At 43.4% G+C, this 71,667-nt stretch overlaps 1 protein-coding gene and 1 pseudogene across 2 annotated transcripts; one reads left to right on the forward strand and one right to left on the reverse strand.

Moving 5' to 3' along the window:
• The first annotated feature begins 28,368 nt into the window (after positions 1-28,368).
• Positions 28,369-57,509, forward strand: MFSD1 (major facilitator superfamily domain containing 1). 2 transcript variants are annotated; one of them, XM_036756879.1, is made up of 16 exons: positions 28,369-28,639; positions 29,328-29,380; positions 31,632-31,744; positions 32,631-32,673; positions 33,130-33,197; positions 36,409-36,517; positions 43,553-43,652; positions 44,680-44,778; positions 45,206-45,317; positions 47,004-47,060; positions 47,436-47,592; positions 49,274-49,371; positions 52,234-52,346; positions 52,860-52,907; positions 54,440-54,500; positions 56,998-57,509. In XM_036756879.1, the coding sequence occupies exons 1-16, from the start codon at positions 28,399-28,401 to the stop codon at positions 56,999-57,001; spliced, it is 1,476 nt and encodes a 491-aa protein (XP_036612774.1). In that variant the 5' UTR covers positions 28,369-28,398; the 3' UTR covers positions 57,002-57,509. The 2 variants fall into 2 exon arrangements, with proteins under 2 accessions (XP_036612774.1, XP_036612775.1); XM_036756880.1 differs by having other exon boundaries at positions 28,617-28,639; positions 29,332-29,380.
• Positions 57,510-61,936: 4,427 nt separating this feature from the next.
• LOC118847037 lies at positions 61,937-62,893 on the reverse strand (annotated as a pseudogene).
• Positions 62,894-71,667: the final 8,774 nt, after the last annotated feature.

Consider the following 71,667-nt stretch of genomic DNA (forward strand, 5'->3'; position numbering starts at 1 on the left):
TCTATGATCCTATGATTAAGAATAATTTAGAAAGGTGAAAGAGTGTTTGGAACGCTCCCTTTTCCTCGCCTCTGCCTCCAACTCCCTTCAAGCCCAGCTCAGGCATAATCTTCTACTAGAGGAGGCTACTACTGTTCAGATTTACCCAGTTGTTGGTGTTCCTCAACCCACAAATGACACTTTATTTATTTTGTATCTATGTACATGTTGTTTCCTCCAGTGACAAGTAAGCTCCCTGAGGGCAAGACACATTTCCTTTCTGTCCTCTACCCTCAGTGATCAGCACAGAGCCTGGCACAGAATGGGTACTTAACAAATGCTTGTTGGATCTAGTTGAATTTGTTCTTATACTTTAGGATAGAACACCTAAATATTGGCTTTGGAGAATTCCCAAGATGCTTCATCAATATTTCATTTTCTAATTACAGAGTTAATGCCAGTGGAAGATAGCCCTTACCAGATTGCCAGGTAGCTGTGCCTGAGAGGATTCCCAGTGTTGTCAAAGCCAAACAGTCCTTGGGGCAAATCAACCACTTTGCCTCATGGGAAGGAAAGAAGTCTTCCTTCTAGCGTTGACTTGGCTTGTAAAATCACTCAGTGGGCCTCAGAGGCCTTTGCCTTGCTCCTTGCCTCCATATCCTTAAGGCCTGATGCAGCAAGGCCAGTCACATGGATGGCTGAATCTGGAGATAAAGGTAAGATTAGTTCCTCTCTTGAGGACCCCTCTAGCCACATGATTCTATAATTAAAAAGCAGGAAAATAATTGCTCTGAGGAAAGGTTAAAGGAGCTAAGTTTGTCATTCAGAAAGCAGACAGTCTGCCCCAAGACCACAAAGTCCCTGAATCCAAATGTCACCAATTAGCAATGGAACATCACATTTTTGTTCTGTTGGAAGAGAAAAAAATACCATGGATGAGCTAAAGCCTAACTTTAGCATCACTAATTACTTAATTGCTTAAGATCCCACAATTCCTGAGAGTCTGACATTTTTACTATAAAGAAATAAATCTACATATCTACATCTAGCCTTTTATCTTTCCATTCACTGGAATGAAGTGGTTTTTCAAAGGTTCTATATGTACCGAAATAATTATAGTGGTACTTTTTGTGGTGGCCAAAAAGAAGAAAGAAAAGAAACAATAGGCATGATGCTTGCAACATAAACCAAGGGAAGAAAAAAACCAAGCTGTTTTTGTTGGTCAGTCATTTCAGACTCGGCTGACCCTTCATGACCCCATTTGGAGTTTTCTGGCAAAGATACTGGAGTGGTTTGCCATTTCCTTCTCTGCCTCATTTTGTTGTTTGTCCTTTGTTCTCGAAGAGGACCATGACATCAGGAAGGTGATGCCATGGCTTGCAAGTGAATTGGGTTTAAGTGTTCAGATGAGGAAACTGAGGCAAACAGAGGTCAGTGACTTTACCTGGGTCACACAGCTAGTAAGTGTCTGAGGCTAGATTTGAACCCAGGAAGATGGTCTTCCTGACTCCAGCCTGGCACTCTATCCACTGTGCCACCTAGCTGCCCTGAACTAAGCCATAGATGGAATAATTATAAGGACTAATGCTGGTCCTGGTGAAGAGATGAGGGAACACATCTCTCTTTTCAGGAACGAGGAGTGGGATGTGTTACATATGGAATGTTACATACATTGGCAAATAGCCACTCTGCTGCTTGGTTTGATTTAACTTATTTTTTTCTTTGTGGGTAGGACCCATTACATATGGATTGTGGAGAGGTATATTTGGAAAAGATTGCACTAGAAAAGCAACAAACATCAAATTTATGTTAAAAATTAAGTTGACTAAAAAATAAAGAACTTGTTTCTCTTCTCTCTAAAGCCCACTTTTCCAGCTATGCTTTGGACCCTTCCCACCTGCTCTGGGGAATAGCTCCTGCCACCATCCTCTTCATCTGCAGCAGGGTCAGCTTCTTGGTCTTCCCCAGGATTCTCCATTTCCAGCCTCAAACATCTCCACTTCAAACATGCCTCTCTCTCTAAGTTACCCTAACCCTTCACTTGACCTTGACATTTCTATGTCCAACGTGTTCAGTCTCTTGCTTTCCTTTTCCTCAGAAACTCATTGAGTGGGTGGTCTCTATCGCCTATCGACCGGCTCCTTTCCATCAGACTTCTGTTCCTGCCACTTCACTGCAACTTCTTTGGAACGGTTTTCTTCCAATTCTCTACTCTCTTTATCTCCATGGCATGACATTTCCTTGTTTTTCTCCCTCTCTGAATGTCCCAAAGAGGTCTTCTTTCAACTCCTAACTGTGGATTTCTCTCTTACGCTTTTTGCTCTTTGTCCTCTATATAACAGGGGGTGTGGCTTAGTGTCAAGAGTGCTGTATGAGAGTGAAAAAGGAGTAATGTCTCTTTCTTAATAATGGCAGGGAGAGAACTTTTTCTCCTATTCAAGAAATAGAAGGACAAGATAAATGGAATAAGAAGATCGGCAAGTTTGGCAATTCACTTAAGCCTGCACTGCCTCAGTTTAGTCATCTATAAAATAGAAATAAAAAGAGTATTGACTTCACAAGGAGATTACGAGGCCCAAATGAGATAATTATGCAAAGGGCCATATGAAGCTTAAAGTGCTACATAAATGTTGTCATCCTTGTCCTGGTTGTGGTTGTTACCATTATCCCTCCCTCCAGGAGCTCCAGTCACCACCAAGGTTTCAACGGCCACATCTGTGTGGGTGCCTCTCACATCTGTGTCCCCAGCCCTGACTTTACATCTGAACTTCAATCCTGTGTTTCTAGGTTTATACAGGACATCTCTGCTTGTAAATTCCATACCTGACTTCTACTGACCAAGTTCAATAGGCACCATTTTCTCCTACAAAATCGCTCCCCTTGCCTGCTGCCCCATTTCTGTTATCATCCCTGCTTTTCTTCCAAGGGTCTTGGAAACTTTCCTGACTTTTTTTCCTTTCCTTCATCTCTCCATTCATCAGTCTTCAAGTTTTACTATTGCATCTTTAACAACCTCCACCCCTCCCAAATCTCCTTTCCTTTAACATTCCTGTTTTTGTTACGCTAGCCGAGGACCTCATCGCCTGACACCCAGATTACTGCAACAGCCTCCCAGTGGGTGTCCCTGACTCTAGTCTCCTCCTGTACCAATCTGTCCTGCACGCTCCTGCCAAATAATCTTCCTGAAACACCTACCTCATCTTGTTACGGTCTCTGGGGGGATGAGACACATTGTAGTCTCTGGCGATATACTCTACTGGCTAGGAGGGAGGCCACTCTTTGCAGACTTGTCCTGGCTGGTGGGCTCTTCTTATGTAGCTGCAGTCAAAAAAAGAGAGACATTCTGTCTCAACATACCTACCAAACATTATCCTTCCATTTTATCTGGTTTGCTTCAGAGCACACGATTGGATAAGACTAGCTCTAGGGTGTATTTAGTGTAAGGCTTGAAGAGTGGTAGAGATGGGGGTGGGGAGGAGAGCTGGTCCAGGGAATATAGATTTTGAGCTGGAAGGAAGCTTAGAGAGAATCTATTCCATCCTTTTCATTTTACATATGAGGAAACTGAGGCCCACGCAGTTTGTGTGACTTGCCTTAGGTCATTCAAGTAGTGAACGACAGTCAGAATTTGAACCCAGATCCTCTGACCTCCAAATCCAGTTATACTTCTATGCAGAAGACTTTTTTATTCTAACTTGCCCTCATCCTCGTGACTCAGGAAGAGCTTTCTTAGCTCCTCAAATTTCATCTTTCTTCTCTTTTCCACAGACGTTGCTGACTTCTCTCTAGTCACTAAGGAATGATACATCCCCTGCCTTCTAGGAGCCCTCAAAGCCAACCTGATCCTTCACTCTCTAGTCATAGCTTGAGGTTTTTCTGTTTAACTTTTTATTTTCTCTGCTGTGAAATTAAAATTCGCAGCTCCTGTTTGCCTTTGTCCTCAGGTTGTTACACGTAAGTGCATCTAGGTTATAGAATGTATGCATGTACATGTGTGTGTGTGTGTGTGTGTGTGTGTGTGTGTGTGTGTAGGGAAGTGAATAAAGTTCAAGAATAAGGGGAAGGAGCTACCATTTGTCTTGTATAAATACAGTATTTCCTTACTTGTGTCTGTGTGATTTCCCCCAATAGAATATAAGCTCTTTGAGGACATTTTCCTCTTTGTAGTCCCAGTACCTGGCACATAGTAGGTACTTGATAAATGTTTATTGATAGATCAAAGCCATCCATCCACCCCTCGGTTAAAAAAGACTGTATATAGACCAATGGAACAGAAAAGATAAACAGATATTGAACAGAAAGAATACCCCCAAAACTGTGCTAGATAAATTTGTATAAAATAGAAACCAGGGAAAGTATTCATTGAACACACGTACTTGGGGACATTGGTTGGCAATTTGGTGGGAAAGAGATTTTGCCTTACATAATATACCATAATGAATTCTAGATGGGAGTCTTAAAAAAAAAGAACTAGTAAGCTTCAAGCTCCTTGAGGACAATGTCTGTTTTTCACTTTTGTTTTTATATCCCCAGCATCTAGAATGGTCCTTTGCACATGGTAGGTGCTTAATAAGTGTTTGTGAAATTGTATTGGGCCAGAAAAAAAAGAAAGAAAATGGAATCATGTATTTATCTTAATTGTGGAGGAAGGATAACTTTTTTCCTATTCAATAAATAAAAGGGGAAGACAGATATTCTTGAATATATTAAAATAGAGCATCTGTTCAAAACAAAATCATTTTATGATAATTATTTATAGTAATAATTAAATTTTATAGTGTAATTAAAACAAAAACATAACAGATTGATGAAAATCCTTATAGTAAATATGATAAATAAAACATTTGCCATCTAAAAAATATAAAGAACTATTCAAAATTTCCCAACTCCCAATGGATAAATAGCTTGTATATAGTTGTTTGTTTATTGTCTCCCCCATTAGACTACGAGCTTCTTGGCAGCAGAAAACATGTTTTTGTCTTTCTTTGTATCCCTAGCACTTAGCACAGTGCCTGACAAATAGAAGATGCTTAACAAATGCTCATTGATGGTGCTTGTTGTTGGTGATAATAAATGGTCAAAGGATATGAATAGACAATTTTAAAAATAAGAAAAATAAATTGTAAATAGTCACTTGAAAAAATGTTCAAGCTCATTAATCATCAAAGAGATGTTAGGATAATACTTTAAACATATCAAATTGGCAAAAAGAATTCAAATAAATGAAACTCACTGCTGGTGGAGTTGGGGAGAAATGGGAAAGCTCATTCATTGCTGGTTGAACATAGAATTTTTTGGCACATAATCTAAAAGTAATTAGAAGAAATTACAGATGGAATCAATTCCTTTGACTCAATAATTCACTTTGTTGGGAGTGTATTCTGATAGTGTTATTAAAAAAAAAGAGTGAACCTCATAGTAGAATTGTTTGTATTTACAGAAAGATTGGAAACAACTGAAATGTCCCCCAATAGAGAACTAACTAGTGGTATACTAACATGATGGATGCAATTAACACTGACAGCCAGGAAAGCTACATGGAAATCTGTAAAGATAATAATAATAATAATAATAATGAAATAGAGCCAATCTAGAGATGCATAATGAAAAGGGCAGAGAACACAGCAATTAAGACCGTGTATGAAGAAAAGCAAAAGAGAATGAATGGCTGAAAACCGGTGATGGACAACCAGAAGAAGGGGCTAAAAAGTTGTTATGACATTTTATGCATTTAAATTAACTAAATTTAAAGAATTGCAAAACAGATTTAAATAGTAATATTGATATTCAATATTAAACTTCTAATAAATCATTATTAAAGAAGTAAATGAAGTTATTTCAGCAAAACCTATTCTTGATGGTTCTTAGCAGTCACCTGTTCCCTTTCTAAAAAATCTTTGAAGCCCAAATCCTAAAAGACAAAATAGACAATCATAAACATATATGATTTTTAAAAATTATGTACATAAAATCAATGCAGCTATTATCCCAAGAAAAGATGAGAATTAGAAAACTACCTTGGCATAAAATATCTATGACAAAACAATGACATCCAAAATAGAGTGGGCTCCCAGATGTATGAGATAAAGAACTATTCTCCAACAGAATTAGAAAACCATCTTTGCATTAACTATATATGACAAGATTCTGACATTCAAAATAGATAGAGCACACTCCCAGGTATATGATATTAAGACCCATTCTCCAAGACCTAGTCTCCAAGAGACTAAACTGAGTGAATGAGTTGTTAAATAAACTATTTTCATTTTATTCACTGTTAAAGAGAAACTCTCTTTAAAAGAAGTAGAAACTATGAACAATCATTTAAATATTCCAGATCATTAATACTCAGAGAAAGTTCTTGCTGTGTGACCTTGGGCAAGATACAATCTCTCTGGTCCTCAAATTCTCATGGTAAAATGATGGCGTTGGATGAAATTACCTAGAAGTTACCCTCCATCTTTCAATCTATGACTATGGCCCTTGAAATACAAATGAAAATAACCATGATGTATCTTCTAAAAATGCTTTAAGCTACCAAGATGATATAAGATGGAAAAACTCATTGGTAGAGGGGTTGTGAAAAGCCAGGTTTGCTAATTCACTACTAATGGGTTTGTGAATTGGTTCAACCAGTCTGGAAAACAAATCTGGAGTTACTCAAGAAAAATTACTAAATTATTTCGTCCCTTTGATCTAGAGATTCTAAAGACGTCAGTGACAGAAAGAAAAGACCCGTACGTTTCCACATGTTCATAGAAGCATTCTTTATGACAACAGAGAGAGCGAAACCAGACATTCCCAACTTGGGGGGAATGGCTGAATTCTGGTGTAAGAGTGGAATGGAATGCTATTGCATTGTAAGGAGTGGTGAATATGAAGAATTCAGACAAACACAGGCAGATTTGTATGAAATCATGTAGAGTGAAAAAAGCAATATACACACATAATGATTATGGTAATGTAAATAAGTAAGCATTGTTAGGCAACACAATTTGGTGAACCACTAGACAATGCTAATACTGCATTGCCAGAGGCAAAGTTAGTCAATCTGTCAGTCAATAAGCATTTATTAAGTGCTTACTATATCCTGGACACTGGGGATAAAAATATGAATAAAAGAAGACAGTCCCTGCCCTCAAGGAGCTTACTGTCCAATGGGGGAAGACAAAACACAAAAGGAAGCTTGAAAAAAGGGGAGGCACCTGAGGCAGAGGACAAGTAAGTCAGAGGAGCCCCAAGATCACTAGTGCACTCAGGAGAGAAATGAGGAGATGTATGAGCTGAAGTCTCTTTTTAAGTGGAAGTTTGTTGTTGTTCAATTGTGTCTGACTCTTCATGACCCCATTTGGGGTTTTCTTGGCAGAGATATTGCCGTGGATTAAGGCAAATAGAGGTTAAGTGACTTGACCAGGGTCACACAGCTAATGAGTGTCTGAGGATGGATTCGAATTTTAGTCTTCCTGACTCCAGGCCCAGTGCTCTGTCCTCTGAGGCACCTACCTGCCATGAGGAGATATCTGAGCTGAGGTCTCTCCTTAAACAGAGGTTTGGAGGTCATGACCCCAACCTCCCATCAGAGGGGCAGAGGGTATTGATGAGGTAGGGTGCCAGATCTTACAGGATGATAAGGTTTTCCCAATAATGAGCTTCCTTGGTCCTGATGGAGAAGTCAGTCATGGAACTCCCAAAGTAGGGCAACCAAGTGAGAAATGAGCAGATGTCTGGCCATATCATCCCTCCTTTCTGTTAGTAACAAACAAACACATTGGGTGTTTTGTTTTATTTTTGTTTTTGGAGAGGGGGAGAAGTGCAAGGAGGTTTGTTTGGGTATTTGCTTAGAGAGGTCTGTGGCATTAAGACAAATTTATTATTTTTTAAAATATAGGATTACAATTGTTAAAAAAATACTCAGGAACCACACACATTTTGTACAATGCAGGAATTCCATTAAGATGACTGAGGGATGGTATGATTAAGCCCATTTTCCCTACAAGACCTCTCAGCATCAGCAAATAGGCCAGGTGATGTAAAAGAGGAATGAATAAAAAAGAAGGGAAAGGAAAAGAAATCCTCATGGGTAAAACTAGAAGAGAGATTGAAGCCCAGAGTAAGCAAAAAGGAATAAATATTAGGGGGTGAAAGAAATCTCCCCCAACCCCACCCCATGTCATTTAGTGGGCATGCTGCTATGTTCTTTTTGGATAGAGCTCACAGATGAGAGCATTCTGATTCCCATGTGACATTTGACACAGCTTCTCATGACCTCCTTGTGGGCTGATTAGTACAATTTATGGATTCCTAGTGACTGACTCTTTTCAAGTGAAAGCTCATCAGTCCCTTCTTGGTGACGTTGTAGAGGGAATACATGGTCGGGTATGGATTGGATTGGATGGCCTCCTGGATCTTTTCCAACTCTGAAATTCTGTGACTGTGTGATTTTGTACTCAGAGTATTGATTAATGCATGTCATCTAATCTATCTCCTTTATTTTACAAATGAGGAAACTGAGTCTCAGAGATGTCGAGTGGCTTCCCTAAGGTCTTACTGATAAGGAGTAGCAGAGCAAAGATTTAAACCTGGTTCGCCAGACTCTCCAAAACCAGTGTTCATTCCACTTTACCAATGGAAACTTGGAGTGATGTCTCTCTACCCTATCCTTGGGCTCATCTAATATGACATGTTTCTTTTATTAGTATTAATGAGGACATAAAAGGTATGTTTGTCGGATTTTCAAATGGCACCAATTTGAATGAGATACCTAGTGCTTGGATGATAAATCAGGATACAGAAAAACATTTTTTATAGTCTAGATCAAAGGTCAGTAAACTTTCAGCTCGCAGGACAGTATAATAGGTGGGCGCTGGATTTGGCCCACAGATCATAGTTTGGTAATCCCTGGTTTAGAATGATGGCCTCAAACCTAGACAAAATTGAATAAATCAACAAAAAAGCCCACTTTTTTTGTTTAAAGAAAACATAATTGCATGAGTAAAAGATGGAAAACACCTAATTTTACAGCAATTCATGTGAAGACATTGAGTTTTAGCTGACCACAAATATAATATGATCAAACATTATGACAGAGAATAATTAAAAGAGGGAACCCAAACTTGGGCTATGCTCACATAGAATAGAGTCTTGAACAGAAGATCAGTGGTTCCAGCATTTGTAGGATGTTTGGTCATATCTGGAGTATCATATCCACTACTGGAAGGCTCTAGGGCACATGGTAGCTGTCTTTGAAGGGTTGCCATATGGAAGAGGAATGACCTTCTGTGTTGCCACAGAAAGATAGCTCTACACCGATGAGCCAAAATTCTTGCTAGTTCTGACTTCCTGGAATAACAATAGAACAGGTTCTAATCCCTCTCCTACATGAAAGACTTTCTAAGACAGACATCACCACCATCTTCCAAGGAATAGGGACCTGTTATTTCATTAGTATAGGGAATTTCCAGATGAGGGAACTCACTCTACCAAAGCAGGTTGATACCTTCTCTGCCTCTTATAGTCTCAGAGAGTTGTCTAGATAACTGGGGGTTAAATGACTTGCTGGGGTCACACAGCCAGTAGATGATAATTGAACCCTGGTCTTTTAGATTCCAAGGCCAGTTTTCTTCTTCTGTGACTATGCCAGGATGGCTTTGGCAAATCTGTCCTTAACCTTTCCTAATTAAGACATAATTTCCAGACTATTGACCAGCCAGGGCACGCTCCTCTATTTGAACTCTAATATGTCAAGTTCCTCTTAAAGTATCGAATGCAGAACTGGATATAATACTCTAGATGTGAACAAAGCATCCTGAGGATGCTGTTGTGATTGCTTCCCTTGACCCAGAAGCAACACTTGATACAGCCTAAGCCTTCATTCTTCTCTTCAAATAAACCTCCTGGTCTTTATTTAATGAATTGTTGCCAAGTTGAGTCTCCTCCCTCCTATAAAGGGAAGGCAGATTTGGGCTCAGTATACATGTAACCTATGGCCCAAAGACCATCAGTTTTGACCTCGTAGGGATTAAGACAAATCTTGGAGACACCGTGAAAGATCACTCTGTCTTTGTTTGGTTATAACCCTATCCAGTGTTTATTCCAGGAAAATCTCTGAATCTAGCAGCTTACTTTCTGAACTCAAATTCATACCTTTCTAATATTCTTGCAGATTAAAAGAAGGGGAAGGGAAGTCATATTTATTAAGTGCTTAGCATATAACAGGCATTGTGCTAAGAGCTTTACAAATATTATCTCATTTGATGAACTCAAGAAATATATGTTTAGTTCTCAATACACACGAACAAGAGTACCCACTGCTCTTGTACAAGCACTCAAGGTAGCAAATGCACATTCAGTACAGGACAACTTGTATTTTACCATACAGAAAATGCAGAAGATTAGATGGAATCAGAGAAGTCTATAAACAAAAACAAAACAAAACAAAACAACCCACATAAACACATAAAAATATAAAATCTTCTGTTTAATTTTTAAAGCCTTTCATAATCTAACCCCTTCTTATCTTTCCAGCCTTCTTATACCTTAGTCCACATTCTCTGGGATCCACTGACAAATGGCTTCCTTGTTGTTACTAGTACAAGACATTCCATCTCCTGACCAGGTGCTTTATCACTGGCTGTTCCCCATACCTGTAACTTTTTCTTCCATCATCTCTGCCTCTTGGCTTCTTGTAACAAGTCTCAGCTGATGTCCCACCTACTTCAAGAAGTTTTTCTCAGTTCTCCTTAATCTTAGTGCCTTTTCCTGAGATTATTTCTAATTTGCCTTGTCTGTATCTCGTGTGAACATAGTTGTTTGCATTTTGTCTCCCCCGTTGGAGACAATGGCCCCTCCTGGGGCCACTCTCTTTGGTCCCCTCTAGAGCAGGGACTATTTTTTGCCTTTCTTTATATCTCCAGGGCTTAGCTTAGTGTCAGACACATACTAAGCACTTAATAAGTACTTGCCTTGACATAAAAGGACTCATCACATATGCTAGACAATTAATACAATTCTCTTTCCTCTTTGCTGGGTCCCTTTTCTCCAAAGGTCTTCCAGTCCTCCATACTTAACACCATTCCCTGTTTTAGAGTCATCTTAGAAGAGTCAGTGGAGCGATTACAACATTCTGGCCAGTAGTTTTCATCCACAGGGTCCTGTACAATCCCTACCAGACTTAGAGTGCCACCCTGTGGTTTAGACTGACCCCAGTAAGGAAACAATCTCCTTTCCCATTGGACCTTCATTGTCTGAATAACTCACTGGAGTGCAAAGTCTAGCCCACTTATTCCTTCATATCATAGCTTCTGTCCCCTTGTCTCCCTCCGCCTGACCCAGTATTAGGAACTACTAGTGTGATCTTCTCTCCCCAAGATGTATGCTGCCTACGAATTTCCTCTTCTCTAGATAGAAGGGCACATCCCTGAACTCTTGAAATTGAGGTTTCTCACGGGGAAGCCTCTGAGGCTAATGCTGCCCCCCAAATTCCCCTTCTTTGGTTAAAAGTCTGTATTTCAGGATCATACTGCCTTGAAAGTCTCCCCTTCCCTAATTGGGAGGCAGGGGACTGGGAACAAAAATGTCACTGAAACTGCCCTCTAAGGTTCTTAACCTCTTTTGTATTGCTATCTGGTGAAACGTATGGATCCCTTCTTAAAATAATGTGTTTAAATGTACCAAATGAAATATATAGGATTAAAAGGAAACCAATTATACTGTAATACAGTTATATATATATGTGTATATATATACACGTATATATGTGTGTATATATATACACGTATACATATGTGTATATAGGAGTGTGTGCTAAAAAAAAAAAACACTAGAAAAATCCTTGCTCCAGGAGGAGTCAGGTGGGATGCCCAGACCCTCTGTAGGAGGTGCAGTCAAAAAAATGCAAAAAGAAAAAAAATCAAAGGCCTACTTCCCTTTACGTTCAATAATCTTTTACATCTAAAATTCCACACGAAGGCTCATTACCTGGTTAGCTCATCAAAAGGATCAGGGGAATTCCTTGGTTCCTTGCATAAGGGAAAACTTTCTAAGAATTAGAACTGCCCCACAATGGAGGTAATGACTTATCTGTGAAGTAGTGAGTTTCCTGTCACTGGACATGTTCAAGTAGAGACTGGGTGAAAATTTAGGAATAGTATAGATAGAATTTCTGTATTTGTGGGGAGATTCAATCCAATTCAATGAACATTTACTAGGTTATATATTTCATGAAACCAAGACCCATGCAAAATTGACAATGATGACATCCTGCCAAACTATCTGACCAAATTCAATTTTATTTGATCCTGATGGTTGGTGCTGTGTAGGTAAGTATCCTAGGGGAAAGACCAGTCAGCTTTCCTAGATGAAGTGGCATCTGTAGGTAGACAAAGAATCCATTAATTTGAAGAAAGAAACTGCCCTTTGAGCCTGCCTTCTTCCCCTCTAATCCTACCTCCAGGTGCCTCCCATGTTGGAAACATAAGATTTCTTCTTAATATCTCAAGAACGGACTGGTACTGGGGGATAACCCGTAAATGCTTCTTTCTGTTTTTTTTTTCTTTTTCTAGCATTTATAGGATTAGTGATGCAACCATCATGATTTGTTGTTCTTTTTTTTTCTGGTACCAAGTTCACAATCTATACTGCAGTTAGGTTACAGAAGTATCAGTAATAATAATAAAAGCTAGCATTTATATAGCACTTTAGTTTTATGTAGGTTATCTCATTTGATTTATTTTGTATGCACACAGTAGGTGCTTGATAATGTTTGATGAATCAAATTTAATTTTTGAATGCCTTTTTGGGTAAAAGGTGAACTAATTTTTTGGGGGGGGTATGTTTTAAAGAGAGATTTTTTCCAATTAAATAAAAATGACCTATATGATAGAAAGAGCAGCCAAAGTTGAAAATGTCTGCAGGCAGTGGAATGGATTATTAAGAATAGAGGCTGATGAAAAATATGAAATGGGCTGCATGGTCCAAGGTTCGTCATGGTCCCAGGCCTAGTCTCTTTGCCCTGAAGTCATATTATGAACCAGTGGCTGGCTTCACCTGTGATTGTGATAATTGAAGAGACCTGAGCTTTGAAAGCTAATCGTTGCTTCCTGAGAGTATTTACTATCCCAAATGCTCTGAGGCCTTGATTGATCAGGGCAATGCAAAAAAGGGAGACCATGAGCATTGGGATTTTATAGCCCCTATAAAGCACCAGGCTCGGTTTTTGCCCCATTTCCCGCTGTTAAACTAAACGTTTGGAATCATCTGGCACTTTAAGTGCTGTGATTTATGGGAAGGCCGCAATTGCGTGTGCAATAAAGGCTCCTGAATATGGGTTTTAAGCGTAATCTGCTGTATTTATTTGTGACATAAACAGTTACCTGCAATCCACTGCAATCTTAGATTTAACTCTTGTATTAAGGACATTATGTTTCAGACATGGCAAGGTCATGATCAAGGTGAATACTCTGCTGAAGAAAAAGATCAAAGCTGAAATAGCAAAGATATTTTGAATGTAAAGAAATGGCTGTTTCCTCTTTATGTGTATCCCTGCTTAATCATGTCTTTCCTGTTAAATCCTAATGTGGATCGTTCTGTGTTTGCTAACACAAAGACAGTTTGCACTTGGGTGGTGCAATTCAATCAACACTAGAATGACTTCGATATGAACCAGAATGAAGGTTTGCCAATTCGAAACAGTTTCTCAATAGTGATATATGTTTTACAATTATTGAACCATATTAAGAAATAAAGAATTGCTGTTTTTTGGCCATTTACAAACACGAATCCCAGTGTTGGTCTTCTTAACGTGTGATTGTCATCCAACCGACGCATTGATACGCTTCTGGAAGATCCCAACTGTGTCCTTATTAATGTTCTTGCTGTAGATGAAATAAGAAGACAAAAGGGAATTGCAGTGAAATGGAAGAGTAGCCACAGATTCTCTTTAGGAGGCAAATCAAGGAATTGGTTTTATTGTGGACCCAAAGAAACAAGAAACATTGTTTTGTGGGATATGTGGGTGTCTAGCCTTACAGTCCTCAAGATGAATATAAGCAGGGACCACCATGAAGGTGATGGCGGCTTCTACACACCAAGATATATGGAGAAAGTCTATGGGGAACATGATGACATTCACCAAATGAAGTCAACACATACTTTGAAACCATTGATTTCTGTGTGAAGGTTGACCCAGGGAAGGGCAGTGAAAAATATGACAAAAGATACGATTTGGGAACAAGAAATGAAAGCAAAGACTTGTAGATGAGTCAGAAGACTTTGCCAGTCCATCTTTCATCCAGATGAGAGCTGGAAGGTACTTGAGATGGCAGTATTGAACAATAATCACAAAAAACGAAATTGAGTCATTTTCATGGATAGGAAATGACTGATTATTCATCTAATGGTAATTTGAGTCAGCTGCATTGTTGATTAAAGCAAAGATAATGATTAAAGCGGAAGAAAGGATGAAGATAAGAAGACACTGTGTGCAATTATAACAGTCCTAAACTGACCTATTTAAAGAGATAATTGGAACTGGAAGCAAAGCGGATGCCTACCAGTTGGGGAATGGCTAAATAATTGTGGTGCATGAATGCAATGGGATTTTACTATGCTGTAAGAAATTACAAGTATGATGACTATGTGGGGAGACTTATGTGAACCAGGAATATAAATATATATATATATATATGTGTGTGTGTGTGTGTGTGTGTGTGTATGTATAGAGACATTATATATGTATATAATATATATGCACATATACATATATACACACATATACATATATATATATATATGGAGAGAGAGAGAGAGAGAGAGAGACCCATACATACACACACATATATAAATAATAGAAACTGAATGTTGTGAAATTAGAATGATAAACCTTGGCTCCAAAGTGCCCATATTCTAATGGGAGGAGACAAATTGTAAAATGCTGGGGTCCATTCAAGAAATATATGGGAGTAGACAAAAGATAATCTCACAGGGGAAGGCTGTGGGGATGAGAAAAGGCCTTCTGGAGAAGATGGATTTAGAGCTGAGTCTTGAAGGAAGTCAGAAAGTGAAGAGTCAGAGGTGAGGAAGGAGAACATTCCAGCACGGGGGATGGGAGATCCTGTGCCAAGCCAATGGAACATGATTATGGAGTGTATAGAGGGGAGTTATATAAGAAGTCTGGAAGAAATTGGGGCAGGTTAAAGACACATGTGTATATATATATATATATATATATATATATATATATATATACACACACACACACACACACACACACACACACACACACACACATATATATACACACATACACACATATATATGTATATGTACATATGTACACATAGGTGTATATATTTGTGTCTACATATATATGTTTATAGGCACATATGGCTAACTGGATATATGTGATCTATCGTTCCGTCTATCCATTTCTTTCCTCCTTTCTTCCTACTTTCTTTCTTTTTATCTATCTATCCTGTGCTATTATCTGTCTTTCTTCCTTTCTATCTATCTATCTGTAATTGATATGCACAGAGACAACAGTTAAACTCTTGGAAACTGATGAATTGAGAGAGAGAGAGAGAGAGAGAGAGAGAGAGGGAGAGAGAGAGAAGAAGAAGAAGAGGAGGAGAGGAGGAGGAGGAGAAAACAGCCTAGGACAGAGCCTTGGGGAACACCCACAGTTAGGGCCATGATATGGAAGATGGACTTGCAAAGGAGACTAAGGAGCAGGTACAAGTAGGAGCAGAACCAGGAGTCCCGAAGCCCCAGAAAATCTAGGAGGAGAGAGTGGTCAGTAGTGCTGATACAGCAGCTAGCTCAAAAAGAAAGAGGATTGAGAAAAGACTGCCAGAATTTGCCTATTAAGCAGTAAAATTAGAGACAGTAGTTACAAAAGAGTAATAGGTTTGGAAGTCAGATTGCTAAAGGTAGTAGAGTAAGTGCAAAGATCTTTGCTCAAAGAATTCCTGAATCCCTAGCTGACACTCCTCTGAGGGGGTATTTCTTGCTTGTAAGAGAAAGCCTTGGCTGAGGAATGACCTAAATGGAACACCAGCGGCAGAGACTCATAGAAGACAATTCTTTGTGGGATGCTGGGATGCGAATCCTGTATGTGCAGGGGGCCTGGCTTCCCGACATGTCTGTGTCAAAGGGGCCTTGATCCCATTGGCCATACAAAATTCGTACCTTTCTTCCCTTGACTTGTCTCCAGGTCCTCTCTGGCTTTATGTACAGAAACTGTTCTACATAGGCACACACTCCATGTTCTCTCAATCAGGGGTCACATCTCCCTCTGCTTATGTGGTAGAGAGGTCTCAGGATTGTCCATGAGAAAAAATGTCCCAAGCTTGGGTGGAACCAAGGTTGTGCTGCTCACAGAAGTGCTAGAATTGTGGTAATGCTTTTGCAAATCAGAGATGAGATGGTCAGGGAGCAGTAAGCCAAAAAGATGATGACTTATACGAATGTACTTTAATTTCAGATTACGATTACCACTAAGCTTTAATTTTGCACTCAAACATTATGTCAAGAGATCTACTTTAAAAAGATGAATTTTTAAAAAGATTTTATCCATTAGTTGATCTGGCATCTTAGAGCATAATGGGGTGATTCCCACTTAAATACATGACTCAATCCTGCTAAAATCTGGCATTTGCATAGAGCTCCAAGTTTCCCGAGCTTGTTCATATTACATTATTTTATAACAAGCCCATGTGGTAGGTGGGCAGGCTTTATCCCACATTACAGACGAAGGCCATGGAAGTGGCGTGACCTGTCTAGAGGTATAGGAAAAGCTAATGGCAAGGCTGGAACTAGAAGTCAGGCCTACTGACTTTTTGTTCAGCGCTTTTTCCATGGAATAATAATTCTCATTTACAGTCTTGGCAATTTACAAATCTTTATAAAATCTAACTTAGGAGGTGGTTGGTACAATTATTGCCACACCCATTTTATAGATGAAGAAACTGGGGCTCAGAGAAGCTAATCGATTTGTCCACTGTCACACAGCACGTCCTTATCAGAGCTGGGTATACACCAAGCTCTCTACATGGGATGCTGGGAAGATTCAATATGGTGCACAACAGATAAATCAGGGGAGAGGGGATGACATCTTCAAGGGCAGTCTGCTCTCTAGGGCTGCACGTCCCATAAGTCCAGGGTGGATATTGCAGAGCCACATAGCTCACGTGCATTGTGTTGTCTTCTGTTTACAATGTGCGCACTGGGAATTAATCAGTGGTCCCGTTGAGGTTGTAGTGTATAGAATGGAATTGGCTTGGTACCAGTCAATCAATGCTGCAAATAAACAAGCATCTGGAACAGTCTGAGGTTCCTGCTGACCCTCAAATGTAAAGGAAGAGAACTCGATGATCTCTGTGAGATTCCCATCTCTGAAATTCTATGATTAGTTTTAGAAGCAGATTGATTTTCTGCGACAGCTAACTCCAAGTGGAGGCCCTCAAGGTGTTTCTTAGGCAGAAGAAGCGGGAGAGGTCAGTTTTGATGGACCTGTGGGCCAGCTCAGAGATGACAACTTGAGTTGGCAGAGGTGGATGGGGCATCTGGTAATAAGGGGTCCTGGACACAGAGCAGGGCAGAAGCAGCGAGAGAGGCCCAGAGAGAGCCCTGGGGGAAGATGGGAGGAGGCCAGAGACAAACTTTGCTTGATTTACTCTTTTGCCCATAGGCCAGTATTGTAGGAAATTACTTGGAAAAATAAGAAAATGGAAAAATAAGGCTTCACTTTAGAAGGTATCCAGCAAACAGAGCTATTTGCTCTGTCTGTGGGCTTTTGGAACTTGTTTAAAAGGAGCTCAAATTAGGCAAGATTGTCTAATCTCAAATACATTGGAAATAAGGGCTAGAAGGCAGGAGGTTTGAAAATAAAAAGACCTTTTTTGGAGGGAAAGGGACAAAAACAAGTTATTTTCCATGTAGCTCATCGGATCAGAGAGGAAAGACACCTTAGAAGCATCTGGTACAATGCTTTCATTTTACACCAGAGCCCAGACAGAGCAGACCATTTCCCCTAGCTCAGACAGTGAAAAAGCAATGATTAGAATCTGATTCTCTTACTCCATTGGGGCCAGGAACCTGCGGCCTCAAGGCTACATGTGGCCCTCTAGGTCCTCAAGTGTGGCCCTGTGACTAAATCCAAACTTCACAGAACAAATCCCCTTCATAAAAGGATTTGTTGTATAAAACTTGGACTCAGTCTAAAGGCTGCACCCAAGGACCTAGAAGGCCACATGTGACCTTGAGGCTGCAGGTTCCCCACCTGTGCTCCAAATTCTGTATTCTTCTCATGCTACTGTACCAATTTTAGGCTAGATTTTGTTATTTTAAAACTTTTTTAAAATTAAAAATATTTTTATTAATGCCTTTTGTTTTCATCCCTTGCAGTTATTTCCAGATATAGTCTGTCATCACCACCGTCACTCTCTCTTAGAGCCTTCTCCCATAATAAATCAGCAAAAATTATTACACGCCTACTGTGTGCCAGGCACTGTGCTGAGGCTGGAGAGACAAAAGCCTAAATGAAATACTTCTGGTCCTATGTTCTATTGGAGGGAAAAAGTGAGGAACATAGCCAAGTGAGTGACAGCTAGATGGCTCAGGGGACAGAACACTGGGCTTGGAGTCAGGAAAACTCATCTTCCTGAGTTCAAATCTAGCAAGTCATTTAACCCCGTGTCCCTCAGTTTCCTCTTCTGTAAAGTGAGCTGGAGAAGGAAATGGTAAACTACTCCAGTATCTTTGCCAAGAAATATGACTCCGGGGAGTCCTCATGAGGAGTCCAATAGGGCTGAAGTGGCTGAACAACAGCAACGATCCAAGTGAGGGGGTATTGCCTTTTGGCCAGTGGTACCCTGGTACTCAACGCAGATGTTGGACCAGCTGTAAAGAAGCTCCTATTGGCCTTAATTCTGAGCGCATGGATGTGTGTCCTTGTTGCTTCCTCCATCAGAAGGTAGAATTCTTTGAGAACAGAGGTTGTTTCACTGTATTTGTGTCTCCAGGGCCTCCTGGCACGTGGTGGTAAAGTATGTGTTGGTTGTTTCAGTCTAAGCCTCAATTCTTTTATGCAGTGTAAACACCTTTCTCTAACGGAATTAAAGGGAATCGTTGTTATTCAGTGTCGGACTCTTCCTGACTCCATTTGGGGTTTTCTTGGCAGAGGTACTGGAGTGCTTTCCCATTTCCTTCTCCAGCTCATTTTACAGATGAGGAAACTGAGGCAAACGGGGTGAAGTAACTTGACCAGGGTCACATAAGCTAGTAAGTATCTGAGGCTGGATTTGAATTTAAGTCTTCCTGACTTCGGGCACAGAATTCTATCCACTTCGGCCCTACTCATTTTGCTCATTAGATGAGTCATTGGCTATAGGGCTTTAAATAATTCTTGTAGTCTGGGCTCGAGGAGTCTTAGGCTTGTGTGCTTTGTGGAGAACATCCCGGGGTGGGGGGGAAAGGTGGGGACAGGGGAGGATTTCTCTTTATTTCCCTCCTCTTCTCCATGGCCATAGAACTTTGAATTGGACCTACTTGACCAGTAGGAGATACTGCCTCTAGTGGGAAGAGAGTGTAACCTACCTGTGTAACTGATTTCTTTTTCTGATGATTTGAGTGTAATATCCTTTCCCAATCCTCTTTTCTTTCTGTAAGAATTCAATTCAGTAACGGGAATATGAGTCCTACATTTTACAGGGTTTATGAATGAGCCTGGAGCTCCTTTGTTTGCACTTTGTCGCGCTTCCGAACCTCCTCCCTCCATGCCCTAAAACCTACATTTTATAGAGTGGACCTCCCTGAGTGTGAAACCCTGAGGATGAAACCAGATGGGAGTCAGAAATTCTAATTTTTTATAATAATAAAATAATCGCTAATGTTTATATAGCACTTACTATGTGCCAGGCACCGTGCTAAGAACTTTACAATTATTATCTCATATGATCCATACAACAGACCTGGAAAGTAATATGGAAACCCTGCAAGCCATGCCTGGGGCCTGAAGGGTCAGGTGGGGCTTTGAGGGCTTCCAGGAGGTATCCTTGGTGAGGGAATTCATGCCTATTACTTATATGATGTGATCCATGGCTCAGAGCCGGCCACAACTCTGAATTCACACAAACTGGGCTGTATTTACCAAAATTACAGCATTTGTTTATTAACATTCTTTTAAAAAAATTTGAGTTCCAAATTCTCTCCCTCTTGCCTGCCCCTCCCCAACCTATTGAGATGGTAAGCAATATGATATCAATTATGTATGCTAAGTAATGTAAAACATTTCCATATTAGTCATGTTGACAAAAAAGAGAAAAACATAAAGCAAAAAAAAAAAAAAAAGAATGCTTCAATCAGCATTCAGAGTACAGTATTTCTCTCTCTGGAGGTGGATGGCATTTTTCATCGCAAATCCTGTAGAATTTTCTTGGGTCATTGTCTTAATCAGAGTAGCTGAGTCTTTTATAGTTGACGGTTGTATTATATTGCTGTTACTGTGTACAGTGTTCTGGTTCTGCTCACTTCACTTTGGATCAGTTCATATAAGTCTTCCCAGGTTTTTCTGAAACCATCTTGTTTGTCATTTCTTATAGTACGATAGTACTCCACCACAACCATATACCACAGCTTGTTTAGCCATTCCCCAATTGATAAAGATCTCCTTGATTTCCAATTCTTTCCCACCACACAAAGAGCTGCTATAAATATTTTTGTACATGTAGGTCCTTTTCTCTTTTCTTTGATCTCTTTGGGATACAGACCTAGTAGTGATGTTGCTGGGTCAAAGAGAATGCACAGTTTTATAGCCCACTGAGCATAGCTCCAAATTGTTTTCCAGAAAGGTTGGGCCACTTCACAACTCCACCAACAGTGCATTAGCATCTCAACTTTTCCATATCCCCTCCAGCATTTGTTATTTTCCTTTTCTGTCATGTTAACCAATTTGATAAGTGTGAAGTGGCACCCCAGAGTTGTTTTAATTTGCATTTCTCAATCAATGGTGATTTTAGAGCATTTTTTCATGCGACTGTTGATAGTTTTGATTTCTTCTTCTTAAAACTGCCTGTTCATATCCTTTGAACATTTATTAATTAGGGAATGGCTCTTATTTTTATAAATTTGGCTTACTTTCTTATATATCTGAGAAATGAGGCCTTACCTGAGAAACTTGCTGTAAAAACTTCCCCCCCCAAATAGGGTTAAATTTTGAAGGTTTCTATCTAAAATCTCTTTGGCTCATTCTCCCAGGGCTTGCCTGGGAAACTAAGGTCTATGCCTTATTATTAATATATACTATAAAACATCTGAATTATTAATATATAAACATATAAATTATTAATGTATAAATAATTAATTATCTAATGTTAATTAGTTACACATTAATTAATAATAATAAAACCCAACGTTTCACCCGGGAACATTAGAGTTTAGCTTGTACCTAAGAGTCCCTAACAAAATGAAACAGGTCCTCAGCTCCCATGAAAGTATTTGAGCTAACAAGGTAGCAGATGAAGCACAGGCTTTATTTAACCCAAGAGATAGCACAAAGGACTTGTACTTGAGTCCATAAATAGTCAGGCAACACAGGGTGAGCCTCCAGCTTCCCTAAGGGCATCTAGTACTCTGAATGGACTTCTTCTCAGCATGGAGAAAAGAATTCGGGGTAGGAAAAGTTGGGCCTTTTCCTTCCTGAATCTGTAGTCTGCATAGTCCTCGGTACAATACCAGCAAAGGGACAAGGTTTTGCTGAAACAGAGGCTGTATTTGGAGAATCATATTAACAGCAGCAAAATGTCCTGGGACAGCATCTCAGTGTTTGCACAAGGCCTCTGAGTTTATCGTTCTTTGTTCATGGCATCATCTGTTTAGCGCGGCAAGACATTTGGTTCATGGTTTTGTTCACTTCCTAGGTTTCAACAAATCATTGTTCTGCAAAGTGACTGATTGAAACTTTTTGGAGTGATAGAGGATATGGAGAAGCCCTGAATAAGAAGGGTTGTCAGATAAAGTAGCTTTAAAATAAAATGGCTGAACTCCAACAATTTGCCATGACATTTTAAGCTCAGTTTAGTCTTTTTCAGAATTGAGTATTAGCTGGGTCGGGTGGCCCACGCCTGTAATCTCTGCCTCTGGGACTCCTAAGGCTGGTGACTCCTTCCACGCCAGAGTTCTAAGCTGCAGTGAGGCTAAAGCAGGCTGAGTGGCCCCACTATGTTGGGCATCAGCCTGCCTAAGGATTTGCCAACTGGCCCGCATTGGAAACAGAGTGCGCCAAAGCTTCTGTGCCTTTCAGGAGGAGGATTGGGCAGGTGAATGATGGCTGCACATCCATCCTGGGCACGATAAAGATACCAAGTCTTGCATGTGAAGGCCTTGACTTACCATCAATCACATATTCAGATTTCTAAAGGATGGACTAAAATGGGCGGGGAGTGCGTGAGCTTGGGAATGTGATGTTGGCATGCTGCCGGAGCCTGCTTCTTGCACAATAATCACTGCTGAACAGGTTATCTAGCAACCTTGAATCTAGGCCTTGATAATGTAAGTCAGACAAACCTGTCTGAGGAGGAAGGTGAGGAGTTTTCGCCTAGGACTTTTGTTGCTGGAGAGGACTGAATGAGGGACATTTAAGAGATTTGGGAAGAGTTTATTTTCAGTAGCCTTTAAAGTATTTTAGAAAGAAAAATTCTAGAAAGCCCTCTCCAGCCAAGTAGATGGCACATACCTGAGTGGGATTGTTTATTCTAAAATCCATTAGAGTATGAAAAGCCCATTAAAAGATCAACATTGAGCAATCAATGCTCCATTAGGCTATGTCTGATACTTCTTTTCTAGTTACTGATTGACTAATAGACAGGACATATCTTTGTGTTCATAGTGCACATTGAGAGGAGGCAGAAAGCTGAAGGTTTCCACGGCCTGCATTTAAGAAAGCAGAGTCCTGAGGTAATGTGGAAGGAGGCTGAGGTGATAGTCATGCCGTTGTTGTGTTTGTCCTTTGTTTTCAAAGAGGACCACGGCATCAGGGAAATGATGACCTGACTGGCAGTTGACTTTGGTTTGAGTGAGGGAGGGCTGTGTAAGGTCACCAGCCTCATTTTCTCCTCCAGAGCCATCTGGGTCCAGTGGCCAGATATTCATCAGGAAGACTGGAGATGGCCCAGGATGATTGTCATGCAGGTATGTGTATAATAAGGACGAGTTTAAGCTGGGCTTAAAATCCCACCTGTGTGATCCAGGGTAGATCACTTAACTACGTCAAGCCTCAGCTTCCTCATTTGCCAAACAAAAGGATGACCTCTTTAGCTTAGGGAGGCAAATCTGGAGATGACAGAAATGCAGCCCATCCTTGGCTTCTTCCTGAAGCATTTCCAGCTTGATGGAGACAACAGAGCTTACACAGCCTTTGAGAACCTAGGGTCACTTTCATGCCATGATGTGGCCTCAGAGTAGGACTTAGGGCCTAAGCAAAAAACAACCCCACCCCCCATCCTGCTCCCTCCAACCACCACCACTAACACCACCAAAAATCTAAGCTCTTCCATTTAAACAAAACATTTGTGATTGAAATACAATCTGCATTTCACAGCAGTGGGAACACAACATAGCAATGTAACCTCTAATCTATGAGATCAATCAGCTGATGGTCCTGTGAATGGGTAAAGGTCTGGCCTTGCAATTAGGAAGACTTAGGTTCAAATCCTGCTTCTGATCCCTCCTGAGTGTGTGGTATTGGGCAAGTCACTCAATCTCTCTCTGTCCCAGGCCTGGACAAAGCTGCAGAACTGCCAGTTGTCATCGTTGAAGGGGGTTTCCACACCAGGAGTTCTGAGGGGTACCTCCCTGCTGCTCACAGTGAAATAACAGATCCAGGCTTTTAAAAAGCAAGCAGCTTTTCTAAGTACAAGGGAGTCATACTATGTAAAAAAAAAATCTGTCAGACGCAAAATGATTTGTTAAGAGAATTCTTTATTTTTACATCCCAGAAGAGCAAATTCTGAACCTTTCAGCACTCTCTTCCAATGATGATCTTCTTTGAACATGAAAGTTTTTAGGAATTAATTTAAAGAACAAGGTTTCAAAGGGCATATTAAGAGAGGGCTTGTGAAGGATAAACCAGGAGCCCCTTTCAAGTCAGGAGATGCCACCAAAAGCCAAAGTAATTGCTCCCTCCCCCCTCCTCCCTTAGATGGATGTGGGTCTTCAGGCTTGCTCTTCTGACAGCTGGAGGAAGTTTCATTAAGAGGAAAAAAGGCTAAACCTTTAACATTTATAGAAATCAGACACCATGTGGTTATGTTTTAGTTCACGTTGCTCATAAATCTTGTTCTTAATTTAACCGATCTTTGTTACCAGATCAAAACGAAAAACACACTTTGGTTCATATTGGACACACTGGATTGATTTCCTTTGTCCTTACAAATCGCTCTCTCCCGTTATGCAGATTGTTCTTGAGGTTTTCAGAAAGGCCACAGCTTGGGGAAATGCAGGCCTATTTTATCTTAAGACCCTGGGAGGTGGCCTTTTAAGAAAACTGTTGTCTTTGACTATGGGAGCAGAAGGGCAAAATTAATAAAAGGCTTCCGTCTGTGTCTCTGAGACTGAGTAGGGCTAGAGTGACATCCTCTGGCAAAACAACCTTAGTGATTCTTGCTTCTGTTTCTTTTGCTGATTCTCCAACAAGAAAGGGAGAAGAGGTCTTCCTTAGAGGGGTGCTTATCTCCACACCTGTGTTTCCATGTCAAGGCAGTAATTGCTGTAAATTTTTATAGGTTGGTACAATGTATAGAGTCATAGAATGTTGGAGCTGTGAAGGGACTCTAACCCTCTCTTTTTTGCAGATAAGGAAACTGAGGCCCAGAGGGATTCGAGGAATTGTCTAAAGTCACGGAAGTGGTGCAGTTATCACAGGAAAACTGTGAAGAAATCAGCCTGGGAGATGACAGTCTTTTCTGTAAACTTAACACACTTGGAGAGCCAAGATGCTTTAACCTCAATAAAGATGTGAAACTTCTGTTTTCAAGCATGAGATCCAAACCTCTTCCTTTCAAGTTCACGCTGGAGCCAGGAGAAGCTGCCTGACTATCCGAGGATGGAATTCAGCCAAGACCACACACTGGCCCTCTTGCTACATTCCTTGGCCTCACTTTGAAGGTCTCTTCTTTATAATCTGCTTTCAACAAAAGCAAAGCTAATTTTTTGACGGTCTGTATATGAGTGTCTGAAAAGAAAGAAAACATAGCAGAAGGGAGTCTCCTAATAGCTGAGACCTCTGCAGTTGAGCCGTTGCCTGGGCTAGGTGATCTCTGGGACCTGCTTCCCAAGGAGGCTCTGATTTCTCTGCTGCTTAGAGCATGGAGCTTCAGTCTCGATTTCATCACTCTACTAATTCTCCTCAGAGACACTTTGGACAAATACTAGCCCAAAGTCTTCTTTAAGCATCACCTTTGTCTCATAGTTCCCTCCCCCTCCTCTTAATTTGTAAATGCCTATACTGCTGATGGAATGTGTCTGTATAGGAGCAAATGGAAAATTGTGTTCAATAAACATGTTCAATGAGCAGTAATAATAATGATGATGATGATGATGATGATGATGATGATAAGCTACTGCTTTTAGAGATGAAATGTTTCCTATTTAGCCAGAATTATAACTAGGGTGTGGTGATTGGAGCTTTATACCAGGGCGTGGGTTTTAGAGGGAACTGACAGCACCGTCAGTATATAGACATGCTAGAGATCAGCATCTGTAATCATCTAAACCACGAAGATATCAGAAAGGAGGATGGGGCGATCTCCTCCCTTCCTGGAACCTGCTCCCTCTCCCCCACCCCTATGATGGTGTGCTTTGGGCCATCTGTCCAAGATATAGTTTGTGTTGCTTGTCCCAGAATAAAAAACAACCAACCAAAGAAAAACCTGGTATGACTCTATAGCCTCTAAAAATAAAGTCTTAGTGGCTGTAGAGGCTATAGTGGCTGTGTGTAGTAGAAAGATGTAACAAAACAGTTTACTTAAAATAGAATAAAAGATAAGAACAGGAAAACAGCAAACATTCAACAGGATGGGAATCCATTCTGGGCCTGGGCCTTTGATGCTACTGTTGACCCATTGTAGGAAGCAGGGCACGGTGGGTGAATAGATGTCCCTCAGAGGACAGAAGAGGTGATCCATCTTAGCAGTCTGTTTTCCAGTCACACTGGGTTTCTGAGGAAGGACCAACGCGGTGGAGGGAACAGTACCCCTACCTTTAGTACAATCCTTTTTCACTGGGCGTAGTAACAAGACTGAATATCTGGCCATGGTGGATACTGGTGTTTCACAGGGGAAAAGAAAACCCTAAATGCTGGTAAATCGCTGGAGCTGGGGAAGCTTCCTTCCATCTTCTTCTTCCTTCTTCCTCTTTTCCCTCTACTTTCTTCTAGTCCTTGCAAGACTCTCTTTCAAACCCCTAGCTTTGCCCACGCTTTGTGTTGATACACAGCCTTCTGTGATCAGTCTCTTATCCCAAATTCTTATAGCAAGACAAAACCAGGACTAATGACATTTTGACCTTCACTGGTTCCTTGGTATGACTGTCATCCTCATTGTCAGTGAGTCTGGCCAGGCTGTGCCTATAAAGGTTGGGATTCCTGACAGCAGTTTGTACAAGCTATGATTACCTGGAGGGCAGCCATGAAATAAGACTTCCAGCAGAGCTGAGCTAGGAGGCAACTGTGAGAGAGGATGGGAGAGTGCCTGGCATCAGATCACGGATTGCTGGGAAGGACTGACAAATAACCGTAAGCCTTAAAAGAGCAGCTCAATTTAAGACAAGAGTGGTCTGCCAGGGCCAGCTTTTAAACAGCCAGGGCTTAAAATGTGACTTCATTGAGAGCAAAATGAATTCACCCCTAATTAGTCCAGAGGGCAGCTGGTTGGTGAGTCCGAGTATCCAGAAGTCAATACGAATGAAGAGCAGAAAGTTAACTGTTTGCAGCCAGAGATGCCAAATATTTGATCTTGGCTGCACGACCAGAAGCCCTCTTTCATTTCCACTTGGGTCATGGCATCTTTAAGAAGGCTATGAATCTGAAATAGAACTATTGGGTCCCAATAGCTGACATTTCTAATAGTCCTCAGAACATTGGTAAAGCATTTTACCAACAGTAAATGGTGAAAATGAAGCCTCAGCGGAGCTAAGTGAACACTTACAAATAGTAAAGGCATGAGGCAGGATTCAGGTCAAGTCAAGGAGTATTTATTAAGTGCCTACTGGATGCCAGGCACCTTGGTGAGACTTAAACTGAAACCTGGGTCTCTCCTGAGTCCATGTCAAGTATGTCACCACCTTATAATTATTTGATATAAGTGTGGTAGAGCATCAGAGCTGAAAGGGGTGACCAATCAGAGGCAGCTGGATAGTGAAGAGGATACAGCGCTGGACTTGGAATCAAGAAAAGCCAAGGGTTGATGCTGCCTCAGTCACTAGCTGTATGACCTTGGGTAAGTCATTTAACTGTTCACTGCCTCAGTTTCCTTCTCTGTAAAATAGGGCTGATAACAGCCCCTACTTTGTTGTGGGGGATCCAATGAGATATTTGTAGAGCACTTGCAAACGTTAACCCCCCATAAATGATATTATTATTAATTATTATTATCATTGTTGGGGCACAGACCTAGAATTGGAGGAGGTGCCTGAGGACATGTAGCTCAAAGCTTTCCTTCAAGGTCACGCAGGGAGTAAGTGATGGAGCTAGGCATCGAGCCTGGGTCCTCTGACTCCAGGTAAGAAGAATGTGGCCCAGGGAGGAAGTGACTCCTGGGGGAATTGGAAGCCAGGCCGGCCCCTGCCGAGAGGCGGGGGGGGGGGGGGGGGGGGGGGGGGGGGGGGGGGGGGGGGGGGGGATGGGGCGGGGCTCGCTAAGCCTGCCCGTCTTCATTCTGGTGCCTCCTTCCGTTAATTATTTCCGATTTCTCCTGACTAGGGCTCCTTTCTACATATTTGTTTGCTTTTATCCACCATTAGACTGTAAGCTCCTGCAGGGTAGGAACGGTCTTTTCCCTCCTCGGGTATTCTCAGCGCATAGTAGGAGCTCAATAAACTTTTATTGATTTAAACATTAAACAAATAAACAATAAACAAATAATGGATTGAAAAATCGATCGATTTTTACAGAGGAGGAAACTGAGGCCCAGACACGTGACTTGTCAGTCAGCCAGACACTGGCATCCAGGGCCGCCTCCAGGGCCAGTGAGACTGCGGCGCCTCCGTGAGGCTCCAGGGGGCGCTGTGGCGCAGCGCCGTCTCCCCGCCCCCGCACGGGACGCTGACTCTCCTGACGCCCAGGCTCACGTGAGACGCGATGGCACGTGACCGAAACCCGGCCAGCGCGGGGAGTCATGTGACAGGAGGCGGTAGCTGTGCTGCGGCCGTGCTATGGCAGAGAAGGGCGATGGGGAGCGAGCTCTGCTGGCGGCGGAGCCGGAGCTCCCGGAGCTCCCGGAGCTCTCCGAGCCCGAGGCCGGGGCGCAGTCGGAGGCCGAGGCCGAGTCCGTGGCTGTGGCTGAGTCCGTGTCCACATCGCGAGCAGAGACCTCCCCGCTGTCCGCGCTCTGCGACCCGGCCCACCTGGCGCACCGGCTGCTGGCGCTGGCCCTCATGTGCTTGCTGGGCTTCGGTGAGTGGGCCTGGCCGGGCTGGACGGGACCGGGGGGAGCTGGGGCTCTTCCCGGGGACCTCGCCTCCGGCTCCGGGGCGTCAAGGCTGTGCCTCGGCAGCGGGAGGGGGGGGGCGGCCTTGTGGACCCTTGCGACGGACCCGAAGAACGGTCGAGGGCAGGGTCGGCGGGGTCAGTTCTGCCCCATCTCTCCTCCAGGAGCCTTGGCCGGGCGAGCGCAGCGGGAGGGGAGGTGCCCCGGGGTCAGGATGGGGAGGGGCCCTGGGCCTGACGCAGAACCAGGGGCTGTCAGAGGAGGGAGGCGCTTGTGTGGGTCGGCGCAGCGGCCTGTGTGAGCCAGAGCCGGGGGTCTCTTGGGGGGGGAGGGGTCGGCACTGATCCGGAGGGAGAACGTAGATGGGGGCTCTTCCAGCCCTGCAGAAAGGAAGTTATGGGGGGGGGGGCGAGGAGGGGCCGCTCAGGGTCCCGGGGAGGCGGGGCTTAGAAGGGGGGAAGGTCTCCCTTTTCCTTAAGCCCGGACCTGACTGCGTGACTCGACTTCCCTGCCCGTCCCCTCCCCACTACGTGCCTCCCAGTTCGTCTTTCCAGCCCTTGGGATGTGACTGGGACGGGGCCACCAGCTGTGCAAAGAAGTGAAGGCTTGGTTTGCACAGTGTTACAATGTATCCGAGGCTTTTGTTCTTGCCAGGCAGCTATTTCTGCTACGACAACCCTGCTGCTCTCCAGACCCAGATTCAAGAGGTAAGTGTCCATTCGTACCTATCTCCTTCCCTTTCCTTGGTCCTTGTTTATTCTGAAGCCCCTTTGAGGAGGCACGCATAACTCAGATTGTGCAGATGACCTTAGAGGTTTTGTAGTCATCACATCAGAGAGAGGTAAACCCGAGTGGAAGTCCCAAGCTGTTCTGGAGCCCTTGGAGATCTAAAATGAGGTTGACCCACATATCACCCTGTTTATGACATATTTTGAGGAATCTCCATTATTCCCTAAGAAATCATGTGAAGAAATTAAACTCGTTGGATATGTTGGTAGTATTTGTCAAATCAAACTACAAGCTATCTCTATTTTATCTAAATGCCACTTAGCTTATTTGTGGAGGGGGGAGTGGGGGAAGTTTTTTTCTTATGTTAAAGATGAGGCTTTGGTTTGAGTGTGTTTGAGTAGAAATACCCTGTCTGGGTTAACACAAGGGAGTCAGAGAATCTAGAGCAGCTGGAAGGCCCCGGGTTCCATATTTGTGTTGTCTCTGCCTCTTGCATTTATGCTTTAGGGGTGTATATGGGGAGGGGTGGGAAGGGAAGCACAGCATAGCACAGGCCTTCAGAACTTGAGACCTACCTGCAGCTGCTTTTGGCCCGAGGGCAAGTCGAAGGATTTCATATGGCCTGCACAAATCTAGAGGATTGGCCTGAAATCCTTTGGCCTGACACGGGGGCCCTCAGGCTGCAGTTTGTGAGGACCTGGCATGGTAGATGCTGGGATTTGCTGTTGTCTCAAGTTATGATGGGTGCTGGTGTCCACGTTTATCAACACATTAAATCCGTGGGTGATGCATGCATTGGCCACATGTGGGGACTGTTCTTTACTCTTCAGGTTACATTTATTAGGCCCTATTTAGGATCATAAAATTTATAATAATCCAGACCATCTTAACAAAAACTCTGATTTTAAGGTAAGGAGACATGAAGGCCAGAGAACTTAATGACTGAGCTGAAATTTGAATCCAGACCCTGGGTCTCTCAATCAAGTGTTCTTTTCTCTTGACTACATTTGATCTGGAGAACTTTGAGAGTGTGTGTGTGTATGTGTGTGTGTGTGTGGGTTCCTCCTTGGACAGTGGAGAACTCTTGTGGAGCTTTTCCAGGAGGGGCTGGTGGGGAGGAAGGATGGAGGGGTGCCATTTTTTACAAATACCTGTGCCGGGGGTAATTGCTTTGAGGTTAGAAGTTACATTGGAACAGAAATGTGGCAAATCATGAAATTCTAACTGAACGTACTACTTAAGAAACTCCTTTGTTCTGTTTGTGTAATAATAGCTGGTATTTATATACTGCTTCAAGGTTTGTAAAAAACTTTACTATGTACACAGTTATCCCTTCCATGTCACAACTTTCTCCATGATGGTATCAATGTATCCTGAGTTGGCATAAGAAATTAAATAGGAATTTTTGCGTTCTGCTGAAGTCACAACAAATGACACAGAAAAAGTTTAGAAACTCAGAAATGCATAAAATAGATGTATAGTATTGTATAATATTAGCATACTTTATCTTTTAATACAATAATAATTCAGGCTTCTGGTATAAAGAGAGGGTCAAAACATTTTATGTGGATTTTCTGGATTGTGGGGGCACCATACCCCTAACCCCTTTGAGGTGGAAAGGACAACTGTACACACACGTGTGTTTGAATGCATATGTATGTAAACATATATGTGTGTATATGTACATCTGATTTAATTCTCACAACAGTCATGTGAAATAGGTGATATTAATAGCCTCATTTTACAGATCAGGAAACTGAGGCAGAGAGAATAAGTGACTTGCCTACGGTCACTCAGTTGGTCATTGTGAGGCAGGATTTGAACTCAGTGCTCTAACCACTGTACTGCTTCATTTCCTATCAGTTCTTTATATTTGTCATAATTTTGCTTCTCATTTGTAATTTTCCTGACACATTTTAATACTTCATTTGCTATTTGTCTCTTGCAAGTTTAAATAGAATAGAATGATTGTTTTTCTGCTTTTTCCCAGATTATTTATCTTTTTTATGGAAATTGGATTTTTGCATAGGGAATGATTCATAGTCTGGGCCTTTAGTGGAGAGAGGATCAGCCTCTTCACTTATGGCTGGAACACTGAGGGAGGTGTTTCTCTTACATAGAAAAGAAATAGGATTTCTCCTCCCCAGAGTTAGATAGTCATGACCTGTTTGTTGCCAAGCTGTAGTCTAAAGTGTAACTGATGATGGTTTTTGCATCTTTTCCATCTAGGATATGCAGGTACACACGGTGACCTTCATGCTTCTGTACTCCTGGTATTCTTGGCCCAACGTGATTCTTTGTTTCTTTGGCGGCTTTTTGATAGATCGAGTGTTTGGAATCCGGTAAGTCTGAATTGGTAGCATGCTTGCTGAAGAGCTTATTACCCTGTAACAGTTGTGATTGATGTGATCCAGACTTTTCTGAAAAGTCCTCAGGGCTGTATTTAGAATTGGCTGGTTTATGGTTTCAGATTATGGAATCAATCTCTGGAGTGGGTTTTGAGTCTTTACTGTTCATTTCCTAACATAGTTTAAGGTAAGTTAATGCTCAGTTTTATTCTTGTGGAAGACATTGCTGCTGAGGAATTAACCTTACTCAATGAACAGATTATGCAATATGTGCTTTGTCTAGGGAGATGGCTGCCTTTTTCCTTATCATTGGGTAATCATCATTACACTTCTGCCAGAAGATGAGCTAGGGAAGGAGAGAGCATGAAATTCCAATCAGCCAGCTTTGCCAGTTTTTGCATCAGGCCAAAATTTGGGGGGAAGGTTAATTCTACCTGCCAGAATTTCTTTTAACCAATGTTTTTGCATTTTATTTGTGTTGATGAATAAGCTTGGTAAGCCAGCACTGGCTGGGGCGTCAGCATAACCTGACGTTTCAGTGTCAGTAAAGGTTGTGTGACTATCACCAAGTTTTGGGGTTACTTATTTAACAAGCCTACCACTGCAGTAAGTGTGGTCCTGGTCGGTGGAAACTTTGTGAAGCTTAATCTCATAATGCTGTTTAAGAAGTTAGGGTGAATTAAATTAGAATTTGCAATTCTTGAATCCTTTGGAATTTTCTGGAGAAATTTTGCCTTCCACAGAACAGTCTGCCTCTGTTAAAATAACTGATGTTTCTTTGGGAGAGTGGAGAGATTGTTGGTACTGAAAATTGAATTGAATTTTATAGAAATCTTGGTTATTGGATTATAGTAATTTGTTATCAACTCTTTCTTTCTAGGTGGGGTTCCGTTATATTTAGCTTCATTGTTTGTATTGGACAGGTAAGGAGGACTTGTTGAGGCTCTGGAATTCTTGCCTGAATCAATTTTTAAAATGTCCTGAATGCTTCTCTATCCAGCCAGATGTGAGCTATGGATACAGACCCTTAGGTAGTTGATCTGAGTTAAGTATACATCAAATCTGCCTTCAGTTTGAGGAGAGTCGGTCTGATATTTTGATATTTAAATTATCGTAGTAAATTTCATTGGGTCAGTAGGGCCTGGCTGAGGGCTGGGCTGTGAGTCAGGAAGACCAGAGTTCCCTGTTTGCCTTTGACACTAGCTTTGTGACTCTGGCAAGTTACTTTGATTTCTCTGCCACAGGGAATTTCCTAGGATTTACCTGCCAAGATGGTTGTGATAGGCAGTTCTGTTCCTGTAGAGGTTGGGGGAATTTCTCCATTCTGTGTGTTGCAGGTGGCCACCTGTACTTGTTGCTAAAGAATCTTTGTATTACAGGTCATTTTTGCCATGGGTGCACTAATTAATGCTTTTTGGCTGATGCAGTTGGGCAGATTTGTATTTGGGTAAGTTAGAGATCGTTTCATTTATTCCTTAGTGGCTAATTATAATTTCCTGCTGTCAGTTTATTGAAAGTTTTCCCTTTTTATCTATGTCATTTTATTCCTTTGAATTATATAAAGCACATGAAACCTACCTACTTTACTAAGACCAAGAAGGCTGTAAATCACCCCCCCCCCTTTTTCCTTAAAGAATAGGTGACATATCGATGTGTCTGCTTATCATATGGGCTGTGAACATAAAGAAAATCTTTGTAGTTCTTGCCCTCACTCTGGTTGCATTTAGCCAATTTTTCTTGCTAGAGATTTTATTGTGTTGTCATAGGGCAGGAAGACAGTAAGCCTCCCAAGCCATTTGATTATAGCCTGGTCACTCCCTGAGATCTCATTCACATACAGGAATATTTGGCAAAGGGCTCCATCCTAGGGACTTAGAGTCACTGTATTCCAAGACCATTGGAGGGATCTGTTGAGTTTGAATTTTTAAAAGCCTGTGTGTGCCCAGCACTGGCAAAGAGGTAGGGGAGGTAGGCTCAACACCCACTTGTGCAGAGAGTACATAGACAAAAATAAATGGAACAGGCACTGCCCTCAAGGAGCTTGTGTTTTACTTCAGCTATGCCATCTGCCCGTAGGTAAAGAAGAGGATTTTGCCAGAATGGAAAATGGCTTGTGGGAATTCTCTTCACCAGCACGCCATCTTGTCTGTGGCTTCCTAGAGAGTTGCCTGAGGCACAGAGAGGGACCGGCCTGGGGCCACAGAGTTAGTGAGTGAGGGTAGGATTTAGACTCAGGCCTTCCTGACTCCTAGTGCCACGCTCACATGCTCAGCTGCTTTTCTGTAATGCATGTACAGATAAGAAAATACAAAAACAATTGGAGAAAGCACGTGGTACCATGTGGAGGGAGCATTAGGAAGGGCTTCCCAGGAGGAGTGGGCTTGAGCTGGAGCGCTGAGTTCAGGAGGCAGCGAGGGCATCAGCAGCTGATTGAACCAGACTGTGTAGTGGGGCTGGGGCTGGGTAGTAAGAGGAAGTTGGTGGGGGGGGGCAGGGAGTGGGGGGAGCGGTAGCCTGTGGACTTTCTGTGGCTTTGTTAGGCCAGTTGTACAAACGAGACATGATAAATGATCAAAGAACAACTCTAAGATTAGGTGAAGGAGGGAGATGATGGTGTAGAGAATGTGGGGGGCGGGGTGGGGGGGAGAAACTTAAAGTAAATGGCAATTCCTCATGAGGAGGAAGTTAGGATGGGTTTGTTGAGATAATTGTATGTATTTAGTTGGGTGAGACTTCAGAGGTCATTTAGTCCAACCTCACAGCCCCAGTGAGGAGAAGTAACATGCTTAAGGTAATAGGCAGGGAGTCCGTTTTATTGAATTCAGAAATGTTAGGACAATGTATGACACATTAAGGGCCCCCTACTCTTTGCTGATGAGCTAATCTGTTCTTCCCTGAAGCTAATTTGGGGAGAGAACAGATTCACTGGCATGGAAGGCTTGCTGATGAAGCCCTGGGGTGGAGGGGTGTGCAGTTTGGGGGGATGCTGTAACTTTGGGCCACAATCCTTACCAGCATCTCTGATACTGGAGAGGCCTAATGTTGGCTAGATCAGGATGAGCTCAGTCATCAGAGCGCTGCTGCCTAAAGGACTGATTAGAATATAAATAGATCGTTAGGAATGTTGACAATTGCCTGTGCCCATAATGACGATGTCTGCTGGCTGGACATGTGTGATTTCTCAGGCTAACTTGTAGAGATTCAGGTGCCAGCAGTGCATCAGGGGAGACCAAACAGTGCCCATGGAAGCCACTATGTTTGGCCTCAGAACAAGACAGAAAACAAAAGGGAAGAGAGGAGGGAAATGGAGAGGAGGAGAGAGAAGAACATTAAAGGGGCCGTCTGGAGGAGGTTGGTAGTAAAGACCAGTGAAGGTGAGTGAGCTGGTTCAGCCTCTGTACTAAGGAGTACAGTGCTTTGGCAGGTAACACAGAGTGTGTACGTTGCAAAAATTCAAAGGAAATGACAATCGCTTAATAGCAGGACAAGTGCAGTGATGCAAAGTCAGGTGACTTCATTTCTTTGAGTCGTTGTGGCCAGCCTTCTGTTAATGATCCTTTCTTGGGGCCTGAACAGATCTACAGACTCAGAGACTCTGCCTTTAGAGCCGGTGGTTGTCTCCATTGACGAGGCATAGGAGGAACTGATTGGTGGAGCGGGGCGTCGAGGAAGGCTTGCCTTTTGGGTTGGTAGTGGCAGAGGACAGAAATGAGAGATTGGAGAGAGGACTAAGACAGGCGAAGGCCTGGGAGGGATGATGGGATCATTGAGAGAAGTCAAGAGGGGAATCACCGTTGAGTGTCAGACAAGCAGTTTTTGGCTATGCTTCCTTTGTCCTGAAGTATTGCTTTTCCTGTCAGTTTCCAAGGCTCGCCTATCCTCCTTGATCAGTACTTCTAGTTTTGGCCCTCATTCTTCTTCACTATCCCTGGGCTATCACAGTGGCTTCCTCAGTGTTCTATTCCCAGTCTCTCCTCCAATTCATCCTTCACACACCTGCCATGGTAATCTTCCTAATACATAAGTCTCATCGTTTTCGAAGAATCATTATTAGGTCCCTGTTGCTTATCAAAAGACACATATGTTCCTCAGCCTGGCTTTTATAAATGATTCTCTACAACAGAGGTGTTGAACTGGGCCAGCAGAACTCCCAAGGGCAGAACTAGATAAAAGTATAATTGGGAAACATTTAACGAAAGAAGTAAAACTACAACACAACGTAGATAACGGTCACTTGTGGTTTTTTAAGTAGATCTGTGCCCCTCTGCAGAGTCTATTTCTTTGAGTTGGACGCCTCTGCTGCTGCCCTGTATGCTGCCCTTCCAGTTGTCTGCCCATCTTGTTTCCTACCTTCTTGTATCTGCTCCTACTGGCAGCCCTGCTCGAATCATCTTGTTACATCTCTGCCTTTCTGAAATCTTTCTCTTCTAAGAATTCTTTGAGATGAACCCTATTCCCCTTTTCTCCTCAGATCATTCCTGCACCCGTCTGAATGTTTCTAATGCATTTAGGTTGTGATTTGTGGCCAGTGTAAGTGGACATTTGCCTTAGCCTCCCCTTGCCCCATTCATCTTTGTGTTCCTAATAAGATGCATTGCATAGAGTTGGCACGTGACAAATATCGAATTGAATGATTGACTTGCGTTTTCTCTTTTTAGGATTGGTGGGGAGTCCTTAGCAGTTGCACAAAATACCTATGCTGTGAGTTGGTTTAAGGGCAAAGAATTAAACCTGGTGTTTGGACTCCAGCTTAGCATGGCTAGAATTGTGAGTAGGACAATACACTTTTGATCTCTTGAATGTATCTCACACACTTTTTGCTCTGAGTAGGCTCTTGCTCAAGTAAACTAGACAGTAAAGAATTAGTTTTACTATCTTGTATCCTTATTTAGGGTTTTATAGACAACAGAGAGAGAGAGAGAGAGAGAGAGAGAGAGAGAGAGAGAGAGAGAGAGAGAGAGAGAGAGAGATGAGAGAGAGAGAGAGAGAGAGAGAGAGAAGAGAGAGAGAAAAAGAGTGTGTGTATGTGTTTTTTTAATGAGTAAAGCTAGTAAATCAAAAAATTTTTATTTTTTTTTCTTGTGTTCTATACACAAACATACATGAAGCTTGGCTTATGAGAAATTTCTCTAGAAATTCTGCAGTATTTTAAATAGCTACTCACTATAAATGTGTAACCATTTTTCAGATATATAAAACGTGGTGCAGTATCAAGCTCTGCATTGTTAGAGGGGCCTTCCAGGCTATCCTGCTTGTTGCAGGAACTCCCTGATGACATTTCTGACTTGATCTTTGTTAGATGAGAAGTTCTCTATTTTGGTGGTAGTTTATTCAGTTTTTTTTAACAACTATTTTTAAAAATTTAATTTTTCAGCTTTTATTTAGTATTTTATTTTTTCCCAGCTACATGTAAAAATGATGTTGAATATTTGTTTTGAAAACTTTGAGTTGCAAATTCTCTCCCTTCCCACCCCCCTCATTAAGAAGGTAAGCAATTTGATATGTAGGTTATACACGTGTAGTAATGCAAAACATACCTGTAATAGTCATATTGTGCAAGAAAACATAGCCAAAAAAAAAAACTCAAGAAAAATGAAGTAAAAATATGTTTCGGTCTGTATTCAGATGCCATCAGTTCTTCGTCTGGGGATGGAGAGCGTAAGGCCTTCAGAGTTGTCTCGGATTGTTGTATTGCTGAGAAGAGCCAAGTCAGTCACAACTGACCATCCATTGCTGTTACTTTGTGTACAGTACATTCCACGTCTTTCCGGGTTTTTCTGAGAGCACCCTGCTCATTACTTTTTGTAGCACAATAGTATTCCACCATAATCACATATCACAATTTGTTCAGCCATTCCCCAATTGGTGGGCTTCCCCTCACCTTCCAATTCTTTACCCCCAGAAAAGGACTGCTGTGAACATTTTTGTCCATATAGGTCCTTTTCCTTTTTGTGTTTTTAACTCTGTTTTGGGATACAAATTTAGTAGTGGTATTGCTGGGTCAAAGGATATGCATGGTTTTATAGCCCTTTGGGCATAGTTCCAAGCTGCTCTACAGAATGGTTACATCAGTTCACAACTCCACCAACAGTGCATTAGAGTTTCATTTTTCCCACATCCTCTCTGACATTTGTCATTTATCCTTTCTGTCCTGTTAGCTGATCTAATAGGCATAGTTGTTTATTTGTCAGTAGTGTATTGGAGCATTTTTTTCACATGGCTATAGATAGCTTTGATTACTTCATCTGAAAACTAATCATATCTTTTGAACATTTACCAATTGGGGAATGGCTTTTATTTTTATGAATTTGACTCACTTCTCTATATGTTTGAGAAATGAGGCCTTTATCAGAGAGGATTGCTTACATTTTTTTCCACAGTTACTACTGCTAACTGCATTTCCCTCCATCCTAACCCTCCCCCCCCCCCCCCCCGCCCCATTTATTCATTTATTCTGTTCTCTCTCCTTTCACTCTGTCCCTCCTCAAAAGTGTTGCTTCTGATCAACCCCTCCCTCACTCTGCCCTGCCTTTTGTTGTCACTGCCCCATACACTTCTCTTACCCCTTCGCCTCTGCTTTCCTGTAGGGTAAGATAGATTTCTATACCTCATGGAACATGTATGTTATTCCCTCTTTGAGCCAATTCTGATGAGAAGAAGGTCTTCTCCCTCCCCCTCCCCCTCCCCCTCTTCCCCTCCACTGTAAAAGCTAACAGCTATTTTTAAAGAAGTTCTTGGTTCTCTAGGATTTGAATGGCTCTCCTGGCAGTTTTCACCCTCTTGACCTCCTGCTACCTGGCTTCCAGTGGCTCTGGGGCTGTCAAATAGTGGATGATCCCTGGAAATCTCTTTTCAAGGCCTCATTTCCCTGAATTGTTCCTGAAACGTGATGTGATGATTTCCTGGCCCTTGACCTTTTCTTCATTAGTCTCAGTATTTCTAGTCATTGGAGTGCTCAGAACTGATGCTGCCGCCACCGCTCCCCCCCCCCCCACCTGCCCTGTTAACTGGCCCATGCCAACTAGTCCCTTAGAGTCCCATAGACTCACTAGTCCCTTCCTTGAACTGGACAGGATTTGGAAGGCCCACTCAAAGCACTAAAGGCTGTTTGGGCAGCTGAGTGAGACTTCAGCACTTCTACTCTGCTTTTAGTCAACCAGGACCCCAAGGTCACAGGTGGTTCAGGTCAGCCAGGTATTCCCCACCCTGTGCATTTGTACTCGAATTAGAAAATGTCAGTGTTGGACTTTCTTTAAGTTGTTCCCTAATCAAAGCAGTAACAGGAGGAAAAAAGAGGACCCTGAAGCCCATAAAGAATTGAAACGACTGAGCCTCCCTGTGGATGGACAGTGAACTTGTCAGCTTAACTTTTCGAATGTCAGTGATGGCCCAGGGCTCCGTGGCTGGCTGCGTGGGCTGTGAGAGCAGATGGCGGCAGAAGGCAGAGCCACTCACCTTTTCTTTTGCTTCCGTTTGCTTTGCCAAGGAGGATAGTCCTGAATTGGAGACGAGAGAAAGGACCGGTGGAGTAGTCAAGACTCAGGATAAGGAAGGTGCTGAGGAGAGAGGCCTTGTTGGCTCTTCATGAGCTCACCCCCAGCCCCATAGACTCTATCCTTGGAACTGGCTGTGATTACTGAGCTGCAGCTGGGAACTTTTGAAAGATGGTGGGGAATGGTGGTGGCAGTGATACGTCAGGATTCGAGAAGGGCAACAAGAAGAGAACAGAGTCTGCATCCTGTTGGCTGGTAAATAGAATTTTTTTCTGGCAAAATTCCAGAACTTGTCCAAGGGAAGGTTGGTGAACATTTAAGGAAAGAATCAATGTGACTTCATGAAGGCTAGTGCATACTAGGGTTCCCTCATTTTCTTTTTGGGTGACTGGGTGAGATCACGGTAAGGCCACAGATGGAGTTTACCAAGTTCTTAGCAAAGGCTTTAGCAGAATGTCTTGTACTGTCCTTGTGGATGGGATGGAGAGATCTGGGCTGGATAATAGAAATTAGGTGTGTTTGAAACTGGTTGAAGGAGGAGACCCAAAGGATAGTTTTTAATGGTTTGGTGTTGACTTGGAAGAAAGGCTAATGGAGTGTCCCAGGGATCTGGGTTTGGCCCTGTGCTATTTAACATTATTATCAGTTACTGAGATAAAGGCAAGAGAGTGGCTTGCCATATTTCAGATGATGCAGAAGTTTGAGGAACATGGTGGTCAGGTGCCCAAAAGATCTTGTTGGGCTAGCCCAGGCCTGCATAACCTGTGGTCCTCCCAAAGGATTTCAGGCAGCTCACGAAAAATGGAGAGGAAAATCCTTTGGCGGGCTGCAGGTTGTGCAGTCCTGGGCAAGACTGGGAGTCAGTCTAAGAAGATGAAATTTGATAGAGTTAAATCTGAAGTCTTTTACTCTTAGAAAAAAATCAGCTTCACATTGAGCAGTTTGATGTGGCCAAGAGGCCAGTGTAATGGATGGCTTCACGAGCAGCCTCATGTCCAAGCCTGGGGAGGTGATGGTCCTGTGGGACCTTGCCCTGGTTATTAGGTGCAGTTCTGGGGGCTGCAGTTTAGGAAGAGCATGGTTAAGTCAGTAGCATCCAGGGAGGGCAGTAGGATAAAAATGATGGTCTTGAGATGATGCCCTGGGGGAATTATTCAAAATGTAGCCTGGAAGAGAAAGGTCTGGAGGCCCTGTCTTCTGCCTGCAGGTATTAGAAGCACCATCCCCTGGAAGAGGGCCTAGTTCTGCTGGGCCCTTCAGGGCAGAGCTGCTGGAATTAGAGGGCATTGCTGAGTCTGAAGGTTGACGTGAGGAAAGATGTTCGGAAAATTGGAGTGACTAGCAGCGTTCTGTGCCTTGGCTTCCCTCTCACTGGGTGACTGCCAGTGGAGTGCCTTGGAGGGGATCCTTCCTTGTTCAGCTCTGGGCTTGGTGATGTTGGTACCTTTTACATCACACTTCTCTTTCTCCATAGTTTTGTAACTTTATTGGGACCTTTCCCCTTTTCCTTAAGGTTTAGTTTAAGGGCCCCTTGTTTAGACTGATAATTTTCTTTCTAAGTATGAACTTCCCAGTATTTATAGAAAAAGCAGAAACCAAACCAAATTCCTTCTTGAATCCTGACCCCTTTCTCAGAAGCTGCCTCCCCCAAGCCACCTTCTTAGGAAGTCATCATGGGCTCAGAAGAGACCTTAGATGTCTGTGGATGAGCTACTATCTTACAGATGAGGAAACAGGCCCGAGACAGAAAGATCATGGAACCATCACATAGTTGAAGTCCTGGGTAGGAAGCACAGTGGTTACATACATGGTACGGGTATTTTCCTGGCTGTTTCTTCCCTTTCTTCCTGAATCTGTCTTAATGTCCTTATTTCAGTAGAAATGGGCATTGATTTTGCAGTATTGGCAGACTCTGTAACCCCTTTTTTGTGTCCTCTTGGAAGAGAGTATTTCCTGGATTTAAGTAGAAGGCAGCTAAGTGGCTCAGTGGGAAGGATGCTGGGCCTGGAGTCAGGAAGACATGAGTTCAAATCCAGCCTCAGATACTTCCTAGCTGTGTGACCCTGGACAAGTCATTGAATCCTGTTTGTCTCAGTTTCCTCATCTGTAAAATGAGCTGGAGAAGGAAATGGCAAACCACTTCAGTGCCTTTGCCAAGAAAACCTCCAGTGGGGTCATAGAGAGTTGGACATGGCTGAAATGGCTGAACAACAACAATAGGGTCTTCTGTACCCGAGTGGCATCTCTCCAAGTAGTGGTTAGGAGCAAAGTGGTGTGTGTGTGTGTGCACGCGTGCGCATCTGTGCATGCATGTGTGTGTGTGTTCATGTGCTTTGTGTATGTGTACATGCACATGTGTGTGTGTGTGTGTATTTGTATGCTATAAAGATCCTCATTTCTTTTGTCTAGCTCTAATGGTGCAGAGCAGTGGTGTCTAACACCTGCCTGAAATATTTAGTACAATAAGTAAAGACTGCAAGAAAGCAGAGAGAGATTCACCTTTTCAGACTCCATGGCCTGTGGCCTGGGCAGGATTTGGTGACCCTTCTACTGCCCCCAATGAGTGGACGCTCCTGGCCCTGGGGTCCTAGGGTCATTCTTCTGTTGGCCTTAAGCACTCAGTGACCTCTTCCCTTGGAATCCTTTTCTCTCTTCCCTCTTCCCTGCCTGGACTCTCCAAGTTGAGGGTAGGGCTGTTCCTAGGACCCTCTTGTTTTCTCTCAGAGAGACCAGCTTGTGTTTCTAAGATGGGTTCGGCAGCTGCCTCAGGCGGAAACACAGACAAAGTTTGTATCTCCTAAAGCTTGGCAGCAGCTTCCCCAGTGTCTCTGCCCCTGAAGCCCCTTTATAGATCCCCCTTCAGAAAACTCTCGAGGTCCACTCCACCTTTGCCAAACGTGTCTCTTGTTGGGTTGCTGCGTATTTGGAGGCTCTTGAGAATAGTGTCTGGCGTCCAGCCATCCTGGCTAGTCCTCCTGATTATTTCGTGTGTGTGTGTCTGAAGACATGGTTATCTGTAATGATTGATAACATGTAGTGCAATATGTGGACAAATGGGAGGAGAGCGGTTGTGTGCTCAGATGTGGTGGTGGCTGAAGCTTGGGGATCGCTTGACCTGGGAGTCCCGAGTTGGAATGGGATAAGGTGATTGGGTGTCTATGCCACGCTTGACATTAATATGAATGGTAGACCCTTGGAAGAGGGTGGGTTAGGCCAGGTTGGAAACCTGGCACGGCCCAGGCCTGTGAGTCACCCCTGCCTCAATGAGAGAGAGAGACCTAGTCTTCAAAAAAAAAAAAAAAAAAAAGGACTTGTGCAGTCTCCAAACTTGAATGCATTCTTTGATTGGCAGTAAGAGCAGTAGGTTCTGTTGTGGGGTTCATGGCATAGGGTCAGAATTGAGGCAGAATGGCTTTGTTCTTGTCCTTGGGGAGCTTCCAGTCTCAGCCAGCAGCTTTATCGAAGGAGGATTTGTATAAGGCATAGATGCAGTTATAGCATACATGAGTCACATGGCAGTGCTAACGCTTTGTTGTCATGATTTACATCTTAGTTTTTTTCATCTCAATGAGTAAATGAGGATACGCTTTTTAATCGGGTTGCTTCTTTTGTGATGTATTCCTTTAATTCATTCAGAGATGGTAGCCCTAAGAAATATAGTATTTACTAATGGTTATTTGGTAAAAACAGACTTCAACATCCCATTATGACGTGGCTTTTCTTGTGGATGCAGACAGTGCTAGTCACATGACATCCCCGGAAGCCCCCCTCAGCCTGGAGGGGAGGGGGTAGTGCTGTTTTTCTCTTCCAGCCCATTTTTCAGCTTCACCAATTATAAAAGGAAGCCCGACTTCATCGGGCATGGGCATTTCTTTATTAAGATGAGGCTGACTTGTAACTCACGCTCTTTGTTCGGTAATAACTTTGGGTTTTAGCATCAGAAGCAGGATCGTTGAACACGTCCTGTTTGTATGATTCAGAAGGTTTTAAACAAGTGAAATCCCCTTGTGTGAATGTTTCCACTTTGATGTTCTACGGACATTTGTCATTTGTCGGTGTTGATTATCAGGGCGGGCCAGGGGGAGTTTTTCTCAGGAACCTTTAAAGAAGACCTAGAATGAAGTGTGTTTCTTTTTGTTTTTAATCCTTCCCAAACTTACCCCTCTGAAAAGTGCTTGGAAAAGAAATTGAAAATATTGACCGCTGTGTTTATGTTTTAGAAGAAGCTTCGTTTGCTCCTGTGCCCTTTTTTTGTGTTTTAAAAGCTGGTATGACTAAAGACTCCGATTTATTTCTTTTTGTCTTTTAGGGGAGTACAGTAAACCTGAATGTTATGGGATGGCTGTATTCCAAGATAGGTTTATTTGGTTTACCTGGTCACACAACGCTTGGCATCACGCTTATGATTGGTTAGTGAATCTTTATCACTTCAAGAATATAGTAGAAGGGGTGCTGTTGGGGACATCAGAAGAGCCAAGGTTGCTTCTGCTGCTTCCTCGCTGGGTGACCAGAGTAAAGTCAGACCAGCTCTCTGACCTTTGTTTCCTCAAAGTGGAGTTAGCAGTGCTGGCTTTGTCTCCCTTATAGGGGCTTCTTTGAAGTAAGGGAGGGGTGTTTTCAGTATGTCCAGAGATGGTTAGGAGCATAGTATGGGGGAGGGGGTGTAAAAAATGAAGTACTTCCTGTGGGGATCGGTGTCTTTCAGTTTCTGATAAGATGACATGACAGACTGGCTGTGCTCTCTCGCCAAGTGATAACTTTTCTCCAGCCCCAGATGGTGCAGGATTTTTGGCAGTGAAGGGAAGTGTTGGGGTGGACAACCATGCTGATGCTTTGAATTAAACCTCCTAAAAGATTTGCTAAGAGGGGTTATCCTAAGGAGGCAGGCAAAGCTTGAACATTATTCTGACATTAAACTTCCAAAAACCATCTTGCCTCTCCAATGTAGATTTCCAGTTAGAGATGCTTTGGGGTCTAGAGCCAAAGCCTTTTGGGACAGTTGACTCTCATTGGTTCTTTTACTTCAGTCACTTTAATAAAACTTCAGCCCCTAGCTCTCCCTTCTGTGCTCAAAATGGGCATTTTGATTGGAGGTAGAAGGCAGGTCAGGGCTGGTCAGATGTGTTTCTGCAGAGTAGTGAGGACTTGTAGTGGGGCAGCTGCCTGGAGAGGTGAGTTCAGAGGTGGCCAGAGAACAGCAACAGACGGCTTTGCCTTTTCTTGTGCTATCAGTTATCCCTAAAGGTCAAAGGATTGGGATCGGTTGGCTGATGAAGGCTACTAGTCTGTAGCAGCCCCCAGCCCCGGATCCAGTGGGGCTTCTTTGGCTCCTGCTGTACGCTCAGAAGCCTGAGGTTTCCTTTATGAACCTCTAGCCTTGCTTTTACGTGCTTTGCAATCCAGTTTGCAGATTTAAATTCTTGGCTTTTATTGCAGGGGGTGTAACATGTGTCCTTTCACTAATCTGTGCATTGATTCTTGGCTACATGGACTGGAGGGCAGAACAAATCCTTCATAAAGAACAGGGGAAAATTGGTGAGCTTTTAGGCCTGCGTTTGGGGACTCTGAATGGAGGTTTTGGGGGGAGGTTGCTTGGGGGCTGCCCAAATTGGGGGCTTACTAAATGACGGGGGTTTTTGTTTTTGCTTCCAAAAAGCTATTTCCTGTTGTCGCAGTTTGGATGTTGATGTTTTTCTCTCAAACTTGATTGTAAACATTATCATTAAGTCTTGTGTTTTGTGGAAATAGAATATTTGCAAAAAATTATTGCCAAGGGGAACCTCACTTGACCATTTCAGCTCCTGCAACTGGATCACTCCACAAATATTCTGTTAGTAATTTACTTAGCTCAGAGATGATTTAACTTCATGTGAAGCTCAGTTAAATTATGAAAGAAGGAAAATCCTAACGGTAGAAGAAAACCTGTGATCCTTACCAACTTCTGCTGTTCTTCTTCCTCCAGGTGAAGTTATCAAATTGACAGACGTGAAGGACTTCTCGCTGTCCCTGTGGCTCATCTTTGTGATTTGTGCGTGTTACTATGTGGCCATATTTCCTTTTATCGGACTTGGCAAGTAAGCATCTTGGCATCCTTCTCGTGGGAGAGCCTCGCCCTCTGTGCTCCTGGATCGGACACACACACGACACTTTAGTCGGAAAGCTTGCGTTCCTAGATGTGGGTTATGGACTCACACATGACACTTTAGTGGGAAAGCTTGTGCTTCTAGATGTGGGTTATGGACACAGATGACACTTTGGTGGGAAAGCTTGCATTCCTAGATGTGGGTTATGGACACACACATGACACTTTAGTGGGAAAGCTTGCATTCCTAGATGTGGGTTATGGACACAGACAACACTTTGGTGGAAAAGCTTGCGTTCCTAGATGTGGGTTATGGACACACACATGACACTTTGGTGGGAAAGCTTGCGTTCCTAGATGTGGGTTATGGACACACACATGACATTTTGGTGGGAAAGCTTGCGTTCCTAGATGTGGGTTATGGACACAGACAACACTTTGGTGGAAAAGCTTGCATTCCTAGATGTGGGTTATACACTTGGATTGTGTGAAAAAAGAGAAGATAAGGGAATGCAAGCATCTGTTTGGTGCATAGGCCATTGTGTTAGCCTTGGGTTAGTGTTTACAGGTAGCTGTGAGAAAACCCTTTGTAATAGTGACTGGCATAATTGATTCTATTTAAATCTTAATTTCAGACTTAGTATGTTTCTTCTAGAGCTAAGAAGTCTGCCATATTCAGCATTAATTAAATTAAACATTTTATTGTCATGGGCCTACTTTGTTGAGTGCTCTGGAGATGCACAGAGGAAGCAAAATGCTTCTCCTGTACCCCTTCATGAAGCTTCTAATGTGTGGGAACCTGTGGCCTTTTAGATCCTCAACTGGGGCCTCACTTAAGGGTCTAGAAGGCCACATGTGGTCTCAAGGCTGAAGGTTCCCCACCCCTGTAACAACCGTTTCCCATTAAATGGCCCCACAGATGACTGCCATGGGCCAGAAGGGAGTCAGTTCCAAAGTGAATCACAGAGAAAACGCTGTGATAAAGTTGAAGTTGATGGCACTTTGAGCCGGGCTGGGAGCAGGGAAGACAGTCTGGCCTGGCCGGATATTGGTTTGACCAGAGCCGCAGCTTCTTGCTCCTGTCTGGCCTCCCTTGAGTTTCTCTCACATCGTCATTTACGTCAACAGAACAACTTGTGGCCTTGTGACTCTTGCATTTACATAATGGTTTAAAATGATTTCCTACAAAGATCGGCATCATTATGAAGTGGAGTATCCTAATAATTAATGCAGTCCTTTAAATGTTAAATTCTTGTTTCCTGAAAACTGACAGCTAATGTTTCAGAAGTAGTTGGAATCAATAGGAATTCGTTCAGTTCAGATAATTGGCTATCACCCAAGTTTAGCCCAAAGATTTCAAAATCCGTATTCAGGAGACCCTGAAGACAGCATCATTTTAAGTCAGTTTAGGAGTAGAGGCTCATGGAGTTTGAGATGGGAGGAGCTGTGGAGGCCTTGGCAGGAGGGCCCTGAAGCTCAGCGAGATGAGTGACTTGTTGGCCCAATGCCACACGGGTGGTAGGAAGGGGCATCACTGGCCTTTGGTGCCCCTCTGCCTCACCCTTAAATATCATCACCTGTAAAACTGGTTATGTATGGTCTGCTTTTTTTGACGAACCAAGTCGTTTCTAAAAAATTCTGTTTTTCATTTCTCTTTCCCAACCCCTTTCAATTTTAGGGTCTTCTTTATGGGGAAATTTAAATTATCCGAACAACAAGCAAGTGCAGTCAACAGGTATTGAATCAATCAGACATTTATTCATTGCTAATGTTGTTTGTTATGGGGTGGGGCAAGAGAAGCGTGAAAATGTGGGAGCGTTTATTGCATTTTTAGCCACCCAGTGGCAGTGAGGACTGAGGTGATCCAGCTGCCCTGCAGAGCCTTGTGGCCCTGGTGGGGAGAGGCCTTGTGTGTGAGTGTGAGTGCACGTGTGTGTCTGTCTGTCTGACGGACTTGGGGGTTGCGGCGGAACTTAGAACATGTGGTCGCTTTGAGATGAGTTAAAGTGTGGATGGGTTTTGTTTCACCTAGAGTAAGAAGTTTTTCTGCTGCCTTTGGTTCATTAAGTGTCTTGTATTCCCTTCAACCCTCTCTCTCCTATTCTTTTAGTATTGTGTATGTCATCTCGGCTCCTCTGTCTCCCATCTTTGGGCTGATGGTGGACAAGACAGGCCGGAACATCTTCTGGGTTCTGTGCGCAGTCGTGGCCACCATGGCTTCCCACATGATCATGGTGTTTACCTTCTGGAATCCGTGGATTGCCATGGTAATGTGTGATCCCTGGGTGGATGCTTTCTGATTTCTGTAAGAACCTTTAAAACCCTGGGTCAGATCAAGACCGCTAGGCTGTAGAAGATGATATGCTCACAGAGTCTGTGTAAGTGGTGATTTCAGCTGAGGGGTGAACAGCTGCTTTCCTTCATGTGTTATCTGATCTCCTCTGAGGATTCATCACAGCACAGACTCCCATGTCTTGTTATGTCTCCCACACTATCCCTTCTCTCTCAGCTGAGGACATCACCTTGCACTTATTTGAGAAACGAGAGACAGTTTATCATGAGCCCCTCCTCCTCTCCTTTCCTAAGTCTTGGTAACTCCTGGCACTGTGTCTGTCACATGGGTGGGGCCTTCATAAATGTCCATCAGGTGTTTTTTTGTTTCCATGTAAAATTTACAATATTGAAATGTGAAGTTTTCTTTTACACGTGTTGGACCAGTTAAGGGTACATTCCAAAGAATAATCTCTGACCAGCCAGCTGGCCCAGTGGACACAGTGCTGAGCCTGGAGTCAGGAAGACCTGAGTTCAGATGTGGCTCCTTCCTGGCTGTATGGCCATGGGCAGGCCATTTAACTCTGTCTGCCTCAGTTTCCTCATCTGCAAAAATGGGAATAATAGCAGCACCTACCTTCCCCTCATGGTTACTGTGAAGATCGAATGAGACAGTAATCGTTAAGCGCTTGGCACAGTGGGCGGCACATAGAAATGCTAGCTGCTGCCGCCACCATCATCGTCCTCATCATGAGCGTCAGTGAAGTGTCGAGAGAGAGAGAGAGAGAGAGAGAGAGAGAGAGAGAGAAATAGCATCTTAACCTGTTGTGGGCCTAAAGCTCTGCCTTGTTGTAAGAAGTTGGGAAGAGTCATAGGATCCCATTGGAAAGAGCGTTTACATTGCTCTGTCTTTTATTCTCAGTGGGTCCAAACAGGGATCTTTGGCTTTCATGTGGATTCAAGGGTTTTTAGAAGGAGGAGGCTGCAGTGTTGGGTTTCTGAAATGTTAAGGGAGCAGTGCAGTTCATCTCAAGTCTGCTAGAGGGGTCTCCACTCAAATAGGGAAAGCTACTTTAAATTGTTGTTTTTTGGAGTTAGGTTGAAAATTAAATTTTTTTTCTTTTAAGAATCTTATTTAGATGAAAAAACAACTCCATTCTTACCTTTGGTTTTTGTGCTTATGAAGGAGAGCAGGTGTCAGGAATTGTCACTTGGTTAGAGCCTGCTGCTGACAATTCGTATATAGCTCTGGCCTCCCTATAGACCCAATCTGCTCTGCTTACTTGCTGAGCCACAGACCTAACTCCAGACCTTAGTCAGCCCCTTTGTGGTGGTGTTTTCGGACATCAGGCCGGAAGGGTGAAGCTGTGTGGATATCAGAGCAAATCCATCATGCTGTTAGGAAGGCACAATTCCCGCATTACTAACTGTGAGCTAAGCCACCGTGTCTGGGTTTAAGGGGATCTTTAAGATATGTTCTCACCTGATTTTTAATACAGATTTGGTATCAATCTCAAATTTTTTTATATATAGCTTCTTTATAATGTGAATTTTAAAACCTCACTTGGCTTTTAGTCTTGTTTTTTCTGGTTTGGAAACATGCTACAAAGAGAAAAAAATGCCTTTTTATGAGTGTCTGGGTTTAAAGGTTTCTTTTTCCATTGCTGTTTCCCATAGTGTCTCCTTGGAATCTCCTATTCCCTTCTTGCCTGTGCATTGTGGCCAATGGTGGCCTTTGTTGTTCCTGAACATCAGCTGGGGACTGCATATGGCTTGTAAGTATCATAGCATGGAGCCTCTTGAGGGTTCTCTGGGGCCCGGTGGTGTACCTCATTTTGTGATACGTTAGCCAGGATGGCTCACAACTTAGATGTGTAACTGGTAGGAAGAGAATCATCTCTTGCCACATAAATCTCCAGCCACATGTGGCCATGGCACGGACATACTGGAGACTGGAAGGTGAAACCCCAGTGTGCTATGAGAATCCACGTCCCCAGAGGGGAGGAATGGCCAGCTCTAGCTCAGAGCTGTTGATCAGGACCCTGCCTCTCCCATTCGAGAGAACTTATGCTGATGGCAGAGTTCCCAAAGTAGGGCATCTCAGCGGTGGTGTCTCGGCCTTCCAAGAGCTCCTATTTGTTCCCTTGGCCATTTCCCTACCATTTTGGTGGAGCTGATGGGATGAGGGCCAGTTAGGTGATGCTTTGGCAGCTTCCTTCCCCTCCTGCCAGTTAAAGACTTCACAGGCTTAAATTTTGGTTCTGTGGGCTCTTGTCAAAGGGAAGCTAAATGAGTGTGAATGTTTTAGGCATCATGGAGTTTTTTTAGATTTTTTTTTTTTTTGCAATGGGTGGGGTAGGCAGGGCAATTGGGGTTAAGTGACTTGCCCAAGGTCATACAGCTAGTAAGTGTGTCAAGTGTCTGAGGCCGGATTTGAACTCAGGTTCTCCTGACTTCAGGGCTGGTGCTCTACTCACTGCGCCACCTAGTTGCCCCCATCATGGAGTTTTTAAAGGCTTCCGAATTGACCAGTTACTTACCAAGTATAAGTGCAGTTTAAGTGTGTGGGAATGTGCCGACGGTAGCTCTGGTTAATGCCATGCTGGAGAACAGCGGAGCCTAGCCTGTTGTTAGCATGTGGCATCCCTTTGTCTCCATCTGCCCTTGGGGAGGGTGTTCAGGGGATGCAATTTGACAGAGATCTCATGGTCCATGCTGCACCTTTGTGGGGACTTGGGGCTTGAAGTCTTGTGATGACATTAAAGATTCCATTGTTGTTACTTGGCCTAAAATTTGTTTAGAGGTTTGTAGCTAAGAATTTGGAGAAATTGTTACCTCATGTCTTGGTGAGGAATTTTGTGGCATGAATTCTTGAAATGGCAAGTGATAGTCTTCATTCGTGTTAGATCTCATGAGGCGAGATATAAAGGGGAGCAGAAGCTGATGACGATGTTCCATGAAAACGACAGTGTTGTTGGGAGTCACTGCTTTCCCACACTTGAGCCAGGGTGACTAGCGCTAGCACCTTGCTTTGAGCAGGCCCGGCACTTGGAGTTTTAAAAGAGACTGGGGTGCAGCAGGAGGTAGAAGCCAGGTGGGAGCCAGGGGTGCTGCTGACTGGGCCCTGGCCACGCAGGTGCATTTAGGGTTAGGGTTCTGATGTGACGGAGGGCTTTGTGGTGGTGATAGAATGAGGCAGGCCCCTTGGCATAGAAAGCCCCAAGGGAGGGAAGGTTGAGAATTCTTGGCAGCCTCATCCCCGGCATAGACTGGAAAAGCCACCAGCAGACAGTGTCCCCAAGGGGGGAGAAGGGGAGATCTGAGGAGAAGTGGGGCTCAGTTGAATTGCTCACCAGTACCCCGACTTTGACACCTGGATCTTTGTGAGCTAAGTAACCCTCCAGGATGACCCTGACCTGTGTCCACACGGTCGTTTTAGCCTTCCTTTACTTGGTGGGCTCCTGACAGCAAAAGGAACAGATTCAGCCTTTTGGTTTTCTGACCGCACAGTTGTAGTTGGATTACTCTCTTCTGAAGATCCCTGGGCTGGCATCTGCCTCCCTGTACTTCTGTGTCAGGGGTTCCAGAAAGGAAGGCCCAGAACCAGTCCTGGGGTCAGTGTCTTTTCATTCTTCTGCCCCACACCATTGGCCCTACACTTAATGCACGTCCCATGGCTGATGGTCATGATGGCGATCCCGAGTCATAAAGGAAGAAATGAAATTATAGTCAGCACACTCTGTTAAGAAAGTAAGAAATAGAACTCTTTCTAAAGGTATAATTCTTAGGAAAAAAACCTTCACATGATGGTGGTTTCATTTATTCAGTCATGTTGGCTCTTGGTGACACCATGGACTGTTCCATGGGGTTTTCTTGGCAAAGCTGCTAGAGTGGTCTGCCATTTCCATCTCCAGTGTGTCCCCATTTTACAGATAAGGAACTGAGGCAGATGGTTAAGTGACTTGTCTAAGGTCACACAGCTAGTAAGTGTCTTGAGGCCAGATTTGAACTCAGGTCTCCTTGATTCCAAGCCCAGTGCTCTATCCACTACCCTGCCTAGCTGCCCCTTACCCACAGCTCTTCTTAACACCTGGCACACAGGGTTTTGAATTCTGGAGGTTTTAGTGTATTGTGAAATTTGATGAAAGGTGTCAGTTAAAAAGACATTTTTAAAAGTAGTCTTTCAGTTCAGCACACGTTTGAATGCTGACTACAAGTGCCTCTTTAACCAGGTTACATCCTAACACCATCGGGAAGTAGGGAAGGTGGCCTGGCTGTGTCCGTGTGAGTCCACACTTCCCCGAGGAGCAGGGCCCTTCCTGCACTACCTCTCGCACCCTCACCATGCCACGTGCAGAAGACACATGGGGCTTCCTTGACAGACCTGCTCCTGGAGGGCATGGTGTCCAGAGCAGAGCCTGGTGTGCATCTGGGGCCTGTGTGCAGGCAGCGGTATAAACCTCCCTGTGCTGAGGAGATAGGTGGAAATAGTTTGTCACTGATCATCAAGCCCTATTATGTCATAAAAATTTCACTTATTGTGTTTACACGTGTCCATGTTGGTAATTTTGCACATAGATAATGTTTTTGCAGCATCTGGGGCAGCAAACTTACATATGCGAATTTTTGTTTCTTAGCATGCAGTCTATCCAGAATCTTGGGCTGGCTGTAATGTCCATTGTTGCTGGTGAAATATTGGATATTTGGGGGTATTTCTTTTTGGAAATATTCTTCATTGCCTGTGTTTCTGGTAAGTACTTGATAATGAATATTTTTGGAGTCTTTTTTTGGTCTCTTGGTAAGTAAGGAAAGGTTCCTTTTGTTCCTGAGGCCAAACTATAGGAAATTATTCAACAGATGTATTGGGTTTTATATGCTCCAGTAGGGTGTGGTGGATAATGTACCTTTGGGGGAAGTGGTTTGGAGACCCTGGAATCTAGGAGTGGAGGTGACTCCCTCTGTGATTTGGGGTATGGCTCCTTTAGTTTAAAAAAATGACAGTTTTCAGACCCTGCCACAGCACAAAGATTCTTAGTATGGGTTGGAGCAGTTCTTGGTCAGATACCAAAAAGATGCAGCATCAGGACTTGGGAAAGGGTACAGGTGATGGCGGAGGGGATCTTGGCATTTTGCCGTCTCTGATGCTCCCCTCGGCTCCTTGGGAAGAGGAGCTGCGAGCTCTAGATTTGCTTTGTGGTTATAGGTATAATGTGCTGACCTGTTTCCTCACGAGACTTTTCTCCTCTCTTGTTTTTCCTCCTAGTCTCATTTTTAGCAGTGGTTTTGCTGTACTTGGTGGATTGTACTCGAGGTAATATTTTGGTGTAATTCAGCTCTTCTTTTAATTCTGGGTGAAGTTGGGGTGTGGGGAAGAAGGATTTCTCTAGGACCAATAGAGTATTCCATATCCCAGTGGCAGAAATACATTGAATTCAGTATTGGTTTATGAATCTGTTCAGCGTTTTCATAATTTGTCCCACTAATAGTTTTGTGAATTTTGAATGTCATTCTGAAGGTGATGTTGAAACACAAGGCATTTGTGTAACAGACTTTAGAACCCTGGGTGCTGCCGCTTGATCGTTTGAAATGATGTCATTGTGGATGGGGATTCTTTTTTTTTAATTTATTTTTTATTTTTAGTTTACAACACTCAGTTCCACAAATTTTCTCCTCTCCCCTCTGCTCCCCCCTCCCCTCCAAGACAGCATGTAATCCAATATAGGTTCTACATATACCTTCATATCAAACTTATTTTCACAATGGTCAGGCTGTAAAGAATTATAACCAATGGAATGAACCATGAGAAGGAAGAAACAAAACCAGAAAAGAAATAAAAAAAGGAAAATAAAAGAAAATAGTTTGCTTCATTCTGCATTCAGGCTCTGTAATTCCTTTTCTGAATGTGGATAGCTTTCTTTTGGAGCTGTCTTTGAACCGTGTATTACCGAGAAGAGCCGAGTCTATCAAAGTTAGTTATCACAGATATCATATGATGAGGATTCTTTTTAACCCCCGTAGTTTCTTTTTCTGTCTTAGTTTCTGTATGTACATTGCTAGAAGTTATATATTAGTTTTTTGGATACTGTGTTGTGTGTACTGCCTGCCCTAGAATGTCAGTGCTTTTGTTTGCTGTCAGGTAAGTCCCCTGGAATATCTAATGTTGCCACCCTGGGGGATGGGGAAATGTTAGGACATATGTTCTTTAAAAAGTTATTTTCTCCTTTTCTATCATCTTTTCATTTTGAGCAGCATATTAAAGAGGGGCACATTTCTACCCTAGCTTTAACAAAAGGTGCTAATTTGTTTCATGTTCTCCATTTTATCGGAGGAACCATTTCATTCCCTAAAGGTTGTTCATGGGGGCTCACTGTTTGTATTTAGCTCATGTTTAATGGACTTGATTTTATATGTTTCAGTTCAGTCCTACAAAAGAATACTTAAACATACACATGCATATACACACTCCAGCCATAGACCAATTTTATTCCTACACACACACACACACACACACACATCACTTGGAAGATTGAATTGCATACATAAATATACATGCATGTGTGTGTATGTATGTATATACACACACATACATACATGTGTGTTTGGTATAATGAAGACAACATTAAATTTGGGGTTAGCTCTGGCTTCAAGGCCTGCCCTGCCGCTGTCTGGCTGACATGTAATGAGTATATTTGCCCTTCCCAGGTACCTCTTGGGGAGGTAGCGGGAGCAGTAAAAGACCAGCTGTGCCCTGGAGTGCTGGTCTGTGCCTGTTAGGAGCCTGTTCTTGTTGCTTGAGTGTGAGCATTGACCTGATGGAGGGTCTTCTCCCTTCTTGTGTTGTAGGAGGCAGCCTTAATTATACTTCCAGACAAAGGCTGGAGCTGTCCATGGTGACTCATGCCAAGTAAGTGTTTGAAGGCAAGAGGTTGTGAGTGTGTCCTTACCTTGTTAACCTATTAACTATGGGCTGTGAAGCTGATTAACTTTCATGCTAACTTGGTGATGACCCTGTTTCCCATTGTCACAGATAGAGTGACTCTTGAAATACTTTAATATAGAGCAGCTTAGTAACATGGAGCCCCTGACCGTGTGCATTGGAGGGAGGTGGGGTGAGTCTGAGCTCCAGCGGCAGATATTTAGGAAGCTGCTGTCTCAGACCTCGGTGCTTATAAGAAGGGACAGAAGCTCTTTTCCTGCCGTCATGTGTTGGCACATAAGTGGTGTTTGGCATTGGTGATCCTGCCCCAGCAGTGGTGGCATCTTTGGGTCATGGTGCCTGGCTAACAAGGCATCCAACAGGCTTAGTAACCAGTCACCCAAGAATTGTACTTTACTTGGTTGTGCATTTTCTGTAAAAATAGCCCTTGTTGTCAAGTGTAAACATGGTATTTAAGTGAGGCCCAATATTTAGAACAATACTTAAGAAACTAATTGCAGAGGGCCAGTTAGTTTCCTTTCTCACTGTTCTTGAGCTCTTCCCCTCTGGGTCTATCCCCTGATGGATGAGGAGAAGGAGCAAGGCAAGAATCACTTGGGTTACTGAGAATTAGAATTGTGGCATGTGGTGCTTCAGGGCAACCTTTGCGGGGTGGGGAGGGGCATGTGTGTGTGTGCGCGCGCGCGCACATGCACATGTGCATGCATGCATGAGAGTAAAGGGATAAGACTAACCATGTGTGCATGAGAGTAAAGGGACAAGACTAACTTTGTCAGGGAAACTGTTAATAGGAAAATGTGAGTTTCTTAAAGCCCCACTTTTGCTTATTATCTACCTTGGAGATGTCTGTGGCCACTGCGTGTAATGCTTAAATCAAGCAGATGCTTTGTTGCCATCTAGCCTGGCTGTCACTTTATAGCCTCATTTTCTATCACATGGAAAGACTCCTAGTCCCTTTTAGAAAGTATTTAAAACTCTGTTTGGCCTTGGCAATCGAAGACCTGGGTTTGCATCCTGGTTGCTGGTCAGATGACCCCCTCTGTGACCTTGGCCAAATTACTTTCTTTTGGGGTCCTGATCTCTGTAACATGAGTGGGGGTGGACTGCGAGATTTCTGGGGTCCTGCTATCTTACTCTGATTTGGGTGCTCAGCATCCCATGATTGTACCCATATCTGTAATCATTCATTTCCCCTTGAGATAGAATGGATTTCATTCTTTGTAGTGCTCCTACCTTATATGCGCAGCACCTCTTCTTTCTGACAGGGAGGAAAAGGCCTAGATCGCCAACTTTCTCTGTGTCTTCTAGTGACACTCTTAATGCTTCAAGGGTAAAAAGAAGGCATTTGGTTTTATTCTAGATATTGCTAAATGAGGTCCACATTTTATGTAATATTCTCTAGTTGTTGTTAAAATGCTTTAAGATGTCTTAACCTAAAATATAGGGCTTTTTTTTTTTGGTTAGCTTGGCCTACCGAACTCATTAGAAAAGTTCTGTATCTGACTGAAAATTCATTTGAATTGGATTTAATCGAACTATCATCTGAAGGGGCCAGGTCCACTAGGAATTCATTTTCTTTTCAAAATTAGCCTCAAACAGATTCCATGGTTCAAGGTCTATGTTTCAGTTAACATTGTATTTATTACTCTGTCTTTGGAGGTTTAAAGACATTTGAGTTAGCAGCTTGTAAAACATTTCATTTTAACCCTTTAACATTTATAAGCTTGTTTCATGGGTTGTCATATCTAGAGTATTCGTCCTTAGGGGGCCAGCCCATTTGTGATGGGGCCTCCCTGATTTAACAACGCTGGGCCTTGGAAAGCAGGCATCATCTCTTTTTGGGACTAGCCCCGAATGAAGCCTGTCTAGCAGCTAGAGCAGCATGCAGATCCTAGGGTCATTTCCAGGCAATCTCTCTGCTCTTCCTAATAGGCTATGGTATTGGGTTCAGATTGACTGCTTTGGAGAGACATTACCCAGGAAAGTAAGCTAGATTGAGGAGTCCTGCTTCGACTCCTCAGTAAGGTGATGTTGTCATGTACAGAGACACTGAACACAAGGAATGATGCAGGAATAGGGGAGGGCAAGATGACCGTCACGTCAGAAAGTCTCTGTTCCCTTTCCTGTGGGGGAGCTGATATTGTAACGGGAGGGAAGTTTATACAGCATTGGTGATGGTAGTATCTCCTCTAAGAAGTATCAGAGCAGCAAATGCCATCTGGGGAATTGCAGTGACAACAGCCCGTAGGCCTGGACGGGAGGTGGTCCAGAGCCCTCCCCTCACCTAGTTGGTGATCCTCTCTTCATGTGTGTTGGGGTTTTGGCCTTTACAGAGCAAGACAGAAAATTCCAGTATTGGACACCACTGAGATGGAGGCTCTGCATGCTTTTTAGGACCCTTCTTGTGAGTCCTCATGAGTTCTCCCATTTCTTCCTCATCACTCATTTTCATGTGTTTTTGCAGATGAATTTGAAGAGCAGTCATCACCAGAGAGGCAGCTGCATCCTGTGCTTGGGAGAGCCAGACACTGGGGAAGCAGTTACAGTCTGGAAAGGGGAAAGGGGCCCTTTGGGAATCACTTCTGTCATGTGCTGAACAGCTTCTTTCTAAAGTTCTTTCCTCCAAGTATATTTCTGTAAGATGATACGTTATCTTAGATCATGTCTTTTGTGTGGTTTGCTGCAAAAGGATTACCCTTAATTGCTTGCAAATGATTTATTAGTGTCCAGGTCCAGCAGAATGCTCTGGAAAGCCTTGCTCCACTTTGCCAGGGGCAGTAAATAAAAGGGGACAAGATGGGCTCTGTTGAGGGACTTCTCACTAGGTCATCTCATTTTCATATTTTCTGAATCTGGAAATTGGAGTTGGTTACCTTTTTTTTTTTTAACCAAAACCAAACAATTCAACAAGCCCCAATCAACCAAAAGAACCCTAAAGTTTTATATCGAATAAAATGGAGTATGAGTTGAAGTGTATATTTGCTTCTATTTTTGTAATGGGGAATGTGCAACTAAAAGCTATTTTTATTTGGGGAAAATTCATTAATAATCATGACTAGATCTCCTTAGCTAGCTAGAGCTATTTTTCAATTTCTTAACCTCTCTCTATGTCAGAGAGGCCCCGTTGGCAAAATATTTTTTACATATAATGACTAAAATATGTACTAATTAAGATGACGATTGTATATCTTTATACAAGTAGATAAAAAGTTACAAAAGGAAAAATATTCTTATTTTAATAAATGTTTAAGTGAGCATTTGTTTTTATCTTTATGCCATGAATAAATAGTATTTCCAATCTTAATTAGAAATTAATAGGTTAGCCAGAACAAAGAAAATGTGGACAAATTATAATCACTGAATTAATTTTGGAACTCTCCCCAGACTAGTAACATTCATATTTTTTGGCTTCTGGAGAAACAAGACATAAAGCCATCCTCTTAAAAAAAAAAAAAAGCAAAGGATGGGGTGGAATCCATATTTGCGGCCTAAGTCTGTGGGTTGGTAATACCCATTAGAGATTCACCTTCTTGGGAGATCAGGACTCCTTTACGAGCCTCATTCTTGGTGGTGGTAACTCAAATGTTTAACTGTGGCAAGAGGTAAATCACATTCTAGAACAGATGTATTTGAAAGTTGTTTAAAATATTTATTTAAAAAGTTTAACACAGTTGTAGTGTGGTTTCACTGCACCTGGTAACTTGGCTTACATTTTCCTAATCTGCTGTTTAATCATACTTTAAAATAACATCCTGTTACAATTTAAATGATCCTTCCCAGCCCCAGAATTTGAGAGTTGGAAGGATCTTAGTGGCTGTCCAGTCTAACCAAACACAAAAGCATTCTCTGCTCTAACATACCTCACCAGAGACTGTCTGGCCTCTCTTTGAAGCCAAACTCCAGGAATGGGGAGCCTGCCCTACTCTGGGACAGTTTTAACTGTTAGATTGTTTTTCTTAATGTCAAAGACTAAATTTGCCTCTTTGTTCCTGGTCCTGTCCTCCGGGACCACATGGACAAGTCCCGTTCCCTCCTCTGCAGGACAGCCCTTCACGTTATTTAATCCTGGCTAAACCAATATCCTCTGGGCATTGTCCAGGTTGTCCATCCCCTTCTGAAACTGTGGTGCCCAGTACTGGAGGTGAGGTCTACAGAGAGCGGAGGACAGTGGGCCACTCTCCTCCCTAGTGCTGTGAGCTCTGCCCCTCCAAATGCACCCAAGATCACTGACCTTTGTCAGGCAGTGGCAGCATACTTCTGGCCCAAAGCTTGTAGTCCTTTGAATCCACCAGATCTTTAGGATACTTCTTGTCCTATTGTGCTTCCCTGATCTTATCCTTGTGAAAAACGGAACTGAAATCCTTCTTGTCTACCAGCCTGCAATTTCATTCATGCAGGGAGGTTTGTCTGAATAAGCTAGGATATTGTTTCTCCTTTTTTTTTCTTAAATTTTTAATATTTTTTCCCCACTTACGTGTAAAAACAATTAGCATTTGGTTTTTTTTGAAAGTCTTGAGTTCCAAATTCCATCATTCCCTCCCCAGCCCCTTCCTGAGGCAGTAAGCAATCTGACACAGGTACACATGTGCAATCGTAAAACATTTCCATATTGGTCATTTTGTGCAAGAAAACTCAAAGAAAGAAAGAAAATATGTTTTGGTCTGTATTCACACATCAGTTCTTGTTTCCACAATCTGGCTGGCAGCTTCTGTGGGGGTGTAAGATCCACCTACAGCCAGCACCCGGAAAGCTGCCAACAGCATAGGTTCTTTTGATCTGCTTAACTAAGGAAAGCAAGGTGAAGGGGTTGACAAGTTTACTTTAATCCAGCATACAGACAGCATTCACTTAGTTCAGGGGAAAAAGCCAGCACCCTGAACTTCAGAACAAAATATAAACAAATTACAAATATCAACAGACAGACCCAATACAATTCATAGCTACCAACATCTAGGTTCAGCCCAGGAGCTCAGAACAAAAGCTGGCCCAGAGTCACGCACCACCACTGCTGTAAGGAGGAGCTCCAAAAAACAGACAGCCAACCCCTGGTTTTTATATCTTTTTCAGCATCAGGAGTGAGTCACACATGCGACTCACCCATGTGACCTAGAATCGTCATGAAGAGGTGGACTTCATGAAGAGGTGGACTTAAACCCACGTGGTCTAAGAGCCTCTGCTGTCCCAGACTTGTAAACTAGGCCCTCCCTGGAGTTAGCCCCACCTTGGGCCCCACCTTAGTTGCCAGTCCACACCCACTAAGGTTTTACACCTAATAGGGTTCGGGCCTGGGGCTTAGCACCTAGTAAGGCTCAATGAATTACTCAAAGGGAACAAAAGCCAAACTATTCAAGGGCACTTGTTGAACTACGTGCTAAGGAGCCTGTTTTGCTTACCAACATAGTTCTTTGGAGATGGGCAGCATTTTTCAACATGAGTCCTTTAGGGTTGTCTGGGATCATTTTATTGCTGAGAATAGCTAAATTATATACAGTTTGTCTTTGTCTAGTACTGCTGTTACTGTGTACAGTGTCTTCTTGGTTCTGCTCACATAACTTTGCATCAGTTCATGTAAGTCTTTGCAGTTTTTTCTGAAACCATCCTGCTCATCGTTTCTTATGACAATAGTATCCTCTCACAATTGTATATCACAACTTGGTCAGCCATTACCCAGTTGATGGGCACCCATTTAATTCCCAATTCTTTGCCACCATGAAAAGAGCTGCTATGATTGTTGTATGTATAGGTCCTTTCCCTTTTCTTTGATCTCTTTGGAGTAATTGCCTAGCAGTGATATCTCTGGATCACAAGGGTATGCACAGTTTTACAGCCCTTTGGGCATAGTTCTAAATTGTTCTCCAGAATGACTGGATCAGTTCACAACTCTACCAACAGTGCATCAGTGTCCTGCTTTTCCCATATCTCCTCCAACATTTGTCATTTTCCTTTGTCATATTAATAACCTAAGATTTTTTTTTTAAAAGCCAGATTTTACCAATATCCATCAGTACTCGCCCTGCAATTTAGAGTCTTAGTTGTTTAGGGCAACATTTTTTCATTAAAAGAAAGAATTACAAGAAACACCTATATCTAGGATGTATTATGCAAACTCCTGTGAGCATTTTAAGAGCAATAAAACTATACTTGCTATTCTTTACATCATATAGTACCCCTTCTCCCTCCCTTCTCCCTCCCTTCTCCCTCCCTTCTCCCTCCCTTCTCCCTCCCTTCTCCCTCCCTTCTCTTCCCTCTCCTTCCCCTTTCTCATTTCCTTCTCCCTCTAATTCCTTTCTTTCTCTTGCCCCCCTCCCTCTACACCTCTCTTTCTTTTATACCTTTCCCTTGCCTGTTTTTTGCCGCCTCCTCCTCCCTCCCTCCTTCCTTTCCCTCCCTCTTCTTCCCCCCTCTCCTTCCCTCTCTTCTTTTCCCTCTCTCCCTTTCCCTCCCTCACTCGCTTTCTCTCTTCCCTCTCCTTCCCACTCCCTTTCCTTCCTCTTCTCCCTCCTTCCCTCTCCCCTGCCCCATCCTCAACTTTGCTCTCCATCAAGGCAGTTTGACTCATCTGTAATTTGCAGTTTAAGGGGACGCTTGAGGGACACCATCATGAATTTCAGTATTCAGTGTTCAAAATTACTTCCTGTGATAAGCTGTTAATTTGAATTTAGGTTGACTATTGAATTCTTAGGTTTTGACTGGGAAATTGAAAACTAATGTCAGTTTTTTTCTCCATGTCTCCTACCGGGCCAGGCTCTGGAGAAGAGTCAGCTGCCTTTTAGCCTGACCAGTCCACAGAGGCATTTGGGGCAGGGCTTGATGGGATTCAGCCAAACCAATTGTGTGGCATTTCACTGGGAGCAAGAAATAAATTTGCCATGTTCCTCACTGTTTTTGGATAGCATCCTTTTTCCTTTGCTTAGCATCATCTCTGATCTTCTGGAATGTTTCGATCACATCTCCATTAAGACGTTTTCCAGAGTTAAGCCATCAGAGCCGAGTTGTAATGAGGGTAGGGCAATCAGGGGTTTGGCCCAGGGCATTGACTGCAGGGGGTGTGTTCTTAACTTTATCCTCTGGTCCCTCCACCTCTTGTGTGATAACTCTCCTCCCAGACTTAACCCTGGGCCACCCATTGACATTCTGTTGCCTTCTTGCCAGTTTCCTCTGGAGGGTCAGGAATCCATGGCAGTGCAAGGCATGAATGGGGAATAGGCCGGACTGTTAGCACCCCACTCTGGTGTGATTGTACCAAGGTGTTCTATACTGCCCTTTCCCCCTTCCTGATTAAATGACCCTGGGTGCAAGAATTCCTGGTTATGACTGTGTCAGGGATCCGTCCGCACAGCTCATGGATGGACCTACCCGCTTGTGACTGTGTCCTTCCTCTGGTCTTCTCGTGGGCTCTTACCTTACTTATTTTGCCTCAGTTCCTGGACCAGCCTGATTCTGTTGCTTCCACCAGACAGGAAGAAGAGCACTGGATTTAAACAGCTGTTGACTCCGACCAGAGGCCGCCACACCTTGTAAGCCATGCTGACCCCCTCCAGCAGGGGACAGTTGTTGGTGGCATGGAGCCGGACGAAGAAGTAGACAAAGCGAGTGATGTGGAAGGGCCCAAAGCAGAGGATGAAGAGGCCGCACACCGCGAGGATGGTGCGGACGGACTTGGCTCGGGAGGCCATGCCCAGCCCTGTGTGGGCCTCCATGGGTTTCACCAGGCTCTTTATCATTAGTGAGTAGCAGATGAGGATGATCAGAAAGGGCAAGACAAAGCCTGAGAAAGTCAGAATTGTCCCATACACGAAGAAGTGGCCAAAGAGTTCAGGACGGCTCATATCGTAGCAGGTGATCTGACCGTTGTGAAAACCTGTTTCGGCAAAGACCAACGTGGGCAGCGCCTGCAGGATGACCAGGGCCCATGTGGCGCCTGTTCCTATGAGGGCCAGTCGCCGAGTCCTGTAGGCCAAGGACCGGATGGGGTAGCACACGCCCAGGAAGCGGTGCACGCTGATGCACGTTAGCAGCAGGATGCTGCCATAGAGGTTGCCGTAAAACAGGAACCGCACCAGCCGGCAGAAGACCCCGCCGAAGGGCCACCGGTCCCTCAACGAATAGTTGATGATCAGGAAGGGCAGCGTAGCGATGTAGAGCAGGTCAGCCACCATCAGGTTGGAGAGATATATGGTGGTGCACGTCCAGCGCTTGGTGCGGCACCAGGAAAGCCAGAGAACAACGCCGTTGAGGGGCAGTCCCAGCACAAAGATGATGCTGTAGGTCAAGGGAAGGTAGACCACCTTGTAGTTCTCGGCCACCTGGCACTGCCCTTCCAAGGAGATGTTGGCACCTAAGCCTTCACTGTCTTCCATGGCGACCGTTTCTGTTCCTGCCCCTTATGGGAAAGCAAAATGGAAACGGAGGGTTTTCATCATGTTTGCCACCATCACCTGTTAAAGGGGGAGTCTGCAAAGCAGCTCAGTGCTTCCAAAGCTTTGCTTAGAACCTTTGCCAAGAGGTGGTATTATTGATGTGACATTATAGTCACAGTCCAGAGGGGACCAAAAAGTGAGTATGCTGACAGTGATAAAGGAAGAAAAGGATGACCATCTCCATCATTCATAACCTGCCCAGCCAGTCTGGGAAGTTAGTATCTCCTGGGTTTGTTGGGTTTGTTTTTTGTAGCTAATTTTATTTTCTTTGAGCTGGTGTGGTGGTTATCTAAATGAACCTTTTCCTTCTGTTTAATAGCACAGATGGGGATGTCAATTGGAAAAGTGATACACTCTATAGAGAATGCACAAGGCTGGTGGCTTGGCTGCCATTAAACCCATAGAACTAAAGACCATTTCTTAGCTACTGTGTATTTCATTTGTCATTGGAGAAATGAAATGGTAAACTAAGTCTTTATTAATATTTAATTACTATTTATTAATATAAATTTTTTTATGGGGGGTAGCTAAGGAGCCCAGTGGACAGAGCACGGGGTTGGGAATTAGGAAGACTCGTCTCCCTAAGTTCAGTTCTGGCCTCAGATACTTATGAGTTGTGTGATCCTGAGAAAGTCACTTAGCCCTGCTTGCCTCAGTTTCCTCATCATTGACATGAGCTAGAGGAAATAGAAAACCACTCCCGTATCTGCCAAGAAAGCCCCCAAGAGGATCACAAAGAATCAGACATGACTGAAACAAATGGACAACATCGAGTTATTTTTATGCCAGACCTGAGTCTTTGTCAGTTTAGGGAATCCCGGTGTGGAGCACTTCCTTCACTGAAGCAGACCGGCCCGTCTTCTGCTGAATACAGACACGGGCACTCCCCAGGGATGCAGCTACTGAGGCCAGCATTCACAGAACTGGGAGGGACTTGAGTGACGGGCTAACCCCATCTCTTCATCTCTGAGGAGAAACAGGCCGGGAGAGGGTCTCACTAGACAGAAGTCACTTAGGTTCTAAATGGCCCAGGAAAGATTTGCACGCAGGACCTCTGACTCCAGCCAGACACCCTTCCACGGAAGGGAGGCTGGTAAGCAAAGGAGTCCTTGCATTCAGACCACAGAGTTTCCTGGGACGAGGAGTCTCCCTCTGTTAATCTGTCTGCTCTTTGCTTCGGGGTGGACTGAGGTTCTCAGGGCAAGGGACCAAGCCCTCGACGATTTTTGATGCTTTTGGGCTGACCCGGGGGATCCCCAGCCCTTCGAATCCTGGGGTGGCTGGAATCCTTCCTGCTGAAGCAGGAGAGCATCATTCGGGTAAAACCAGGTGCAGAGAGCTTCTGCGTCCTCAGGAGGCCCAAGGGGCAAGCTGAGCTCAGGCTGCTGCAAACAACTGCCGGCGCACAGCCTGCCTCTCGAGCCTCAGGCCCGGGTCTGCCTGGGCCTTTATGAAGGGCTCATTTGAATGATGAAGGGCATTTGCTTGTTCATGGTGTTGACATCTGGAGCATGAAAGGAAACAAATCTGAGTGGAATGCCAGGTGCTTTCACTCCATGCAGAATAAGCAGATTCAAATGGGGAGAAAGCTTTAATTAAAGCACATCCTCCCCTCTTCCCCCTTCGCTCCTGCAAGAAGCGTGTCCTAAGCATGTGAAGCCCTCCTCTGACCGCTGGGGTCAAATGACCATGTCCCTGCTCCCAAGGATCTCAACATCGTATTTATGGAGAGGGGGAGAAAGGAATAAGGATTGAGCACCCACTATGTGCCAGGCACTGTACTAGACACTTTAAGATTGAGTGATACTGATAGCATGTCCGGGGGCTATACATCACTTTATGTTGTGTCATCCGAGCCACAAAACAACCCTCGGAGGTAGGGGGTACCATTAACCCCATTTTACAGATGAGGAAACTGAGGCTAAGACCTGCACCACGTTGCAGTTGTGGTGCCAATGGCATGCACACAGGTAAGCAGTGATGTGCCCAGTTCTATGGGGAATGGAATAGACAGCTCCCACCCTCAAGCCAATCACCGTTGGATTGGGGAATAATAGTTCAAATTTGTATGGCCTGTGTGAGTTTACAAAGAACTTTCTTTGCAACAACCGATGAGGATTATGCCTATTTTGCAGATGAGAAAACAGTTTGGGAGTGGGGATAAATGCCTTGCTCAAAGTCATATGGCCAGTAAGTGAGCAGGAACTGCGTGCTTTTCACAGCCTAAGAAGGCTAGCTGGCACACAGGAAACAATGGGGGAGCAAAGGTTCTAGGGTGCCATTGGCTAGGGGAGCAAGCCCCTTTAACTCAGTAGATGAGTCCTATAGAGTGGCTGGGGGCAAAGGGGTCACCCAGCATGAGGGTCCAAGGAGGGACTGGAACCCAGGTCATTCGCAGTCCAAGCCTGTGCTGTGCTACCCCCCAGAGGACAATAAGACACTGTATGATGATTAAGTGCTAGATTGTATGGGTTGAGGGCGGAGTGGAATGGAAGGTAGGTTTGGGAAATCTGAGTTTGGGTCAAGGCTCTAACCCTTATTAGCTTTGAGATTAGACAATCTGATCCTCAGCTTCCTCATCTGTAAAGTGGGGATGATAATAACACCTACCTCCCAGGGTTGCTGTGAGGATCAAATGATAATTGTAAAGAGGCCAGCTCCTGACAGTACAGAAAGGATGACCCATGTGTGAGCTATTTATTATTAAACTGCTTTGCAAATACTGGCTGCTGAAAAAGTCAAAGTAAGAGAATCAGTGAAACTTCAATTTGTTTCATATTGTCCTGGCTTTAAAATAATGAACTGAATAGCATAACTAAAGGTCTAGTCCAGGGCCGAACACTTGACTTGCCATTATGGCCTGCTCCGTATTGTCTGAGGACGTTAGGATGTGTTCTGTTTCTTGTCCCATTTGGAGCTGTAACCAGCACTGGGCCATGGGGCTGTGTTCCAGGTGTAAACGTTGGGGATGGTGCCCTTCCTCACCCTCATCTCCTGTGATTGCCTTTCTCCTTCATATGGCTGCTGCCCTCCCCGGCTGAACTGGCCTCCTGTTTTTGCCTAGTTAAGCCCTAGTCAGCCTTCCTCAGCCTCTTCTAAGAAAATGGGTTTATCTGTCACAGTGGTTTGGATTATAGCCATTTTTCCAGAGAGTAAAGGCTGCAGAGTGGTGGGTAGGAAGAATGTTGATTTAATTACTGTAATCCCCTGAGACCCTCTTTTTTGGTTGGTTGGGTCCATTTTAGACGACTGCCAACGTGGGCTGCAGCTCTGTACAAGATCTGGGAAGGCTCAGGCTGCCCTGGTATGTCGCTGTCCAGCTAATGACGTGGTCTGCCCCATGCGTCGCTGTCCAGCTAATGACATGGGCTGCCCCATGCGCCGCTGTCTGGCTAATGACATCGGCTGCCCCCGTGCGTCGCTGTCCAGGTGATCAGTAATCACAGGTCCTTGTGTTATGAAGGAAAAAAAAAATGAAGTGGAGATTCAGCTCAGCTTGAATGGAGGAAAGCAGATTACCAGGTTACCAGAGCAGCTGTTTGCTCAGAACAGAGGAGCTGATAGCCACAAAAAAGGGGCTTTCAAAAGGGGGCAGGGAATTCTTAATGATCCCGTAGTGGATACAGTGCCCGACCAGGGGACTTGGGTTCAAATGCTGCCCCAGGTAAATCACCCACAAAGCCACAGTCTTCTCATCTTTTCAATGGAGATAATACACAGCTTATTTCAGTGGGTTCTTAAGAAAATAGTTTTTGAACTTTTAAGTGCTATGAAACTGGGAAATAGGGTTATTTTTTAAGGTTTACGAAATATTTTTGGGATGGCAATTGTATGAGGTAGGTAGTACAGAAGTGTTGTTTACTCCCATTATACAGATAAGGAAAAAAAAAGGCTCAGCAAAGTAGTAACTTGCCCATGGTCCTGCAACCAGTGGGAGTCAGTACTGGGATTTGAACCTGCACACCCCGACTCCAGGTACAGTGTGCCTGCCCTTATAAATGGAATGGTCCAAAGGGCACTTAGCCAAAGCTGTCACCAGAGAATGATGCTGTTGGCAAATACTTGACCAAGGAAAGGAATTGGGATACAAGATCAATGACCCTATTAAAGTGGCAGTAGCAGTGACATGATTCCATCATTAATTTAAATTTTAATATGATACTTTTGCTGTGAGTTGATTTGTTAACATCATCATGTCAGCATGCAAAGCTTCTTGTAAAGTGCAGGAAACAATTTGAAGACACCTTAAACACATGTTGGGGTTTGCCCACATATTCCAATAGAATGGAAGCTCCTCTCAGGCAGGGAATTTTTTCCCCTTTTGTATCTCGGTCATCTAGCACAAAGCTTTGCGCATAGTACATGCTTGATAAATGCTAATTGGATTGGTTAAAAAAAAAAGAAATCTCAAGCACTTTCACCCAGAGTCCCTAGCGTTGGGGAATTTCTCAGCCCAGATGTCCTAAGATCCTCTTGCAAAGTAATTCCTCCCACCCTGGTCCATTTGATTGGAGGTCAGTAGGTCAAGGGGCAAGGCTAGAAGAAAGTTTAGTTAGCATCAGCTGATGGGCAAGTGGGCAAGAGTTAGAAATAGCGTTAGAAATGCCACAGAACAGAGGTGTCTGTCATCTGCCTCTGTCTATCGGTTATCTATCTAATTATCTGTCTGCATATCTGCCATCCATCCATCATCCATTTATCTCTCTCTTTTATCTACCTATTTATCATCTATCTACTTATCTATCTATCCACCTATCTACCTGTCTAGCTAATCTATCAGCTATATTTTTGTTCAAACCCCAGCCCCCTCACCACCATAGCAACTCACAAATATAACTAAATCCCAAGTAGTACAAATAATGGATCCTATAGAGTGGTCACATCATTCCAATTTATGCTGCACATTTCCGTTGGGTTGGAATCAATGACGACGTTTCATAAAATTATGACTTCAAGTGTGAATTAGAATACACGCAAGGGCTTCTCAGGACTCACTTTACATGAATCTCAGCTCCTAATGGGCATCTGTCTCTCTAACAGACAAAGGAGGGATAGTAGGCATAGATCACTCATAGGTATAGCTTCATGCCACTCTAGGGAATGCTGGCTTTCTGTACACAGAAACAATGAAGAAGCCACAGGTAGGTCATGAGACTCTGTGGAAATCAAGTGAGATGCTGGAACTCAAGGGCCAGCTGCCATTTTCCTCCCTTCTCTCTGTCTTACTGATACTGTATCTCTCATACTGTTATATCACCCTCATGTTGTTACTGATACTGCATGTCATCCTCTGTAACTTTCTGCCCCTTTGATCTACTGCTGAAATCCACAGCAGACGACCATTCTACCCACTCATCCTTTCTCATTCCAAGCCAGCACCCTCCATGTTTTTCCTCTGGAAAAACAAAGTGGCCCAAAGAAAGTATTGTTTAGACTTTGGGCACATAACTAGATGGCCACTCAATGGGTTAGGCCAGAATGGCTGGACTGATGTGTGTCAGGACAAAGAAGTGGACCTAGAACTGAGCAAAAGAGGAGGAATTAAGCTGGGCTCTTATTTACGAAACTGAGCAGTTTTCAATGATCTTGGATCGTCACTGTTACAAAGTTCAGTTCTTTAACAGCGTTGTAGGGGAACTCCCGACATCCATCCAAGTATTAAAAAAAGGAGAAGAGTTAAGTTCTTTGTTCTCCAAATATTCCCTTTGGTAAAATGCAGAGCCGCATTGTCCAGCCCCTTCTATGGTATTTGAAGACAATCGGAGCATCCTTCTTTAAATGGTTTGTCTAATCTCCAGACGATCTGTATGATACATATTTGGAAAGCCTTTTCCATGTGCTAAAGGAATGCAGTAAGAATGCTAGCCTGACTTGTAAGGGTAATGGATGATTAGAGGCAGATTGCTTTGGATTTACTTTGGCTTCTGAAATGCAACATGGGACTGAGCAGGTGAGGTTCCCAGGTCCCAAGTTGTTCTGGTCGGGGGGGGCTTTATAGCACACCCTAGGCCCTGGGGTCACCATGATTATTCCACATTCTACAAGCTGGAATGCCCTGATTTTCATTTAGGTTTTGGTTAGGTGGCAGAGGCGTTTACTGCATCACCTTTTAAAAAGGGCTTGCCTTTCAAATGATCTAGGCAATGTTGATGTCATGTGTCCAACCAGCCACTGGGCGGCGATGAAGGCCCACACAGCATATCGATTTTTTTGCTTTTGGTAATGGAAGGTCCCGGTTGGCTTTGTGTTTACTCAAAAACATCACATGATAACACCTTACATTTATTTACTGCTTTACAGTTTAAAAAGTGATTTTATATTAAATGAAAATGCGGGAGGTTCTGTGACCCTTTCCCCGCATGGACATCTGTATATGACTTCATGGATAAATCCAAGGGAGTTTTTTGATATGTATAGGCCTTGAATGACTTGGGCAGGGTCGCTCAACTAGTAGGTGTCAGAGACAGGATTTGAACCCATATCTTCCTGTTTCCAAGTCCAGCCCTCTGCCCGCTTCACATCATGCTGCCTTCAGGCACTTATGTGCTATCATGTAAAGGAGAATGGAAAGTTTCCTCTACCCACAGTGTATGAAATGAATAATCACTCCCATTTATCTGGGCAGTTAGGTGGCATGGTGGACAGAGTGCCAGGCATGGAGTCAGGAAGACCTGAGTTCAAATTTGACTTCAGACTAGCTATGTGACCCTGGGCAAGTCACTTAATGTTGTTTGCATCAGTTTCCTCATTTGCAAAAAAGAAAAAAAATGAGCCGGAGAAGGAAATGGTAAGGCCCTCCTGTATTGTTGCCAAGGAAACCCCAAATAGGGTCACAAAAAGTCCAACACAATTATAAATGACTAGACAGTAATGACAGTAGCAACCCAGTTATTTATCACTTTCTGGCTACAGAGAGCCATGCACGCAGGACTTCATTTGATCCTCATGACAGCCCTGTGAGTTAGGAAAGTAAACCTGCATTTTACAGATAGGGAAACTGAGGCATAGACTTGATCAAGGCCACATAGATGGTAAGGGGTAGAGCTGGGATTGCCACTTGAGTCTTTTGACTCCAAGTCCAGCAATCTTTTCATTACTTCAATTGGTTATAGTCACTCCTTTGGTTAAAACAGCACATACCCAAGCAGTCCTTATTACAATGTAAATTAATATGGAAGGAACACATATTAAGCCAGGGCTTCTTGACCTTTTTTTGTTACAGGCCCCTTTGGAAGTCTAATGAAGCTTATGGACCCCTTCTTCAAATGATATCTTTAAATGAACAAAATAAAAAACTTAGGGATTATAAAGGAAATCAATTATGTTGAAATATAGGTCATCTGTCCGTCCATCCATCCATCTATCTATCTACCTATCTACCTACCTACCTATCCATCCATCTCTGTCTCTATTTGTCTCTGTATCTGTCTGTCTATCTGTCTGTATCTATCCATCTTTACCTGTCTGTCTGTCTCTATTTGTCTCTGTCTTTATCTATCTATCTATGACTCTCTATCTACCCATCTCTTTCTCTATTTGTCTCTGTCTATCTGTATCTATTCATCTTTCTCTATCTGTCTCTATTTGTTTCTATCTCTGGATCTATCTGTCTGTCTGTCTATATATCTATTTATCCATCCATCCATCTGTCTCTGCCTATATTTGTCTCTGTCTATATCTATCCATCTTTCTCTATCTGCCTCTGTCTCTATTTGTCTGTATCCCACTCTCTCTATCTATCTATTGCAAAAAGAAAGTTGACAGATCCCAGGTTAAGATCCTCTGAGATTAAACCATTATTTAGCTAGAATCAAAGACTTAGAATTGGGAAAGACTTCACTGGTCATTGAGTTGAAGCCCCTCATTTTTCAAATGAGGAAATTGAGGCCCAGAGAAGTGAGATGATTTTTCCAAGGTCACCCAGGCAGTAAATCCTCCCAATTCAACAGTCTCTTGTACTAGGCTGCCTCATCATTAAGACCTGAGGGTGAATTAATTTATTAGATTTTTAATGTCTAAGCTGCTACTCAGGTGAGAGTCAAACCCTTCAGCAATGGGGGAGGAGGGCAGGAAAGTTTTGCTAGTACTAACAGTAGAGAGAAGCCTGGAGCATAAATACTTTGCTGTAGTGGGGGATTTGGCCAGGTAGATAGAGCCTGAGACACTACTCTCCCTCCTGGTCTGGCTGACCCTGGTCCAGTGGTTTCTTGAACTCTCTGATGTTATGATGCCCTCATCCTCAGAGTGTGTGATGGTCTAGGGTAGGGTTGCACTCTCCATACCATAGATCAGCCAAATTCCAATGCTAGCAGAAGATGAGATAGAATCTGGGGAGCACAGAAGTGGGAGAGAGTCGGCTTTGCTGCTGTTGTTTTGTTCCCTCCCCCTTGTGCCTTGGATCAGATTGCCTTTGATGACAGAGCAATGCTGTTTGCCTTGTGCCCAACCTGCAGAAAACTGGACACAATGATAGAAAAAAGATGCATTAGGATATCTCGCAGAATTACCCAGAAGCGTAGAATTGGAAGGTGCTCGTAGAAGGCACTTGCTTACACGTACAGAATCAAGATCCATTTAGAACCCCATCTAGCAGTAAGGCCTAGAACTGTCTCCCACAGAGAGTGGGATACATGTGATACCTTGCCATGTAGAATAACTGACATTTATGACACGCCTCTCTCCTTGTTCTCCCATCTTTCTTTGCTGGAATCAAA

The sequence above is a fragment of the Trichosurus vulpecula genome, chromosome 4 (assembly GCF_011100635.1).
Source record: "Trichosurus vulpecula isolate mTriVul1 chromosome 4, mTriVul1.pri, whole genome shotgun sequence".
NCBI classification, from domain to species: Eukaryota; Metazoa; Chordata; class Mammalia; order Diprotodontia; family Phalangeridae; genus Trichosurus; species Trichosurus vulpecula.

What these genes read in the sequence shown, in the direction of transcription:
- MFSD1 (XM_036756879.1), top strand. Translation starts at nt 28,399, where the DNA reads ATGGCAGAGAAGGGCGATGGGGAGCGAGCTCTGCTGGCGGCGGAGCCG. An exon ending in CATGTGCTTGCTGGGCTTCG is followed by an intron (nt 28,640 to 29,327) that starts GTGAGTGGGCCT and finishes TGTTCTTGCCAG; the next exon opens with GCAGCTATTTCTGCTACGAC. An exon ending in TAAAGAACAGGGGAAAATTG is followed by an intron (nt 44,779 to 45,205) that starts GTGAGCTTTTAG and finishes TTCTTCCTCCAG; the next exon opens with GTGAAGTTATCAAATTGACA.